This window comes from Silene latifolia, chromosome 4 (genome assembly GCF_048544455.1).
Source record: "Silene latifolia isolate original U9 population chromosome 4, ASM4854445v1, whole genome shotgun sequence".
Classification (NCBI taxonomy): domain Eukaryota; kingdom Viridiplantae; phylum Streptophyta; class Magnoliopsida; order Caryophyllales; family Caryophyllaceae; genus Silene; species Silene latifolia.
The window spans coordinates 30,316,428-30,388,516 of record NC_133529.1 but is presented as its reverse complement, the minus strand read 5'-3'; positions in this window follow the sequence as shown (position 1 = coordinate 30,388,516).

Here is a 72,089-nt window from a genome sequence, read left to right as displayed (position 1 = left end):
TAGGAGGAAATCTATATTGATTTCTGTTCTTAGGCCGTATTTACAAAGGACCCGAGGTTGATTCTTGTTCTTTGTCGTTTCTCTATTGTTTTTCGTTTACGACCATAAATCACATGTTAAACTTACGTTATAGTCCTAAAATTTATGGGAATTTTACGGATATTTCCCTACAGTTTGAGCACATGAGGGCTAACCTTTTGGCCCTCTTTGAAGTCGAGATCAAAGAATGCCGCGGCCGCCTCATATTGGACGATCCGCGGAGTTCGTGAAAACATTGTCACAAGCTTGGAGTAAATCTCATTAGCATTGCCCATTTTAAAGGCTCTCCTTTGGAGGTCCGCCTCCATCGCAAATATCAAGACATTTTTCATTGCGGCGGACTCCTTTTGGTAAGCCTCATATGCTTCCCTAGTTGCGGCGGTCGACCTAGTAGTAGGTTCGGGTGGAGAGGCCTCGGTAAGGTAACGAAGCTTGTCGTCACCTTGGGCGGCCAATTTGAGTTGGGCATCCCAATCGGAGAAATTTGACCCATTCTTTTCAAGTTTACATCGATCCATGAAGGATCGGAGCCATGATGAACTAGCGAGAGGCGTGGCGTTAGGGGTTGGTGTTGCCATTTGTTATGAGAAAAAGAAGTGGTCTACAAAACAAAATAGAAGGAGTAAAACAAATGTCGTTTTAATAATAATACTCGTAAAAAAGTATGATTTAAACAAGTTTTATGCATTTTTCTAGTGACCTCTACCCAACTAGATAAATGATTCCAAGATCCAAATTCATATCGACTTAGGCACGGTATGGCCGATGAAACCTTTATCAATATAACTCGGTGGATTAACGTTTTAATCGATTCTACTTTTAGAACTCTTGGTCGATAAAATTACTCTAATAATTATCTATAGCCCAAAACACATCCGACAAGGGCACGGTATGGCCGATGAAACCCTTATCGAAAAACTTTTGTTGAGTTCAATCCAAATTTCGAATAAATGGCAGCATTCCGTAATGATGCCTCCCAGTCCGCAAAGTTGGACCCATCATTCTTCAGTCGTTTGAACTGATTCATGTGGTCCATGAAAGCTTTTAGCCAGGACTCGCGTCCAAGTGTGGCACTTGGCATAGGGATTTCGTTATTTCCAGCCATTTATTGTAACAATATTATCAATATAAATGAATTCTACACTGCGAAAAGGAAAAAAAATATAATAAGCATACTCATCGTTATGATTTAAGTCTAATGCAATATTGTTATAACGCGAAGACTCAAGCATTTATACAATTGACCTCCCTCAAGAATTATATAAATGATTCCAAGACTCAATTATCTGTAAATTGATAAGCCAACCTTTTGGCTAATTCTACTTTTAGAATTCTTGGTCGATAAATTTCTGTAAATTCTACCTATAATCCATCATAATCTCGAGAAACTCTTCGGATTATAATGTTGAGGTAAACTAAGTCAACACAAACTACTTACCCAACGTAGAAGGGGTCATAAGGAGAGTAAGGTCCTATATGCCTACCGACGAAGAAGGGATTCATAGCTGTTTGGCCTATAAAGACTAGTCTCAATTTCAGTTTTAGAGGAAGATCCCATCAACTTTATTTTAATTCATTTTAAGTGAACTAATATCTAGCATGCGAGAATGAATAAACTAAGGTGATGGCTTAAAATTGTGTGACATCTGTATGTCTATGAAAACTAACATCCAAACTATATGAGTCAATTTTCATACATTTTAGTAGTAGGTGGTTTGGTTTAGGCGGAAAATGATGCACTAACTATCATGTGAATGAAAAGCAATGAGAATGAAAAACGTTAAACAAAATAAAGTCCTAGTGTGGCCTATCTACCAAAATGAACATAAATACAACTTTGGAATCCTTCCTAGGAACCGAGAAGCTTGTCTTGATGTTCCATCTTGGTCCATGTAGCGGGAGTGAGCAATCCAATCTCCATCTTTAGTCTTCTTTAAAATTACAATTAAAATTACAAAATGAACCTATTTACATTCTAATTTCAAAACCATAATACTTAAAGAAAACCAAAAGGAGATACGAGATCTCAAAATTACATAAAAATTATGTTTCCATCATAACGAAAACATAATTAACTAAGGCCACACTAGGTATTACAAATTACAACCGATTGCAAAAATACGTAAATAAACCATTCAACGAATCATTCAACTAAATAAAAATGCATCAACTATAAATTAAACATTCAAGACATAATTCCTTAATTATGTAGAGTAATTTATCCAAACCACCTATTTAAATGATCAAATTATGTGACAATTTCTCAATTACTCACATTAATTCCAATCTTTATACATATTAATCTTGTAATATGAATTAATCCAACATTATTTTAAACCTCTTTAAAATAATTAGGTATCTTTAATATGTGAACCTTTTCACAACTAACATCATACATTATAAATTTAATGTATAATAATAATTGGCCAAAAACAAAAATTTTCTAAATAGCTCTCGGCCAAAAAAACCGAAACAAAAAAAAAAAAAAATTTAATTCGGCATTTCCAAAAAAAACGAAAAAAAAACAGAAATTTTTTTTTCTTTTTCTCTCGGCATATTGCCCAAAAACAAAAACCAGGTTTTTTTTTTCTTTGGTGCTCTCGGCATTTTCAAAAAAAACAAAACAACCCATTTTTTTTTCTTTAAAAAAACATTAAGATGAACAAAATTTGTTTAAAGTTGCTATTAGAACAAGATTGGCATAATCATCAACATTTAAATTAATGAAACACGACCTTAAACAACAATTTATTAATCATGTGTGCCAAAATCTATATAGCAAAAACAAATAATCATCATTAATCAAAAACAATTTCCATTTACATTTCAATTTAATTCTAATTAAATCAAAACATCTACAAATTTATCATAATATCATCTTAACTAATTAAAACAACAATATGAATAAATCAAAATGGAAACAAGAATATCAAAATCAAAAAATCATTTCGGCAAAAATAAAAAAAAACCCCACGGCCGAAATTTTTTTTTTCGATTCTTCAAAATTTTTTTTTTTTGTTTAAATCCATTTATGAAAATCATACAAAATAATTTCGTGGCCTATACTCTGATACCACTTGTAGGAAATATCGGTATACTTCCCTTATAAATTTTAGGATTATAACGAAATTATAATAATGAAATTGCTAGTCATAAATGAAATTACATAAACAAAAGAGTAAAGATATGAATCAACCTTTGGTCCTAGCAAATTTGGCCTAATAACAATATCGAAATCGATATTCTCCTAATTGTTGCACCCAAAATGTTATGAGAAATGCCCTTATTCTTGCTAGAATAGATCCCCAAAAGTTGTTAATTATTTTTAGGGTTTTGTTTGTGTGATGAGAGAAAATTAGGTCAAAAGGAATAGGTTAGAAAAATGATCTCCCTATCCCTCTTAAACCGTGAAAGAGGAGTGAATTAGGGAAGAATATTTTTCTTCCTTTTTTTCGGTCAACCACAAAAAAAAATAAGGAGAAAAAATCTTCTTATTTTTAGGTAGTTAACAATATGTATAAAATATGTATATTTAATCAATTATCATTTATGTTGTCATGTATTAATAAGTCCACACACAACAGCTTGTAGTCGATTTATTAATACCGGTCTGTCAACATTTATTATGACAATCTCGTCTAATATATTCTTTAACTATAAATATCGCATATTTATAATTTGCTAATTAAATATAAGCGATTACGTATAATTACGAATTAACATCTTAATTCGTTCAAGCTAACATTATATACATTAATTAAATATAATTGTTTATATTCAATTTACGAATTGACAGTTAATTCGTCTCAGCTAATATTATTTAATTGTATTAAATAATCGTCTCATCATCACATTGACTAACTGTTTAGTCAAATACATGAACTAACCTTTTAGTCATATAAGGCATCAATGTGATTATATCTTCATACAATCACATCTCTCATACATATCCTTTAGGTGTGACTTTTAGGGACCAGTTGATCACCGCCATCAGTATGATAATAACGTCAAACTTCTATCAAGCCAACCGTTATTAAGTAAACGTTAATCAACTGATAAAATACTAAGTATACCCTTGTGAACCTATAAGAGATTTATAAATATTATCACTCTAATTTTGGAGGACACAAGCTCCAACAATATATATATATATATAGCCGGGGTCCTGTGCGAACTAAAGTACGGTGCGAACTGTACGAACTACTCACATACACAATATAATACTTCTAGATATACAAATTCATACTACCGGATACACATGGTTATACTACCGGATACACATGTATCTTGTAGCTATACCGTATGTATCTGGGGTGGTAATCTGTGTATCCACTACCACTACCGCCACAAGCACCACCTTATCTCCATCACCACCACCACCGCCACCATCATGCCACCTCACCCACCACCACCACCACCTCAGCCTCGACAACCACATGAACCTACTGCCAACACCATCTTGGTACACAAATCCTATTAGTACTCCCACGTACACATCACCGACAAACACCACAGTGACCACCATTGCCACCAAAATAAGACCACGGTAGTCACCTACTCACCTTCATATTAAATCACTCAACCCGTGAAACCTGTGCCGCACTACCACCTTCATAGCCGTCTCAGATCCATTGCATATCACACCGATGGCGCCATTTTTGACCGACGATTTCATTATATGGTTCGAAATACTCCGACATGAAACCCGACGTACTCGATTTTTTGAAAATAGACTTCATTTGTTCTAGATCTACCACCACATCAACACGAACCATCTCCACCTTCAATCACCGCCATTGTGAGCCCATAATTAACAACCAATTGTTACTTCCTGGATCGTCGACTTCAAGGTGTACTCGTACGCTCATTGTTATCCTTAGGGCCATAAGTACCCTTGTCGGTATCTACTAAGAAGACCTTTCCAGGTCCATTTCAATTGCTCAGAGTGTTAGATGTGTTGTCGATTTTTCTGCCACATCTTCCTGATCCTTTAACAAAACTACGTCACCTCAGGTACCTTGGAATATACATTAGTTTCAACACAATTTAGAAAGATTTTACCAAGATCTCCAAATTGCAGGTTTTTGTTGTTAAAGTGAAGGGAATGAGAATATATATCGTCTTAATGTTGATACTAACGTCTTAATGTTGATGCTAATATATGGCAGATGTACCAATTAAGGCATCTTCAGACAAGCATCCCCCTTTATTTTTCACTATCACCAAAGAAAACTCAGCGAGTTTAAGTTAGTTCGTAGGTTCGCACTGAACTTTAGGTTTATATATATATATATATATATATATATATATATATATATATATATATATATATATACTCCCTCCGATCCACACCAAAGGTAACATGAGGAAAAATGGAGTATTTAAGAAAAGGTGGAAAAAGTAAGGGTAAATAGGGAAAAAATAGGTGGGGCATGTAATTGTGGATTTAAGTGTGGGATGGTATGTGGGGTATGTAATGGCATTTTGTGTAAATATTAAATGGGTATAAAGACAATTTGGTAATGTTGTGGGCCAAATAAGGTATGTTACCTTTGGTGTGGATCGTCCGTTTTAAGTAAGTGTTACATTTCGTGTGGATCGGAGGAAGTATATATATATATATATATATATATATATATATATATATATATATATATATATATATATATATATATATATATATATATATAGAGAGAGAGAGAGAGAGAGAGAGAGAGAGATCCGGTGAGTTTGCCACTTTTCGTGAGTTACCCCCGCATATATATACAATTGATCTAACAAAACCAATTCCTCATAATCAGACGTCAAAAAAACAAATAACGGCTTCTCTCCCTAAATCTTTCTACTTCCGTTTCTCTAAATTTTCCCTGCTTCTTCATTCTTCCCCTATTTTTTTTTCTATTTTATTCAAATTCATGACATAATCCAATCAAATTTTCACAAAATTGGAGTAATTCAAGTCGAAAACACAAAATTAATTCATTATCTTCATTCAAATTGATCGATACAAGCATCAATCGTTATTTTTTGCCCAAATTTTGAAGAATCCCTAGCGCAAATCCACAAAACGAGGGTAAGCGTAGATTATATAAGTCGATATATGTTATTTTGCGAGTTATTTCAATTGCTACTCTGTTAGTATGCTTGTTTATCATACCTTTGACATTTGATTGATGATTTATTATCATAATCCTGAAAATTTGTTGGCAATCTAGATTAGTAGACCAACTGTTTGTTAAAATTTCTAGGTGAATTTAGAAAATCACTTATTGTAATGAAGAAACGTGGTTATTTAATTGTTATTCAAATGCAGAAACTCAGTTATTGTAATGTAGAAACTCGGTTATTATACAAACTCGGTTATTGTAATGGAGAATCTCTGGTATATGTAGTTATTGTAATGTAGAAAGTAAGTTATTGTAATGAATAAATTTTGTTATTGTATTCAGATGAAACTCAAATATGTTCAAATTTCATGTTCACTCATTAGTTGTCGTATCATTACATCTCGATTATTGTATTACTCTAACCCAGTTATTGTATTATCAAAACTCGTGTATTGTATTTTATAGTTGCTTCTTGGGTGTTCTGATAAGTTATAGTCTGCTTTTTGGTGATTTTCAGGTGGAATCACGATAGATGCGGATAATTGATGTTCAATGGAAAAATTGATGTATATACTTGGTAATTTTAATGAAGAAATGTAGTTATTTTACATTTAACTTAGTTGTTTACTGAGAATAATGTTTCATGGTATTTACAGTTATTGTAATGTATAAACTAAGTTTATTGTAATGTATAAACTCTGTTATTTGTATTTATTGTAATGTAGAAACTCAGTTATTGTAATGTAGAAACTCTTGTATTTGTAGTTATTGTAATGTAAAAACTCGATTATTGTAATGAATAAAGTCAGCTATTCTATATGTGTTTCAGTTATTGACTCGTCAGTTATAGTTATTTTACAATCCAGTTATTTTACAATCCATTTATTTCTTGGGTGTTTTGTTAAGTTATATTTTGCTTTTTGGTGATTTGCAGGTTGAATCACGATAGACGCGGATAATTGACGTTCAATCGAAAATTTGATGTATATACTTGGTCATTTTTTTGTTAGTTTTCATCTTGTTTAATTGAATACTCGGTTATTGTAATGTAGAAAAACTCAGTTATTGTAATAGAAACTCTGGTATTTGTAGTTGTTCCAATGTAGAAACTCATTTATTGTAATGTAGAAACTCAATTATTGTGATGTAAAATTTTGGTATTTGTAATTATTGTAATGTAGAAACTTAATTATTGTAATGAGTAAATCGTGTTATTGTATTGAGATGAAACTCAGATATATTCAAATTTCTATCTTGTGTGTTTATCTTGTTTAATTGCACAACTAATCATTTTCATTCAATCAATAATTGAGATTGGTTAATGCAATAGCAAAATATGAAAAATGAAATAATATATATATATATATATATATATATATATATATATATATATATATATATATATATATAACAAGGTTAAAAAAAACCACTTACTTTCATTATCTAACTATTTTGTTTCCAACACATTACACTTAAACATCTCCAACAAAATATATCTAAGCATCATCATAATTACATCTAAGCATTTCAAATAATACATCTAACAATAATAACATCTCAATATTACATATCTTTATCTCCAACACAACGTCTAAAATATTTCTTCCAACAAGAACCTTGTCTTGCTATTGTTTCCACGTTTCTTCTACCAGTATTTCTTCCCAATGAGAACCATGTCTTGCCGATTGATGAGGGTTAAACCAGCAGACAACAAAAACTCACTGAAAGAAATAAAAAACAAAAAAGGGGGTAAGTTATAAATAACTATGCAACTGATATACAATAACCATTCATAAGTATTGAAATAACCGTAAAACGACTATAAAATAACTGGATATTTTAGAGAAATAAAGCATATTATTATAACCGGCTATGAACATATTATATAAGACCACAATAATAACTCCAAATTGAAATAACTAAGTTAAAACAATACAATAATTGAGATGTAATATTATTATAACCAACTTAAACAGATTATATAAGAAGACGCCATCTTACAACAACTCCAATTTGAAATAACTAAGTTAAAACAATACTATAACTACGTTTGAATAATACAATAACTCGGTTAAAGCAATACAATAACTATTTTTAACAGAATATATTCTAACATAGCAAAAGAAGTAACTACAAAATACATTAACTGAGTTTGAATAATACAATAACTCGGTTAAAGTAATACAATAACTGTTATTAACAGATTAACCACAAAATCCGAGAAATTATCAAAGATACAGAAACATAATTGAATAAAAAAAACCTACTCAAACACCTTACAAACAACATGAAAGTGCACAAAATCATTTAGAATTCTCATCTCAAACTCAAAACCTTGTAAATTATTGGCAAAACAAAAATGAGAGAACAAGTAATTTAACAACAAAAGACATAAGTACAAACGAATATACAAAGAATCAACAAAAATGAAACGAGTATTAGATAAGAACGATAATGAAAACGCACAAATCAGATCTAGAAAAACAAAATTAGTACTTACCTATAGTGAAATTGAAGAGAACTACGAAGATGAAGCGAAAGTGACGATGAAATCTCCTTAATTAATGACGAATTTGGACGAGTATGATAAAGACTGAGTTTGTAGCCTATAATTTGAACGAAATTAATAAAGATTGAATTTCATAATTTGTATCGATTCTTTTTTTTTTTGTTCTGTTTTTTTAGAGGTGGAAGAAGGAGAGAGAGTGAATTTTTCTAATAATGGGGAAGATTGAGGGAAAAGTGGGTATTTGTAGGTTGAGTAAGATCTAATCTCAGCCATCCATCTTATATTACATTAGTGTTTCAGATTTAGAGGGGTAACTCACCCAAAAAACTCAACTCATATGATCCTATTTCATATATATATATATATATATATATATATATATATATATATATATATATATATATATATATATATATATATATATATATATATATATATATATATATGCAAGTTCAAATGAGTCCACCTAAAGTGGTGAGTCCACTAAGTCCTAATCCTAGCCATTGATCTTCTAAGATTGATGGTTGAGATTTTAAAATTTTAAGATGAAAACTTTAATGTTTTATAAATGAAACTTTAATTTATTAGTGTAACTTCAATTCTTTACAATTATAACTTTAATATTTAAGGTCAGTTTATAAATAAAAATAAAAATTTATGTTATAATTTTTTTTAAAATATATAAAATTATTTTTTTACTGTAACTTTACTGTTTTACGAATGAAACTTTAATCCTAAAATTTGAAACTTTAATTTTTTTTAGACAAGTTCTAATATAAAAATTTTATGTAAATATTGTAATTTTATGTGTAACTTTAATGTTTTACAATTGTAACTTTAGTCATAATTTTTGAAATTTTTTAGGATTATAACTTTATTCTAATTTGAATTTATGTATATGTAATTTAAGTCCTTGGCGAGAATAATTAGTCCATATCATTGCGTAACTTTTGTCCATGTAGGCTGTATCTTTAATCCATGCCACTGAAACTTTATATTAATAACCACCCACAACCACGAACCTCACCTCCACCAACCACCCGGCCCATGACCACGACACCACCACCACCGCCTCTGACTACCAGCCACCACAACCACGCACCACCAATTTGAAAAAGAAAAAAAAAAGTAGCAACAACCCCACGAAATCACCACCACCATTTGTGGACACGGGGGCCACAGGGGCGCTTGGGAAACAAGCGTTTGCATTTGTGGAGTCGCCACCAATTTATTGTGGAAAATTGGAAACCGTTCGAATACCTCGTGTCATGTCAAGACACAAAGTAGTGACATGAACACCAAGAACTCGTTACCCTTAGCATTCTATGTCTAGAATGACTCTCGTGGATGCCAATGAACACGGATGTTCACAGAGATCTGGAGTAATGGGTGAGGGTACGTATTAGGAAGCTCTTTTGATCGAACACCTAATCCCGCCCGCCTCGATAGCGGCCTCTACTAATGATTAGGGAAATTATCTATACTCGATATATTGTCGATTTATATGCATGCAATGCAACATTCATTAGATTAATCCTAACATGTGAAGACTTAGACTAAGTCGGTGAACAAGTAATTAGCACATAAATTGGGATTGAAGTGAATGTTAGATTAATTACATGTGAATGCTAAGTAAATAAATCATACATAATAAATACGAATACGAAATAAAGAAATAAATTACAATTGATAAACTTGAATTTACGTCATAAACATGCCCAAAAGAGTTTTAGGAATAAAATAAAAGAATAAATGAAAATTAGAAAATTGGAAAAAATAAGGAAATTGGAAATTGATTTAAATTAGGAAAATTTGAAGATAAGGAAATTTGAAGAAAAGGAAAATAAGGAAAATATGAAGAAAAAGAAAAATTTGGAAATAAGGAAAATTTGGAAATTTGGAAAATATGGAAAATAAGGAAAACATGGAAAATATGGAAATTTGGAAAATAAGAAAAATATGGAAATTATGGTGATAATAAGAATAATGGTTAATTAAAATCCTAATTAGAAATCCTACGTCAAAACGAGAAGAGTTCAGAGGCAGAAACCACTTGAAAGCGCGAAGATCTCTGCGCGTCCTCCGGAAGAGGCGCAACACTTTCTCGTCTGTTCTTGAGTTGGGTTCTAACCGAAAGTCGACTCGCGGTTTTTAATGTTCGTTGGTTAATTTACATTGATTTATTGATTGGTAACTCGAGTAGAGGTGATTAATTGATTTACATGCATCTGGGATCGTCATGAAGTGAAAGAAAACAATTTAAAACGAATTATTATAAGTTAGATATTATTTACGATGTTGGAATTGATTTATTTACAAACTTGCAAACTTGAAGTTAATGGTGGAAACAAAGGATTACGAATTGATGAAGAAAACAGATTTAAAACATGTATCAAAGACGAAATCAAGGGACTTGATATGAACGAATCAAGTCTCTAAAATCCGAGTTTGAATTTGTGACGAAAACCCACAAATATTAATTATAAGGGATTTAAGTCGAAAATTATTGAAAAGGATTCATAAAAACTAATTTGAAAATTATTAGGTGAAATAAAGGAGAGAACGAAGAAAGAAAAATAAAAGACGAAAAGAAGAAAAACCCGAGGAAGAAGAAGAAGTGCATCAACTGAAAGCAACCCCTGGAAGAGGCGCAGCAGATGCTGCGCCCTTTCCAGAAGGCGCATCAGTTTATACGATTCTTCCCCACGTCAGATCCGTGTTATTTCCGTTAAAAGGATTTTAAAAAAGGTGATTTTAAAACACGGTTTCGAGCATGCTTATGACATAAATTCTTACATTAATTATAATACAGAAAATAAATACATTAAATAAAATTGGGATTTTACACCCTCGGACTTACATGTTAGCGTCGCGAGATTTAACTAAATCGGTTTTTAGTGGTAACTCGACTCAATCTATAATGCAAATATGAAAGTGCCCTTGAAAAAGGATTTAAAAGCAAATTGAATGGATTAATTGATTATGGTGTAGTGGAGTTGGTCAAATTGGTCGGTCATGCAAAACGAGGCTGGTACTCGGAAGGATCCGAGCTTACGTGGTCGAAAGTTCAAGCACGTAGACGCCAAAAAGTAAGAACGTGATCTAGAATGCAAAGGGAGAAGAGAAGGGCGGACACTCGCGTGAGAAATATGAGGAGCGAAGGCTCCTATTTATACTAATCACACGGAGGAATAGGGTTTTCGGAGAAACTTTGGAAGTGAATCTCGAAAAGATATAAAAAGATACGAAAAATACGCAGAAAAGGACCTGGGAAGAGGCGCAACAGTCACTGCGTCTCTTGGAAGAGGCGCAGCACCTGCTGCGTCTGTTCCCAAGTGGTTTCCTCCTGCGGAAGAAAGATTTCCGTGTTTGGTTTATGGAATGACGGGATAATCTTATTTTCCTTAATATTTTGTATGAATATTACGAGAAATACTTTACCAAAGAATAAAAGATTGTGAAAGATTTATAAAATATGGAATAGAAATATCCGGAATATTCCAGAACATTCTGACTCGGGATTTGGCGGTTATCAGAAAATGAAGACGGTTTTAGGCCCGGACTCCAAATATACTCTAATTACTGTCAAAACGACCGTATCGGCGCGTAGATGACAATTAAGAGGTAGACATCAGTGTTTGAGCGATCACTTGACAATAAAATTACGAACTGTCACAAATCGTTCCGCGTACCAAACATGCGGTCCAATTATCACCGGGTGGTTTGCGGGAGGTGCAGAAATGAGGTATCTACAGAGCCCCCACTTTGACTGAGGCTTGGACAAGGCGAAAGTCAAAGTATAGCCATCATGTCAATCGAATATTACAACCTGACGACTATGGCGACGCGAGGCGGCTCAAGGGGTCTGAGCCAAGGACCTGTCGTCGGGAACATTTTAGAGTCTGTCGACTATCGGGGAGGGTCGTTTAAAGTCCATTAGACTACGTAAGGAGGCTCGCCAGCCATAAGAAGAGATCATACCTGAAACTTCTTGAGAGACGTTTCCGGAGGTGCATAAGAGCTAAGGGTAAGCGTAGGAGCTAAAGGATAAGCATAAGCGTAGAAGCTAAAGGGTAAGTAAGGATTGTGCTAGGGTGTGGAACCCTAAAATAGAGCATCAATGGGAAGGAGGCCCAAAATATAAACTAAGGCTTGACCGTAAGAACTCTGCTGGTCTGGGAACCTCTGGAGAACGACACCTTTATTGCACTCCGTGGGAAAACAGGAAATACTATGGGTAGCAGGACACAGGCGGGAACTGTTGGGAGAAATCTGCTTGGATAGTCTTTAAACAAACTTCAGAAGAACTCGAGAAGGACAATTGTATGTCGTGAACTCTCGTTGGGGAAGCCTTATCAGGAACTTATCTCCATGTCTCGAGAGGGATTGTCTATCCGCTTACTCTCGCTGGGGGAATATAATGGAGGTGTGTCGAAACACCTGTCGGGGAATACTTGCTCGTTGTGACAAGCAAGGTCTTGAAAGAAATAAATAATGTATAACAGTTTGCAGTTATCTTAGAAATGCGGGTCTGAACGAAGAATAATCGTCAAACGAACTAAAAAGATAAAATGGCAACGGGGAAGTGGCGCACCAAAGATGGGCCCACAAATAACGAACTCATAACTAATTTTTGAAAATTCGTATGAAGGGAAGCTAAGGAAGAGGCGCAGCAAGAGCTGCGTCTCGTGGAATAGGCGCAGCACCTGCTGCGTCTGTTCCTTAATGTGTCTTTTCTGCGTAAAAACGCGATGAAACAGAGGGTTTCATTCATTTGTTTCGAAACATAAATCATCAATTTCTCTCTCAAACTTCAACCATTTCTGCCAAAATTTGATCCAAAAGCTTTCATTCGCCATGACTAATCGAGGTATGTATATCATTCTTGCATTAATCTTCCATAACGGACGAATTGGATCGACAAAATTCAGGGTTTTCAACCCTAAAATGTCGAAAATTTGGGGCTTTTCCCCCAAATGATCTTGCCTTGTAAAATTGACCATGTAAATGGCTAATTTCTAGTATAAGGATCATAACCATGTATTTGTTTCGAATTTTCGTTGAGTTTTTAGCATTTGAGTGAAATTGAGACGGTTTCACAACTAAATCGTAAATTGCTTCGAAAATGGCCTTAGGCTTGCCCATTTGCGATGGAACTTGACATTTGGAATCCTTGAATGATGGGTAAACTTCCTACCATCTCGGAATTTTGGTTTGTGACGGCTTTTTCATGACACTTTTCTAGGGCATAATCGCCGTTATAACGAAATGCTGCCGAATTTTCGACTTGAACCCATGACTAGGCTTCAACTTAGGCTTGACTTAACCCAAATTATCACATGAGTGCTCGGGTTTGTGGGAATACGGCCAAATATGGCGAGAAAAGAGCGATTTCGGGGCTTCTAAAACTCGAAAATCCTCTAATCAAGGCTCGTCATCACTTGACGCGGCCTAAAATTACTTTAATTTTGCAGGTGACGAGGCTTCTACCTCTGGCAGAGCTCCCATGGAGATAGACACTGCTGTTGACGCTTCTCGTGCTCTCGAGGAGGCTTTTGCTGCGGCTAGGGCAGCCGGGGAGGTTGCTGAGGACGAGATCCTCGAGGACCAGGTTGCTGAGGAGGAGAAGGCCCCGAGACGGGCCAACGTGGGACGAGGAGGTTGCCAGCGGAGGGGAGCACCTGCGTGGGCTGAGACCTGGGACAGCAGGCACTTGCTTTGGGCTGCGGAGGGTCACCTGTCCTATAGGACGGTGAAGAGCTTGGTATTTTTGAATTCATTACTCATCACTCAGATTCTTTCGTTTCATTCGCTCCAATTTCTTTTCCAATTTCATTCAAACTAAAGATAGCTTTTTTTTCAAATCACAATAGGAGGCCGGGAACATCAGATCGTTCTCGGGCTACACGACGGCTATGGAGTGCTACGAGAGGCAGTCGGCGGAGGAACGGCCATGATCGAGCGTGGAGCGTTCGGCGCCAGTGCGAGCTTGGAGGGATATCGCGAAGAGGAAGGCTGCGGGCTAACCACGGCTGGTCCGCGCTTTCTTGGACCGATTCCTGGATACGACTTCCACTTTTCACATGCCTTTTGGTGAGGTGGGAGTCACGTTGGAGGACTACGGCATGATCTCCGGGCTCGCCGTATGGGGCCGAGGAGGTGGAGTGGCGGAGATCGCCATGAGGGTGGACTCGGTCGAGGCTAGGAGGTTGATCGGTGGAACTTGGCACCGAAGGTCACATTTCGATGCCTTGTTTGGTGCCTAGTTCTTATGTCCGAGACTACTTTGCGGGAAGACCCCGGCCGGTGGTGATCGACGGGAGAGAGACGGCTCCTCCTCCTCCTCTGGTGACGAGAGAGTCCTCTTGTGGCTCTGGTGGTTCTTGTCTTCGATCTACCTCTGAGACAAGGGAGAGAGGCTGTCGACGAAGCTTATTCCCTTCCTTTATGACCTGAGCTCCCTAGGGCGTTAGGACTGGGTCACTGCTGGTTTTGCGGTCCTCATCCTCTTCATGAGGGCCATGGTTTGTCCGGAGTTGATGGAGAAGGGGACTTCTCCTGGTGCTGTCGGCCCTGGACTACTGTTGGAGGTATGAACCTTCATTTAGACTAATAATCACTTCTTTTCCTTATTGAATCACGAAAGATCATTATTGACTATCTTGCTTCACAGGCGTGGGTGTACTCCTACTTTCCGAGCCTCTCGCCCAAGAGGACGGAGCCGCTGGAAAAGGCCTATCCCGTTATGAGGGATTGGGTGATGTGTCGCACGAGGGGCAAGCGTTCCTCTCACGGTGTCTACCGGCAGGATGTGAACGCTCTTCAGCTGGACAGTGTGAGCATCTCACTTATATTCTTTTTGCTTCTTTATTACTTTTACCGATGATTTCTTGCTTGTCTTTTCCCAGTGGGTGCCCAGGCCTTGGGCGGAGTACGCTGGCGCTCCTCCTTTCGTGGCTGAGGTCCTTCGACCGAGGAGCTCGAGTCGGCTGCTGTTGAGGACGTCGATGGGTCTTGTGTGGTACTTGGGCGAGCTCTTGGCTCGTCAGTGCTCTCGGGATGTCTTGACGGTTCCCATCGATCCTCCTAGGATGATGTTCAGGGAGCCTTCTGAGGCTGAGAGGGAGGCTGACATGGCTGGCGTTGGTGGTGACGCCCTCCTTCTTCTTGGTAAGGACTACTCGGCGTTTCTCTATGGGAGGTTGGCGTACTGGCCGGTTGTGGTAAATGCTTTTATACTTCTTTATTTTGATTTTTGAGAACGCGATGAAAGATCATCGATTAATGGGAATCATTTAACTTTGCAGGAGGTCGAGGCGGCGGGCATCGAGCCCCCAGAGTACCCCGAGACCCTTGAGTACACTGACGCGACTGAGAGGACGACGATCTCCGAGCTGCGTGACTTTGACGTAGCCGTGATGAGATCTTTGGCACAGACGATGGCGATCATCGATTCGGAGGGTGAGCCTCTAATTTGTATGATTTTCTTGTGTAAGAACACGTTTAATTGTATTTATCCCATTATTAAGAACTTCTTATTTGAAAATGCAGGTTGCGCCGTCCCGGTTTGTGGCGTTATGGAGGGTGACCAACCGGCTGTGAGCTACTGCCATCGAGGCACTTGTCGGCGGTCGAGGTCGTCAGGTATGAACCTTTCTTCATTTTTGAATTTTCTTATCTTCTTATGATTGAAATGAAGTGATTGACATGAGCCAATGTTGTTGCTTGCAGAGGGAGCGTGAGTTGGAGCGGGAGCTTGCCCAGTCTCGGGAGGAGACAGCTCGTCTGCTGAGAGAGCTCGAGGTCCGTGACGCCGAGGTTGCTGCTCTCGAGGCGAGAGTTGCGGAGTTAGGCGGCGACCAACAGTAGCTTTGTTGTTTGTTGTTGTTTGTTTTTGTTGGCTGTATCTTGCACATTTGTACATTTAGGACCTACATTTTGGATATTTGGACTTTGCTTGGGGCTCGAGCCCCCAGTTTGTTGTACATATCCCTTTTTTGGTTGTATATGATGGCCTGAGTGCCTTTGCTGCTGGGTTGTGTTGCTTGTACCTGCAGGTTAGTTTTGAACAGGTTTGGTAGATGACGGTTTACGCCGTCATGCTGCCGAAATTTACATAGAAATCACATAGAACATGTATGCATACATATGGCCTAAATTAGCGCAAAACAAATGACTTGAAAATGCAAAAAATGCAAAAATGCAAAAAATTTGCCGGAAATGACCGGACGGTAGGGAGGGTTACCCCCTAAAAAAAGAAAACAATAAAAACGTATAAGTTTGAAATGGAACGTGAAATGATTTCCTGAAAAGAAAATTAAAAGAAATGTACAAGTGTGCTAAAATGACGAAAATGTCGATATTGTCTCGAAATGCGCATCCGCGAAATTAGAAAACACGAAATATGGCAATTTTGACGTATTTACCAAAATAATAACCCGTATGAATAGGAAATTATTCGCTAAGGAATTTAGGAAAGATCCAAAGCGGAAAATCACAGAAACAATGTTGAGGAAGAGGCGCAGCAGGAGCTGCGTCCCTTTGAAGAGGCGCAGCAGGTGTTGCGCCTGTTCCCAGGTGTTTCCGTCCTGACGGATTTTAGGAAACAGATTTTAGTACAAATAGAGACGTCGATAGAGGTTTTATTCACACAATTCTTCCGTCTCTTCCTCGTCTTATTACATAAAGTCCTCAAAAACAAACATTCATCATGAATACTTTAGAGATTCGCCTAAAAGAGTGGACCAACGAGTTTTCCAACATGGAAAAACACGACATGGGTACTTATAATCTATGATCATTGTTGAGTTTGAAGCTCATTAAGGTGGTCAAACCATTCCTAGATGCTTGTCTTGATTATTGGGACCCGAATTATCATGTCTTTGCTTTCCCCGGAGGTGACATTTGCCCATTTCCTGAAGAAATTGCTGCGATCGGTGGGTGGGACCCAGAACACTTGCCTGCTATTCCTTCTACTTCACAAGGGTATAAGAACAAATTTAGAGACTTGCTCGGATTGATAAGAATTGAGGTGGACCGTCTAGTAACTCGAAAGGAGTGCGAATGTTGGACTTTATTGACCGATTCATTAACAAGGCCGACCCCACCGTCTCTTATGTTGCCAGGCGGAAGGCATTTGGGTTTTGCTTGTTGCATGTGTATGTCCTTCAAGGGCATGTTGATGAAGATTTGAGAGGTGATCCCCGTCTCTTGGGCCTAGTTGAGCAAATGGAACTGCGCAAGAGCCCAGCCTGTTTATGCTTAGGAGAGATCTTATTGGGTTTGGATAACAGGAAAGTCAATCGCAACCTACCTTATTTGGGGAGTCCCATTATTCTGCAGGTAAAAGAACACTTTTCTTTTTCTTTCTTTCTTTTTTCTTTTTTTTTTTTCGTTTCGTCTTTTTCTTTTTTTTTCTTTTTTTTTTCTTTTCGTTTTTTTTCGTTTTTTTTTTTGTCTTTTTTATCTAATACCCGCTTTTGGTAGGTCTGGCTTATGGAGCGCCTTCGATTGATCGAGCCCCCAGTTCTTGTTACTTCTTATCATGCTCGCTCGATTGCTATGAGGACCAGGCTTTACATGGTGGACTTCACTCGGGTCTGCAATTACTGGGAAAACAAACTGAAGAGTGATGATGGCCCTTTGATTAGATGGGTTGTACCATGGTGGCATCTCAAATCATCATCGGAGTATCTTCCTTAGATCCTACCCGATCTGTGCGCATTCCTGGCTTGGAATTCATGGTATGCATCTTCCCGGAGAGGTTGATGAGACAAGTTGGACTGAAGCAGATGATCCCGAAGCTTGACACTGTCCCGCAGACTACCGTGGCGCTTAATACTGAGAGTCGAAGGGAGTGGGCCATTAAATGGGCTCAAAGAAACGTGTGGTTCTTGAACTCTTCTGTTAGTGCCTTATGGGTGTCAGACTCCTATCTGCGGTGGAGGAAGGGTACTACTCCCGAGGAGTGTGAGAGATTGAGGAAGCGCGAGCCCATTGACTACAAGGTGCGCGAAGTGGAAAAGGAGAAAGAGAAGCATCTGACTGAGGGAGAGGAGGAAGTCGCGTTTCGAGTTGTTCATCCTTCGAAGAAACCGAAGACCTCTCCTATCATGGACAAAGTGATTGACAAGAATGGGAAGGCTAGGCCTCGAGAAAGACCGTTGGTGATTAGGTCCAAAGTGGCACAAAAGCGTCCGGCTCGAGGTCGTGACAAGAAGTATGACAAAAATGACAAGGTCAAAGGAAAGATGGAGGAATAGCCCAAGTCTTTATTATTATTTATTATTATTATTATTATTGTAATAAGAAGGTGGGGTTTTTAGAATCCTAGCCTATTTTTATTTTTGTCGAATTCCAAATGCAACTGCAAATGTCCTTCTATTTACATTTTGAAATTAATGGGTTGTATCCTGTGAAGGATTGCCTACGTATTCATTTAAAAATGAAATCAAACCCTTGCGCATAGTTCGAGTAAATATAAAAGAATAATTGTTCTAAGCAAGAGCTTGTAATGAACTTAGAAGATAAGCATGAGCTTTTTACTTACTCTTAAGGTGCAATTTAGTTTATTTGACGATATGAGGATGACAAATTGTCAAAATGCAAGAGCAGAGTGACATTAGCTTATTTCAGCTTGGTCGGGGGCCGTTTATTTAGTGCCACAAGAGCGACATGTGAGGTTACGCGAGGCGCGTTTTTGTTCCTATTCTAGGCATAATACCGCTTTAGTTGGTCAAGGTTTGTCGGGTTGGCGAATTCATTCCCATCTAGGTCTGTGATCCTAACCGTACCCCCTGGAAGTATGGACTTGACTATAAATGGCCCGGCCAATTAGGTTTGAATTTTCCCCGTGGATCAACAGGTAAAAGAGCTCTAACCGACTTGAGTACTAAGTCTCCTTCCTTGATGTTCCTTGGCTTGACCCTTTTGTTGAAGGCTCGTTTGATACGTGCTTGATATGTTTGGACATTATGTAATGCGCGTAGCCTACGTTCATCCAAGAGGATGAGTTCTTCATATCTATCCCTCTTCCAATCGGCTTCCGGGATTTGACTTTCGAGTAAGATACCCAATGATGGTATTTCTAACTCAACTGGCTGTACAGCTTCCATGCCATAGGTCAAATAGAAAGGGGTGGCCCCGGTGGGCGTCCTAACTGATGTGCGATATCCCCATAAAGCAAAGGGTATTTTGCTTGGCCAATCTCGATAGTTGTCAATCATTTTCTTGAGAATTGTGACAACGTTCTTGTTTCCCGCCTCTACCGCGCCATTAGTCTGTGGTCTATACGGTGAGGAGTGGTGATGCCTAATTTTATACTTGGCTAGCAATTGCTCAGTCTCGGCTTGGAAATGTGATCCATTATCACTAATGATCTCATGTGGGCAACCGTATCGACAGATGATGTTGTTCTGTATGAACTTTGCCACGTTTTTAGCTGTGAGACTAGTGTAGGAAGCCGCTTCTACCCATTTGGTGAAATAGTCAATTGCCACTAGGATGAAACAGTGACCACCTGTTCCGGCCGGAGTTATCTTCCCGATTATATTAATTCCCCAGGCAGAAAATGGCCAAGGAGATGTCATCGTATAGAGCAATGAAGGAGGGACATGTTGTACGTTCCCGAATATTTGGCAGTTGTGGCAATGTCTTACGTATTTGATGCAATCGGATTCCATTGTGGTCCAATAATACCCCAAATGTGTGATTTTCTTTGCCATCATGGGCCCACTCATGTGAGGACCGCATTCTCCATCGTGAACTTCTTCCATTACTTTACGCGCCTGTGAATGATCAAGGCAATGTAGGATTACACTAAGAGGTGTTCTTTTGCATAGTTCTCCTTGCATGAGAACGTATTGGGAAGCTAGTAGACGTATAACACATTGTCCCCTTTTGTCCATATCCCGTGGATAGGTACCGTTGAGCTTGAAATTTAGGATTGCTTGAAACCAAGGCTCCTCTGTGACTTCCTCTTCGTCGGTGATTTGGTGGACATAAGCTGGCTCTGATCGTCGTTCGATGCACAAAGGCATTTCCACCATGTTATTTGGCATATTAATCAAAGATGTGAGTTTTGCAAGAGCATCCGCAAATTGATTTTCTTCCCGAGGTAGGTGTAGATAGGTCACGTGATCGAAGAATTGGGCAACTTGGTCTATTCTGGCTTGATAAGGTGCTAAGCTTTCGCTTCGGATTTTCCAAGATCTCGTAACTTGATTGATGATCAGGGACGAATCCCCATGCACTCGGACGTTTTTAATGCCTAAGCTTACTGCCGCATGTAGTCCAATGAGACAAGCTTCGTATTCTGCAGCGTTGTTTGTCACCTCGACGTCGAGTTTGACAGAGATCGGTGTATGCTCGCCTTCAGGAGAAATGAGCAACACTCCTATTCCAAATCCTCTTAAGTTTGACGCTCCATCGAAGTAGAGGTCCCAGGAGTCTACATCGGTTTGGAGTATATCCTCGTCTGGAAATGACCAAGTATCTATTGTTTGTGCATTATTTATGGGATTTTCTGCAAAGAATTCGGCAACGGCGCGCCCTTTTATAACTTTCAGGGGCACGTACTTGAGATCGAACTCTGAGAGCATCAAAGTCCATCTTGCTAGTCGTCCGTTGAGGACGGGTTTCTCGAAGAGGTATTTGACTGGATCCATTTTGGAGTATATTTTGACGGAGTAGCTAAGCATGTAATGGCGTAGCTTCTTCGTTGCCCACACAAGAGCGAGGCATGTCTTTTCGAGTTGTGAATATTTGCACTCGTACTCCAAGAACTTCTTACTAAAGTAGTAGATAGCCCTTTCCTCTTTTCCTACGGTTTGAGCTAGCATGGCGCCCATGGCTGTTTCAGTCACTGTGAGATACAAACCAAGAGGTTGATCTCGTTGAGGTGGCATGAGCACGGGTGGTTTAGCTAATATCTCCTTGATTCGGTCAAATGCCTTTTGACAGTCATCATCCCACACGGTGTGATCTGTTTTCTTGAGTTTTTTGAAGATAGGTTCACAGATCATGGTGAGTTTCGATATGAATCGACTTATGTATTGCACTTTTCCCAGGAATCCTCTGACTTCTTTCTCCGTTTGAGGTTGCGGCATTTCGATCAAGGCTTTGATTTTGGAAGGGTCTATTTCTATACCTCGTTGGCTAACGACGTATCCCAGGAGTTTACCAGATGTTACTCCAAATGTGCACTTCTGAGGATTGAGCCTCATGTTGTACTTTCGTAGCCTTAAGAAGAATTTGCGAAGGTTCGCAATATGCCCCTCTCTATCTTTGGATTTGACAATCATGTCGTCTACGTACACCTTAACTTCTTTGTGCATCATGTCATGTAGGAATGTAGTTGCGGTGCGTTGATATGTAGCTCCAGCGTTGATTAACCCAAACGGCATAACCGTATAGCAATAGGTTCCCCATTGAGTGACAAAGGCGGTCTTGTGCATGTCTTCTATGGCCATCTTGATTTGGTTATAACCCGCGTACCCATCCATGAAGGATAGTAGTGCGTGATCTGCGGTATTGTCCACCAATATGTCGATATGTGGTAGAGGAAAGTCATCTTTAGGACTTGCTTTGTTTAAGTCTCTAAAATCAACACAAACACGGATTCTCCCATCCTTTTTGGGTACGGGTACTATGTTGGTTACCCAGTCAGAGTACTCGGAAACTTTGATGAACCCGGCTTTGAATTGTTTATCGACTTCTTCTTTGATCTTGAGAGCCCATTCTGTCCTCATTCGACGAAACTTCTGTTTTACGGGCTTGAAACCTGGCTTAATTAGGATTCTATGTTCGGCGATATCCATGTCGATTCTTGGCATGTCTTTGTAGGACCAAGCGAAAACGTCTTTGAACTCGTTTAGGAGGTCTATGAAACTGGCCCTTTCGGTGGAGCTCAAGGTAGTCCCTATCCTAAGTTCTTGGGGTTCTAGTTTGGTTCCTACATTGATGGGTTCGATGTTCTCTATTACTGGTCCCCCTTCTCCTTCTTGTAGTATTTCCTTGGCTACGTAGGGAGGTATCTCAATTGAGTCTGGGTCTGGGTCATCCTCAGTATCATCGTAAATAGAATTGCATTCAAGATAACACACAGAGTAAGCAGAACCTGATTTATTCATGTTAAAGTTTGAGAAAAGTTGAAACAAAGAAGCCATCTGATCTGTGATCAGCGGCGGCAAAGGGACAGTTGTTGGGGCATTTCCTGAACTACTATTACTATTTGAGATTAAGCTAGGATAAACAAAGGGAGTGGGGATGACGACAGGAGGAGACTCCTTAGTGACTTCTCTAGACTCCGACTCTGACTCCGACTCTGACTCTGACTCGAATTCATCGTCTTCTGGTTCTCCTTTGAACATCTCTCCTTCTCCAGTGGTGAGCTTGAAGAGTCTTCCTTGATTGTTGGTCCACTTGATTGATTTTCTCCATCCTTTCTGCTGATTCGCGTTTGTTTCTGTGATTAACGCGGTAGGGTTGAAGTGGTTGTCTTGAAGTATCATAGTAATTATCTCATCCTGCGCGGCTCTAACAAATCGATCTTCTCCAAATAGTAGACTAACAGCTTGTTCGTCTAAGCAAGGTGCTTGACGAGCTTTGACGATAGGAACCGTTTCTGGAGGAATGAAGTAGCAATCGTGAAAGATCTCGATTCCGGCTAGCTTCCTTTCGAGATAATGCCAAGGTTCGGGAAATCCATGAAAGAGTTCTAGACTTCCTTCCTTGACAAAGTATCCATTTAGGGTAGGTAGATAGAGTCGCATTTGGACTCCTACGTACTTACGGTTTTGAACTTGAGCAAGCATCTTGAGAACTTCTTCTTTAGTGGGTTTGTACCCTAGTCCAAGTGGTATCCTTTTTGAGTTGCCTTCCTTGTAGGGTGCGAAGGTGTTTCTTCGGATAGGGTTCAAAGGCATTCCAAAGAAGTATCCCTGGGATTTGAGTATGTGGTTGACCACCAAGTTGGAGTAGGGATCGTAGTATAGGGGTGCCAATTCGCTTTCTATGACACTTATGCTTTGAAAGCCCCCAAGTTCATGTACTGGATCCGCAAGGACTTGATTATTTGATTTCTTTTCGATTATTGCCTTGATGGGCGACGAAGTGATCGTCACCACTTTGCCATTTAGTGGAATTTTGATCTTTTGGTGAAGGGTGGATGTTACCGCTTTGGAAGCGTGAATCCAAGGTCTTCCCAGAAGTATGTTGAAGGAAGCTTCGATGTCCACTATTTGGAAGTTAACCTTTCGCTCAATTGGCCATGTGTCTATGGTTAGGTTAACGAGTCCTACGACTTTTCGTCGTGTACCATCATATGCACAGACACCTTGATTGGTAGGGGTCCAATCCGACTCTTTCATGCCTAGTTTATATGCCGTTTTCAGGGGTATGACGTTGACCGCAGAGCCATCATCTACCAAGGTCATTGGCACATTTTTCTTTAAGCAAATGACGGTGATGTAAAGTGCCAAGTTATGACTAGCGCCAAAGGGTGGCAAATCTTCGTCTGGGAAAGTAATAGGATTACTTAGCTTCGGTGATTCTTGGAAGACCAAGTTGACTACATCGTCGGGTGTGGAGTTATGTGCTACATTTAGCTTGGCCAAAGCTTGCAGTAAAGCTTGGCGATGTGGAAATGAGCTTGCTACTAATTGCCGGACTGAAAGATCAGCCTTTGTCTTCTGTAATTGCTTGAGCAAATGATCAGTAGAGTCATCTTCATTATCATTCGGTGTGATAACGCTGGTTGGACCATTTTGAGTAGTGCTTTGATATGGACGCCCCGAACGAGTTAGGTGGTCCACATCTTGGTCTTCACCATTTTGGACTATTTCCTTGACTAGGGAGTGTTCAATGAGATACTCGTCTTCATCGTCATCGGCCCATACTCCATTGATTGTAGCTAGTTCCCTCATTCTCATGATCTCGTCCTCTAATTATGTGACTTGGTCGACTAGTTTATCAACCACGACGACTATTTCTTGCATAGTGGCATTTTGAGAAAAGATTAATGGCGCATGTTCTTTGGGTGTCGCATTGGGGTCATGTAAAGTTGTCACCACATTTTTCAATTCCCAAACTTGCATATCCACACTTCTTGCCCATGCGATGAAGTCGGCGATGGTAGGGGAAATGGTAGAGTAGAACCCTTCATTCTCGATCGCGTGGATCTTGTCTTCGACTGGAGAAATGAGGTGTGAACAATCTAAGGTAGATTCTTCACTTGTGATCACTAGAATTCCAAGAGGATTCTGAGTACTGTTGGGCTTACCTCCCGGCGGTATTGGTAGTCGACCATCCTCTATTATGTCTTGAAGCACATTTTTCAATTTGTAGCATTTTTCTGTGTCATGTCTCTTACCTCTATGATATTCGCAGTATGAGTTCTCGTCCCAGAACTTGGACTTCTTTTCAGGTTCGGGCGTAGGTCCTATGGGTTGGAGTTTGCCTTGTTTCATTAGCCTTTTTAGAGCATTGGAGTAAGTGTCCCCAAGATTTGTAAATTTCCTTGGTGGGGCACTCTTCTTGGATGGCTCGAGGAGGTTAACTTCATCGGTCTTGCTAGTGGAGCCGTAAGAACGACTTGTTGAGCCTTGATATCCTCGACCTACCGTTTTAGACAAGAGCCCTTTACGGATGTCATCTTCGATCCTTGTTCCTAGTACGGTTAAGTCCTTGAAAGTTTTAATGTTTTGGTACCTCAAATGATTGGCATAGATGGGCTTTAAGTTGTCCACAAATTTCTCCATAAGGGTAGCCTCATCCGGGCGTTCAACTAGTTGGGTACTAGTCTTCCTCCACCTACTTAGGAAGTCGGTGAAACCTTCTTTGTCATTTTGGGTAAGAACCTCTAAAGTGCACATGTTAACTTGAATTTCGGCATTATCCGCATATTGTTTAGCAAACTCGACCGCGGCGTCTTCCCAAGTAGCGATTTTCTTGTGTTCTAGAGAGTAGAACCATTGCTTTGGGATGGTGTCAAGAGATGAAGAAAAGATCCTTAAGAACATCTCGGGTTTGATGCCTTTGATAGACATATAGTCCTTGAAAGCACGGATGTGGTTCAAAGGGTTTTCATGCCCCTTGAACTTAGGGATATCCGTCAAGTTGAAGTTGGTTGGCAATTTGGAACTCACGGCCTCATACTTGCGATTATTCTCCCTATAAATGTCATCCCCTTTAAGATACATCAATTGCTCCTCTAAGTACTGGAGTCGTTTCTCAGCTGCAGTCATACCCATGGGAGGGTTGTCGTCCCTTAAGTCATTTACGAAGTCATCAACGACTTCACTTTCTCGAGGAGGCAACCTCGTTTCTACGGTATAGATTCGGCCCTCGATGGTGTCAAGGCGATCATACACTTGGTCTTGAGTGACTTGGAGTTGAGCTAGCGCGGTTAGGATTCGATCATTACTATCCTGGAGTTGATTGAAGTCGCTTGTTTCAGGCATCTTGGAAACTGGATAAGAGATCGACGACGAATCAAAACACGATCGACCATTCTAGCACACTTACTAAGAAAGAAATGTTTTGACTCGTGAAGTGGGTATGTGCTACTTGTGTCAGTGAGCTTTTGAAGAAATGACAAGGTTTGAAAAATGTTGGTCCTAGTCAACTTTAGTGTAGTTGTAGGAGTGGACTCGAAGTGAGGTTTTGAAATGGGCTTAGGCCCGAAATTTGACTCGACAAATGGACAGAGTTTTGACTCGGTTTTGCGCTAATCATTGGATTTTTTCGAAATTTACATTTTAAAAGGGATTTTGATTTTACAAAAATCGTCATGGTTTCGTTTAGAAATGGTGATCACGTAAGGTACAAACATTTATACAAGCATTATAACGGGATGCTGAGTGCATTTAAAAGGGTTTTGGTTTAAAGGGTGGGTTGCCATACCGAATAATCAAACCCGAAGTCTGTGGAGAGGCTCGTACCAAACAAGAGTAAGGCCGACTCCTAGTCCATTTCCTCAAGTAGTGAAAGTCCTCGATACAAACAAGAGTAAGTACCATGGTATGGATGACGTCAATCGCTATTCGTCCTTAGGCCCAAATAAGAATTAGGACCGTTTAGACGGGACAATTGGTCGAATGGGTTGGGTTGGGCCTAGGAAGGTCGAATGAAACGATCAAGGAAGACCGAGTTATGAAAACCGACAATTGTCTTGTACAAACTATTCCCTAACCTTGTTCAAGTTTCACCCTTTTGGCTACACGTAAGTGTATTATCCCCAGCGGAGTCGCCAAACTGTGGACACGGGGGCCACGAGGGCGCTTGGGAAACAAGCGTTTGCATTTGTGGAGTCGCCACCAATTTATTGTGGAAAATTGGAAACCGTTCGAATACCTCGTGTCATGTCAAGACACGAAGTAGTGACATGAACACCAAAAACTCGTTACCCTTAGCATTCTATGTCTAGAATGACTCTCGTGGATGCCAATGAACACGGATGTTCACAGAGATCTGGAGTAAGGGGTGAGGGTACGTATTAGGAAGCTCTTTTGATCGAACACCTAATCCCGCCCACCTCGATAGCGGCCTCTACTAATGATTAGGGAAATTATCTATACTCGATATATTGTAGATTTATATGCATGCAATGCAACATTCATTAGATTAATCCTAACATGTGAAGAATTAGACTAAGTCGGTAAACAAGTAATTAGCACATAAATTGGGGTCGAAGTGAATGTTAGATTAATTACATGTGAATGCCAAGTAAATAAATCATACATAATAAATACGAATACGAAATAAAGAAATAAATTACAATTGATAAACTTGAATTTACGTCATAAACATGCCCAAAAGAGTTTTAGGAATAAAATAAAAGAATAAATGAAAATTGGAAAATTGGAAAAAATAAGGAAATTGGAAATTGATTTAAATTAGGAAAATTGGAAGATAGGGAAATTTGAAGAAAAGGAAAATTTGGAAAATAAGGAAAATATGAAGAAAAAAGGAAAATTTGGAAATAAGGAAAATATGGAAAATATGGAAAATATGGAAATTTGGAAAATATGGAAAATAAGGAAAATTTGGAAATTTGGAAAATAAGGAAAATATGGAAAGTCAGACTCGCGGTTTTTAATGTTCGTTGGTTAATTTACATTGATTTATTGATTGGTAACTCGAGTAGAGGTGATTAATTGATTTACATGCATCTGGGATCGTCATGAAGTGAAAGAAAACAATTTAAAACGAATTATTATAAGTTAGATATTATTTACGATGTTGGAATTGATTTATTTACAAACTTGAAGTTAATGGTGGAAACAAAGGATTACGAATTGATGAAGAAAACAGATTTAAAACATGTATCAAAGACGAAATCAAGGGACTTGATATGAACGAATCAAGTCTCTAAAATCCGAGTTTGAATTTGTGACGAAAACCCACAAATATTAATTATAAGGGATTTAAGTCGAAAATTATTGAAAAGGATTCATAAAAACTAATTTGGAAATTATTAGGTGAAATAAGGGAGAGAACGAAGAAAGAAAAATAAAAGACGAAAGGAAGAAAAACCCGAGGAAGAAGAAGAAGTGCATCAACTGAAAGCAGCCCCTGGAAGAGGCACAGCAGATGTTGCGCCCTTTCCAGAAGGCGCATCAGTTGATGCGATTCTTCCCCGCGTCAGATCCGTGTTACTTCCGTTAAAAGGATTTCAAAAAAGGTGATTTTAAAAGACGGTTTCGAGCATGCTTATGACATAAATTCTTACATTAATTATAATACAGAAAATAAATACATTAAATAAAATTGGGATTTTACACCCTCAGACTTACATGTTAGCGTCGCGAGATTTAACTAAATCGGTTTTTAGTGGTAACTCGACTCAATCTATAATGCAAATATGAAAGTGCCCTTGAAAAAGGATTTAAAAGCAAATTGAATCGATTAATTGATTATGGTGTAGTGGAGTTGGTCAAATTGGTCGGTCATGCAAAACGAGGCTGGTACTCGGAAGGATCCGAGCTTACGTGGTCGAAAGTTCAAGCACGTAGACGCCAAAAAGTAAGAACGTGGTCTAGAATGCAAAGGGAGAAGAGAAGGGCGGACACTCGCGTGAGAAATATGAGGAGCAAAGGCTCCTATTTATACTAATCACACAGAGGAATAGGGTTTTCGGAGAAACTTTGGAAGTGAATCTCGAAAAGATATGAAAAGATACGAAAAATACGCAGAAAAGGACCTGGGAAGAGGCGCAACAGTCACTGCGTCTCTTGGAAGAGGCGCAGCACCTGCTGCGTCTGTTCCCAATTGGTTTCCTCCTGCAGAAGAAAGATTTCCGTGTTTGGTTTATGGAATGACGAGATAATCTTATTTTCCTTAATATTTTGTATGAATATTACGGGAAATACTTTACCAAAGAATAAAAGATTGTGAAAGATTTATAAAATATGGAATAGAAATATCCGGAACATTCCAGAACATTCTGACTCGGGATTTGGCGGTTATCAGAAAATGAAGACGGTTTTAGGCCCGGACTCCAAATGTACTCTAATTACTGTCAAAAAGACCGTATTGGCGCGTAGATGAAAATTAAGAGGTAGACATCAGTGTTTGAGCGATCACTTGACAATAAACTTACGAACTGTCACAAATCATTCCGCGCACCAAACATGCGGCCCAATCATCACCGGGTGGTTTGCGGGAGGTGCAGAAATGAGGTATCTACACCATTGTAGATCTGAAAAAAAAAAAAAAAATAAGAAGGGAGAGAGGCCACCACCGTAACCACCACTAGCACCCAACCCACCACGACCGACACCCTTCTTGACCTTCCACCAACAACCACCGCAAGCACAACCACCCCACGACATAGATCAGCAAGATAGATTAAAAAAAATGGGGAGAGGCTGCAGCCTTCACCATGACCCACCACCAACACAAAATCAAAGAAAAAAAAAAGAGAAAAGATAAGGGGCGGCGAAAACCACCCACAACCACAAAACTCACCACCCATGACCACGACACCACCACCTCCGCGCACCACCAAATTGAAAAAAAAAAAGAAGTAGCAGCCCCACGACAGCACCACCACCTAGAAAATCTGGAAAAAAAAAAAAAAAAAAAAAAAAAAAAAAAAAAAGAAACGAGGAGGCGGCGGCCTGACCCACCACCCCCATTAGCCCCACAACAACAACAACAACAACAACAACAACAACAACAACAACAACAACAACAACCACCACTCAATTTCTCAGATTAAAAAAAAAAAAAAAAAAAAAAAAAAAAGGAGAGGCAGTAGAATGGCGGAAGAAGAAAAGTGGTGTCGGGTGGAGTCCGAGAGAGGCATAAGAGGAGAGAGGTGAGGCGGCGAGAGGAGAGGCTGAGGGCGGTGGTGGCGGGAAGAGAGGCTGAGGGCGGTGGTGAAACTTTAGGGTTTAGAGAGAAGAAATGAAGTGAGGAAATGAAATGAAAAGTAGTGTGTGATTAGGGTTTGTTTGTTTTTATATCTCATCTTTTTTTTTTTTTTTAATCTTAGCTCTTTATTTTTTTTATTCAAAGGTTTAGAATGGGACTCATAGACTCATCTAATCTAAGGGGAGTCACATGAACCAAATTCTATATATATATATATATATATATATATATATATATATATATATATATATATATATATATATATATATATATATATATATATAGTGTTGAGATCAAATGAGTCCCCCTCCTAAGTGTGAGTCCATAAGTCCTCCTTATAGCCCTTGGATGAGCACTATGGAAGGTTGAGATTGAAGACAAAAAACAAGGGATTAATGCCTAATTAAGCCCACTCTCTCACTACCTTAACTAATCCACCCTAATTATCACTAATTTCACTATATATAATTTATTATCACACCCATTTATCTCTCATCTCACACAATTCATTCACCTTCTCCATCAAAAACCCAATAAAATCAAAAACCCAACAAATTCAAAACCTAAAAATTCAAAAAAAATTCCCCCTCTTTTCCTCACCCACCCACCCCCTCCCGACACCACCATTCCCGACACCACCACCATCTGCCGCCACCACCACCACCCACGACACACCCACCACTGCCACCGTCACCTTCTCCGTCCTCCTTGCACGCCTGCCACGCCGACCACCTGCTGCCCACCCACATTCCGAATCCACCTCCTCACAGCCACCTCCCCCACGACCACAACTACCGCCATCCTCACGCCTGCCTCCACCACCGACACTCTCTCCTGCCGCCTACCGTCCTCCATCACCCATTTTTGTCCCTCCGCCTGCCTCCTTTCGTCCTTCATTTCTCTTTTTTCATTTTTTTTTAATGTTTTGATGGTGGTTATGTAAAATGATGGTGGTCATTTTGTTGTGTTTTGTACTCCGTATTGTTTGTATTTGTCTTTCCCTTTTTTGTTTTTGTTTTTATTTTATGTTTTTAAGTTTTTGTTTTAAGTTTTAGATTTGTTGTTTTGTTTTTTTGTTTTTGTTTTATGTCATAAAGTTAGATCTATCTTTGAAAAGTTAAGTTTTTTTCAAATTTCATATGTCAAATATCGTCTTAATTTATATTTTTTAAAATCTCATATTGTTTAAATTCGTCTTGTGTGCTAAAAATTACACATTGTGTGCTAAAAATCTCGCATTTATATTTTTATTTCGTTTTTTTAATTTATTTTGTTTAAATTTACCTATTGTGTGCTAAAAATTATGCTTCCAATGATTTCAAAATTCAAATTTTGAAATTCCCGCCTCCAATGTTTTCATGCGATATTTTTACTCCATTTTATGCTTGTTTCTATTAAAATTATACTTATTTCAATTAAAATTACACTTTTTTCTGTTAGAATTACACCTTTTTCTGTTAAAATTACACTTTTCTCCATTAAAATTACACTTTTTTCTGTTAAAATTATACTTTTTTCTGCTAGAATAACACTTGTTTCGGTTAAAATTACACTTTTTGTTGTTAGAATTACACTTTTTTCTGTTAGAATTACACTTTTTTTGTTGTTAGAATTACACTTTTTTCTGTTAGAATTACACTTTTTTTCTGTTAGAATTACACTTTTTTTCTGTTAGAATTACACTTATTTCTATTAGAATTACACATTTTTCGATTAAAATTACACTTATATCTATTAAAGTTAAAGTTACACTTATTTTTATTAGAATTACACTTATTTCTATTAGAATTACACTTTTTTTCTGTTAGAATTACACTTTTTGTTAGAATTACACTTTTTTCTGTTAGAATTACACTTTTTTCTGTTAGAATTACACTTTTTTTTGTTAGAATTACACCTTTTGTTAGAATTACACTTTTTGTTGTTAGAATTACACTTTTTTCTGTTAGAATTACACTTTTTTCTGTTACAGTTACACTTTTTTCTATTGGACTAATGTTACACTCTCAATGGATTTGGTCATATTCTCATATTCTCATTGGACTAATGTTACACTCTCAATGGACTAAAATTACATTCTCAGTGGGATTTGAAATTATACTTTTCTGGACTAAAATTACACTTTTATGGACTAAAATTACACTCTCATTGGACTGAAATTATATTTGCCTGGACTAAAAAAATACTTTCCTGGACTAAAATAACACTTTCATTGGACTGAAATTACACTTTCCTTGACTAAAATAACACTCGAAAAATGCTAAAATTACAATAAGTTGTGATAAAATTACAAAAAATTAAAACATTCCTTAAAATTACACTTTTTGCTGTTAGAATTACACTCGTAAAATCCTAAAATGTCGAAAACTTGTCTCGAAAAAAAAATGAAAAAAAAACGAAACAGGAAAAATGTGAACAAAATTTTCATAAACTTCAAAATTTTTTCCGTTGAAATTTCAAAATAAAATCCGTCAAACCGCAATTTTTTCCGTTGAAATTACACTTTTTTCCGTTGAAATTACACTTTTAAAACAGTGAAAGTGTAGTAACATTTGTATAAAAGTTTCAGTCCCAAAAAAAAAATTATGCTCAAAAATTTTTTTTTGTGTATAATTAATCCATTAGTGAATGTATAATTAAAGCTAGAGAGATAAAGTGGATTAATTAGTGTATAGGAAATTCATTAGTGTTAAGTATACTTTTTTGCTTTCAATCTCAACTATCCTTAGTGGGATATCCAAGGGATGTAGTGAGGACTTAGGGACTCAAAATATATGGTGGACTCATTAGAACTTTACTCTCTATATATATATATATATATATATATATATATATATAGTGTAAAGATCAAGAGAGTCCACCTCTTACATTTGAGTCCATAAGTTCCCTTTAGAGCCATTGGATGAGGAAGATGGAGGGTTGAGATTGAAAGCAAAAAAGAGGGATTAAAGCTCATTAAACCCACTCTCTCACTACCTATACTAATTAATCACTAACTCTTCCTAATTAACTACTAATTTAATATATATACTTTTCCAAACACCACTTCTCTCTCATATTTCATAATTTCACTCATTTTTTCTCTCTCAAAAACCTTTCCTCTCTAAAAAAACCAAACAAATACAAAACCTAAAAAAAAAAAAATCATCCACTCTACCTCACCAACCCTCCCCACCGGGCACCACCCACCCCCACCGCCACCCCCACAGCCACCCTCACTCGACCACGACCACCCCACGAACACCCGACCACGACTACCCCCCCTCCCCCCCACCCCACTAGCCCACCCCACCGCCGCTCGCTGCCTCCTCTCCTACCGCCACCACCACCCTAACACGACCCCCACCGCCGCTCGCTGCCTCCTCTCCTGCCGCCACCACCACCCTTACACGACCCCACCACCCCACTCCACCGCCACCACTCACGCTCCTCATGCTCTTTTTTTTTTTCCCCTTTCTTCCTTACCAGATCTGGTTCTTGCGTTTTTTTTTTTTTTTTTTTTTTTTTTTTTAATTCTCAGATTTGGGTGTTTTTTGGTAGTTATGGGGCGGTTGTTGTGTATGGCGTGCAACTGATTGTCGTGCCGCCTCCGTTTCAGATCTGATTGTCGTGTCTAGATCTGTTTTTTTTTCTTTTTTAATTTCCTTTTTTTCTTCTGAAATTATTATGGTGGTGGTCGTGTTATTGAAATTTTTAGTTAGGTTTGGTGTTTTTTTTCTTTTGTTTGAAAGGGGGGTGTATGACTGTTGCTGCGTGATGTTGTACTTGTTTTAATTTTTTTTTTTTTTTTTTAATTCAAAACTTCTCTTTATTTTTCTTTACTTGTTTTGTGTTTGCTTTTTTTTTTTTTCAGTGATTCGTTTTTTTTTTTTTTTTTTAAACTTTAGTTGTGATTGTTGGCTTCTCATTATTTTTTAAATTTTAGATCTAGGTTTTTTCTTCAATTGTTGTTATATTAGATTGTTTTATTTTAGTCTTAGATCTAATAAATAGATCTAAGGTTATTTGTTGATTTTCATCTTAGATGTGCATTTTTTTCTCCTAGAATTACTCTTTTTCCTGCTATAATTACTCTTTTTTTTGTTAGAATTACACTTTTTTCATCTTAGAATTACACTTTTCTCTACTAGAATTACAATTACTCTTTATTAAAATTACACTTTTTTCTATTAAAATTACACTTTTTTCTGTTAAAATTACACTTTCTTCCGTTAAAATTACACTTTTCTCCATTAAAATTAAACCTTTTTTTGTTAAAATTACACTTTTCTCCATTAAAATTGCACGTTTTTCTGTTAAAATTACACTTTTTTATTGTTGTTAGAATTACACTTTTTCCTGTTAAAATTACACTTTTCTTCATTAAAATTACACTTTTTTTTGTTAAAATTATACTTTTTTCTGCTAGAATAACACTTTTTTCGGCTAAAATTACACTTTTTTCTGCTAGAATTACACTTTTTTCTGTTAAAATTACACTTTTTTCTGCTAGAATAACACTTTTTTCTGCTAGAATAACACTTTTTTCGGCTAAAATTACACTTTTTCTGCTAGAATTACACTTACTTCTATTGGACTAATGTTACACTCTCAATGGACTTGGTCATATTCTCATATTCTCATTACTCTCAATGGACTTGGTCATATTCTCATATTCTCATTGGACTAATGTTACACTCTCAATGGACTAAAATTACATTCTCAGGGACTGAAATTATACTTTTATGGACTAAAATTACACTTTTCTGGACTAAAATTACATTCTCCTTGACTAAAAATAACAATCTCATTGGACTGAAATTACACTTACCTGGACTAAAATAACACTTTTTGTCATTAACATAACACTCGTAAAATGCTAAATTACAATAACTTGTGGTAAAATGACAAAAATTCAAAATATTATTCGTTAAAATCACTCGGAAAAGATTGAAGTTAAACTTGTAAAACGCTAAATTCTCGAAAATATTTCTTAAAATTACACTTTTTGCCGTTAGAATTACACTCGTAAAATCCTAAAATGTCGAAAACTTGTCTCGAAAAAAAAAAAACAAAAAAAACGAAACAGTCGAAAACTTGTCTCGAAAAAAAAAACGAAAAAAACCGAAACAGGAAAAATATTAACAAAATTTTCATAAACTTTGAAGTATAAGACAAAATATGGTGTTAATTGTGTATGATAATGAATTAGTGAATGTATTATGAAAACTAGAGAGAGAAGTGAATTAATTAGTGTTAAGTGTATTTTTTGCTTTCAATCTCAACCTTCCACCATGCATGATCCAAGGGTTGTGGGAGGGACTTATGGACTCAAAAAAAAAGGGACTTAGAAGAACTTTGCTCTATATATATATATATATATATATATATATATATATATATATATATATATATATATATATATATATATATATATATATATATATATATAGAGAGAGAGAGAGAGAGAGAGAAGGGTTCTTATAAGGCCTTCATACCTTATAAGGCCCTAAGTCTTTATAAGAGCCCTTGGATGAAGGGATTGAAAGGATGAGATGAGGAGAGAGGGCGTGGTTTTTAGAGCAAAAAAAAAGGAAAATGGTGATTGTGTGAGAGAGGACCACTTTCACTTTGTTAATGTCTTCGCTCCATATCAAATCCCGCGGACAATAGCAATAAACAAAGCCTCCTAAATCATTTTGCATGCTTCCCTCCTCTTTTCACCATTCAAAACCTCTCAACAAGCAAAACCCATAAAAATCATCAAAAAAACCTGAATAATTCTGCAAATCCATTATAAATCATCAAAAATAGAAAAGAAATTTCATTCCCACTGTTTAACTACATCATCTTTCCGTATAAAATTCATTCGCTTTGTTGAAAATAAATAATTTGTCATTGTTCATCACAAAAAGACGATCAAAATGACAGTCAGGGTTCGTGAAATCGATTATATGCAGATTGAAGTTGCCGTCGATGGTGAGTTCCGAATGTTCATTATTGTAGGTTGTAGTTATTTAATTTGTGTTCATTATTCTTAATACTGTTGTACTTTTATTGTGTTCATCATATTTGTTCTTTCATTTTGGTAGCTTGTTGTTGATCGAAAAAAATGATGGAAATTTAAAAGCTTGATCAAGTACGAATTATAATTTCAGTGGGTTTTAGTAAAACTCTGACCCAAATATGTATAACTTCAATAATACAGTGTACACATGCAGTTCTTATATTCATCGTGTTATAACTCAGAGGTTTTTTGTAAAACTCTTTGACAATTTCCTGCAGCTGTGGCTAGAGTTATACATTGTGCGTAATTCAAACCCTAAATTGTGCGTAAAAATCTTACTAAAGAACCAATTTTGATATAGTTATACAGGCTGTGGCTAGAGTTATACATTGTATCATTAGAGTTATTCAGACTGTGTATAGAGTTATACATTGTATGATTACAGTTATACACGTTTTGTACAGGAGTTATACAACACATCACTGCAGTTATCCATATATAGGTAAGAGTTATACAAGTTGTACAACACATCACATTCTGGATCTACAGTAATACACTCTACAATGTATAACTCTAGGCATATAATGTATAACTCGTAGCATATAATGTATAACTCTTAGCATATACAGACTGTGTTTGGAGTTATACATTATATGCTTAGAGTTATACATTGTGTAGCTAGAGTTATACATCGTATGACTAGAGTTATACAGACTGTTCATAGAGTTATACATTAAATGCATAGAGTTATACAGGCTGTGTCTAGAGTTATACATTGTATGATTAGAATTATACAGTCTGTGTCTAGAGTTATACATTGTATGATTAGAGTTATACAGACTGTGTATAGAGTTATACAAATTGTGTACAACAGTTACACAACACATGACTGCAGTTATGAGATAGGCAAAATTTATTACAGTTATGAGTTTTACAAAAAATAACAAGAGTGATACAAATTGGGTACAAGAGTTATACATTCTGTGAAGTACAGTTATCCATATATAGGTAAGAGTTATACAAATTGTATGACTAGAGTTATACATTCTGGAACTACAGTATTACAATCTACAATGTATAACTCTAGGCATATAATGTATAACTCTTAGAATATAATGTATAACTCTTAGCATATACAGACTGTGTTTGGAGTTATACATTCTATGCCTAGAGTTATACATTATATGCCTAGAGTTATACATTATATGCCTAGAGTTATACATTAAATGGCTGCAGTTATACATTCTGTGCCCAGAGTTATACATGTTATTTGCATGTGTTTTTCTCCGTCATTGTTTTTTCTGTAATTATTATTCGCTTAGTTTGTCTGCGTTTGTTAGTAAAACAAATTAAATAAAATAAAACAAAGAAGATGATGGAGAGGATAGTAAAACAAATCCAACATTTAACATACATGAACTTAATTAATACATATAGATACATAAACTTAATGCATTGCTAAAAATACAGATCTTAGATGTTCATATAGGGATGCATTCTCTTCTATGATATTCATCCTCTCCTCCTTTGCTATTTGGAGGTTTCGTTCCATGATGCAATATCTTCTAATAGCTGCATTATCTGCGCTCTAACAGCCATTTTTTTTGCGTCCTTGAGTGCGATCTGAGCGTCCTCAAGGTAGCTCCTGTACCTCCTCTCGATGTCCAGCAACCGGCGTATGAAACTCTTGTTGTACTCGGTCATAATGCATGTATTACGAATGGTATCATTCATTGTTGTTGAAGGAAGTTTGGAGTTTATTATTAGGTTTTAAAGATTTAGGGTTTGGAGTTTAGGGTGGAGATAGGGATATAATGGACTGGTTATTGAGATAGTGGAATGAATTTATAATTAGTAATGTGTCCTTTGAGTTGTTTTTTAATTAATATGTTTGGGGTTTGATGCTTAAATTAATACGAATTTTGTTTAGGAAGTTGTGTCATATCCCTGCTTCAAAATCTTATAACCCTTCCCATTCCATATATTGTGCCGTTTCATTAAATGTATAACTCTTAGAATATAAAGTATGACTAGAGTTATACATTATATACCTAGAGTTATACATTATTTGCTAAGAGTTATACATTGTGTAGAATGAGTTATACATCTTACAGTCTCTGCCTAGAGTTATACATTGTGTATCTAGAGTTATACATCGTATGACTAGAGTTATACAGACTGTGCCTAGAGTTATACATTGAATGACTAGAATTATAAATACTGTAACTAGAGTTATACATTATCTGACTACAGTTATATATTATGTGCCCAGAGTTATACATTGTATGACTAGAGCTATACAAACTGTGACTAGAGTTATACATTGTATGACTAGAGTTATACAGTATCTACCTAGAGTTATACAGAGTGTGACTATAGTTATACATGATATGGTAAGAGTTATACATTGTGTAGAATGAGTTATAAATCTTACAGTCTCTGCCTAGAGTTATACATTGTGTAGCTAGAGTTATACATCCTATGACTAGAGTTATACATTGCTTAGAGTTATACATTGTGACTAGAGTTATACATTGAATTACTAGAATTATAAATACTGTGACTAGAGTTATACATTATCTGACTACAGTTATACATTCTGTGCCCAGAGTTAGACAGTGTGACTAGGGTTATACATTAAATGACTAGAGTTATACATTGTATGACTAGAGTTATACATCCTGTGACTAGAGTTATACATTGTATGACTAGAGTTATACAATATCTACCTAGAGTTATACAGAGTGTGACTATAGTTATACATGATATGGTAAGAGTTATACATTGTGTAGAATGAGTTATAAATCTTACAGTCTCTGCCTAGAGTTATACATTGTGTAGCTAGAGTTATACATCCTATGACTAGAGTTATACAGACTGTGCCTAGAGTTATACATTGTGACTAGAGTTATACATTGAATTACTAGAATTATAAATACGTGACTAGAGTTATACATTATCCGACTACGATTATACATTCTGTGCCCGAGTTAGACAAAGTGTGACTAGGGTTATACATTAAATGACTAGAGTTATACATTGTATGACTAGAGTTATACATCCTGTGACTAGAGTTATACATTATATGACTAGAGTTATACAAAGATCTACCTAGAGTTATACAGAGTGTGACTATAGTTATACATGATATGGTAAGAGTTATACATTATATACCCAAAGTTATACGATCAGTGCCCGGTATACAATCTGTGCATAGAGTTATACAAAGATATGTGTAAAGTTATGTATTTCTTAATCATTTCATGGATGTTTGATTACTTTCGGATGGTCGCAAGGCGGCAATGAAACTGAGTATTGTAAGCATTTGGCGTGAGTTTACACCTTGTGTAGGGCACCAATTTTTTGAAATCGACGAGGCAGTGACATTCTATAAAGTTTATGCATTGGCGACCGGGTTTGATGTTCGGAAGTACTCGACGAAAAAATGGCGCGACGGTGAAATCAAGACAAAGTTCTTTGGTTTGCAACAGAGAGGGATTCACATATGTCCCAAAAGGAGAGGCAGTAATTAAAAAAAATGAGACCGGGATTAGCGAAGAGGGAATGCAATGGGGAAAAAGAACTGTGAACCAGAGGAAATATACAGTCAAGAGGGTAGGGTGTAAAGCACATGTCAGGCTATTTATGAAGAATGGAGTACTAGTAATTGACTGATTCCACATGGGGCATAATCACGAGCTTGTATCGAGTGAGGATCGTCAGTTTCAAAAGATGTCGCGGAACATAGAAGATTTTCACAAGTACTTGATAATGTACAACTCAAGGGTTAGTTTACTATTAAACAAACATCCACTAATTGAATGGCAAACTTCTAAAGTTATTCACCGAGATGATAGAGTTATGTAAACCTAAAAGTTATAAATAATAAGAAGTTGCATAATCAATCAATGGAGTTATGCATATGTTTCAAGAAGTTATAAGAATAGGCAAAAAGAGTTATAGTTGAGGAATTCTTGGTTATTAATCAAAGATCGATAAGGATTTGTTGTCCACTGCAGTTGAGGATAGGAGCAACTAGGACGTACAACATGTGTAAGGAGTTCGTAAACGGGTTCGAGAACATTGGTGCATCCTTAACTGATTTTAAGAACTTCCACCGAGATGTGAAGTGTTTCATCCATAAACGGGACGGTCAATTGTTCATTGACCGGTTCAAGAATATGGCACAAAATAGGCAGGGGTTTTATTTTGATTATGAAGTTGACAAGGATAACGACCTTGAAGCGCAATATGGGCTGACAGAACCGCTAGAAGGAACTACTCCGTTTTTGGAGATGCAGTGTCGTACGACCCAACATACTCAACAAACAAGTACGATATGATTTTCACGCCATTCACTGGCATAGATCACCATAAGCGATCAGTGACATTCTGTGGGGCATTGATTGCCCATGAAGACCATGAATCCTTCCAGTGGGTTTTCAACAGGTTTTTGAATGCTATGGGAGGAAAGGAACCCAAGTACATTATCACAGATCAGTGTCCGGGCATTATTAAGGCCGTACCCCTTGCCTTCAAGACTGCACGACACCGATTTTGCATGTGGCATATAATGAACAAGGTGCCATCAAAGGTCGGGGTGACAAGGGAGGATTATAAGGAATTCGTTCAGAAATTGAACAACATTATATGGGACGACAACATAGAAGCAGACGACTTTGACGCTAGGTGGGCAGAAATAATGGAAGCGCATGGTCTTGTGAACGAAGAGTGGTTTACAGAAGCGTACGATAAAAGGAGCCAATGGGTGATGGCACATTGCAGGGACTTGAACATGGGTGGTGTAATGAGGACAACCCGAGAGATCGAGAGCATAATAGTTTTTTTAAGAAGTTCGAGCGAAGTCGTGTGCGTTAGTGGAGTTTTGGATGCGTTTTGAAAGCGCTATGGACCATCAACGGCATACCCAGAAGAGACTTGACCATGAAAACCGACACTCAACACCGGAAACGGGGACGCATTTACCCATAGAGGAATATGCGTCAAATGTTTATACCCGGGAGGTTTTCAAGGAATTCCAACTAGAGGTCATTTGCTCAATCGATACACGTAAGAGTGTCGGCTATGCTGACGTCGATGGAGTTGAAGTGACTGTCGTAAAGGATTCAATCAGACAGAAAAGTTTCAACGTAGAGTACAACCCAGGTAACAACATTTTGGCATCAACTTTATGTGGTAGTTGGCTGAAGTTGCTAGATATAGTGCCAAAGTTACATTGTCTGAACATAGAAGTTATACAATTGTTCAGTGAACTGCAGTTATATGCTGTATAAATTTGACAACATTTTGAATAACTTAAGTTTTCTGAATGTATAACTTTTCTTATTATATGCATAACTCTACTTGCAGAATGTATAACTCTTGTTGCCATATGTATAACTCTACTTTCAGAATAACATTAGAAATTATTCAATTTTTCACTGAACTGTTGTCATTTGTAGTATAACTCTGATTACATTTTGAATAACTTTAGCTTTCAGAATGTATAACTCTTGTTGCCATATGTATAACTCTACTTTCAGAATAACATTAGAATTTATTCAATTTTTCACCGAATATGACTATTTGTAGTATAACTCTGATTAGAGTTTGAATAACTGTAGCTTTTAGAATGTATAACTCTTGTTGCCATATGTATAACTCTACGTGATAATGTTTAACTCTTATTATTATATGTATAAGACTACTAACGGCATAATTTAATTGGATTACAAGGACACAGGCTACACAGTGTAGCTGTATGATGTTTGAGAGGATGGGATTTCTGTGCCGACATATAGTATGGATTTTGTCGGCTAACGGCATGAAGACAATTCCAGTTGATTACGTTTCTACAAGATGGAGAAAGGATGCATTGCAATTCAGATTATCAGAATGTGATGGTGAACAAATGGAAACAAATAGTAGCGCTGATGCAAAAGAAGTTGCGATGGTGAAGTTGTGGTCAGAAGTTCATGCAACCATTGTTTTACTTCGTGGCACGAGTGAGACTGAAGTTGTGAACTAAAGCTCGTTAATTAGAGAGTTCAAGGAGAAACTTTTACCGTACAAGAAGGATTTAACAAAGCAGCAAGAATTTGAGCAAATCCTTGGTTGCTCGGCCAGTGACGAGGTAACGATACTTCCACCAAAACAATCGAAAAACAAAGGCAGCGGTAAAAGAATGGTGTCAGCTAAGGCTAAATCCATTGCCTTGGCTTCTAAGCCAAAGCGCATGTGTAATAACTGTAAACAAATGGCACACCACGATAAACGGAACTGCCCTAACCCATTCTCTTTGCATCCACCGTCTTCACCAGCATCTGAAGGAGTAGAAGAAGAAGAAGAAGAGGAAGAGGAAGAAGAAGAAGAAGAAGAAGAAGAAGAAGAAGAAGAAGAAGAAGAAGAAGAAGAAGAAGAAGAAGAAGAAGAAGAAGAAGAAGAAGAAGAATAGAGAAACATAACATGCTGTAGTAGTAGGCAGTAGAAAAATACCTCCGTCTCAACAAATTATTTACAATCTTTTTTTCTTTAAAAGGTAAAAAATCTGGTGAGACGGAAGGGGTATTTAATAGCTAGCTTTTGTCTATTTTGAAGGGGGATTGCACCTTCCAGATTGTATAATTTCAGTAATATGGTGTGTATAATTTCAGTAATATGGTGTGTGAAATTTCAAGCTAATGTTGTATAACTCTTTTACATTATTTTGATGACTTCTGTTCATGGCAACATATCCAATATTTAAAAGTGGTTTTAAGAACGAATTATAATTCCAGTGGCTTTAAGTAAAACTCTTACCTATATATGGATAACTGTACTTCACAGAATGTATAACTCTTCTACCCAATTTGTATAACTCTTGTTATTTTTTGAAAAACTCATAACTGTCTAATAAAATTTTCCTTTTACATAACTGCAGTCATATGTTGTATAACTCTTGTACACAGTTTGTAGAACTCTTGATGTTTTTTGTATAACTCTTAGCTGTCTAATAAATTTTGCCTTTTTTTCATAACTGCAGACATGTGTTGTATAACTCTTGTACATAATTTGTATAACTTTACTTCATAGAGTGTATAACTCTAACACTTATCTGTAAAACTTGGATTTTCATTATGACTGACCAAGATGATATAGTAACAATATATTCCAAAAAGTTGTCTAAGTTGTTAAGGAGTTTCTTGACAACATACTAGAGTTGCAAAAAAAGAGAATACAGAATCAAAGGAAATACATTCTATTTTTTCGCAGGTTTTTTATCTCCTCTCCGCGCTGCTTTCCGTCTGGCTTCTACTTGCTTCAGGATCTGTAATTTCTCGCCAATGAAACCATTGACCTTGGACAGAACTCCTTCCCTGATGATGTTCATGTCAGCTAGGAGAAGCGTCGCTGCCAACTGGATCACCAAATATCGACGGTTCACCTTCCTCTCGAGATCAACGTGACCAAAACTTTCACCCTCGTACATTAACATGTGCATCATGGCGAACAAGCCAGACTCGGTGTCGTTTATCGTTTGCGATGCCGAGCAAACGGATCCGACGACGAATCGAACGCCGGTATGTCTTTCCCTCTGTTCTTCTCGTTGTCCCTAGACTCCACGTAGTCGCTCATGAGGCTCGCTTTGCGAGACAAGAACGTCAAAAAGTGAAATTGTAAAAGCGGTGACAACACTTTTTAGTTGAACATAATTACAAATTACTTCCACTTACAATAACGTGACATGCTTTGCATATCTCCGATTGCCGCGGACTTGAATAGTACTTATTGTCCAGAAGATCAATCGTCCTAGAATTAAAGTTGATACACACACATGCATAATGGGCTTCAATCTTAATGGGTACGAAGATTAAATCAGCCTTCAAGCTGAAATCAGTCCCACGGTCGGTTCGGAAGACGTCCCACGTATTGTACAACCTATCGGTGTCCGGTGTTTGTTGGACGGGGTTTCGTACAAGGCTCAAGATTATTTCTGTTCAAGTAGCAATATATGTGTGAGGATACCAGAGGAGTTATAGGGGTTGTGCATTGGAGTTGCACAGTAACTCTTATAGCATAATGAAAAATGTCTAAGTTCATACTGGTTGTTAATAACTACTCAAAACGAAATGTTTAACTCCAGGGAGGGTATGTATAACTTTAGACTTATTTTCCACTGTGAAAGTTTTAAAGAGGGTATGTGCAACTCTTATAACATATTAAAGGATTGATTAGGACCATACCATATGACGGATACCGAAGAAAGACGAACGAAAAATCGCGCAATCCTATGCCTCCAATCGATTAAGCAACAAGGACCAACACTCAATCACTTTTTCATCCATTGGCGTCTCAGGGAGCATAGACAACATTTGCAACCTATTAATTGTTCCGTACTGGCCATAACTCGCAAGTGGTTCACTGTAGTTCAGACAGCAGGTGTTAATCAAGCTATAACGTATACTAAATGGGAAGGTAACTGCTATTAAAATGACTGCATGACTTCACTGATGAAACGTATAACTGCAGTTTAGGAGTGTGTAACTCCATTAACGATATATATAACTTCAGTGATGAAACATATAACTCCATGTATTACTCTAGGTATAACTCCAGGCCTCTAATGTATAACTCCAAAGCATATATTGTACAACTCTGAGCATATACTGTAAAACTCTACGCAAAATAATGTAGTATTCCAGTAAACCAATGTGTCTATATTGATAAAACTTAATATGATAAAACGTTAGGATTTCAGACAGCTTACTCATTTGGAAATTTGTAGTCATCAAGAAAAACGTAATCAGCCACTTGTTTGCGATACACCAGGATATCTCTAGTTAATGCCTTGTTCATCTTCAGCATCTTGGAGACCACTGTAAGGTCGGCGTCTGGTTCCCTGCAATATGTGGTGCAACCAAGGCCATCGCCCTTACCCCCCGGAGCGGCTATTAACACCGAGAGGGGCCCGACTAGACGGCGTCCGGCCCAGGGCTACTTTGGAAGGTGGAGTCTGATAGGTTGAACTGACTTTAGAGCAAGGTCGTTTAGAAGAACTGTTCTCTCCGTCGATTCCAACACCTCTCTTCCTTCCACTTGTGTTGCCGGCTATCCTCTGTTTATCACGCACCTCCTCTATTTCACGGTCTTTAAGCTCCTTAAAAGTTGTTACCCTGGATAACACATCTTCCCTGTCCAAGTTAATGTCACTGAGGACAAGGGTTGCAGCAATTTCCGCTCGCATGAGGTCATTGCTTTCCTTAGTCCCTAAGGTACAGTCGAATGGCTCTCCACGGTACAAAGAACATATGAACCATGACGTACGGACCACGATCATTGTCGGTATGTCCTGTTCCCGCCGATTGAATTTAATGTTGACAAAAGGAAACCCTTCAACTTTCTTCCCTTTGTCGAGCCCTTTGTAGGCCATATACTTTCCCATTGCATCAGCCTGGCGGAAGTTAGGCAAGGCGTTTAAAAGGGGAAGACCAATTAACAAAACAAATGGAGCTGATAATTAATCTAGTCACCAGTTTTATAAGACTTACGATGTCGTACGTGCAATCCCTCCGTATGGTAATTTCAGAAGATCCTCATTGTAAGAACGATTATCAAGATACTCGATCTGCTCAGAGAGGAAATTTATGCAAATGCAAGAGTAATGATCTTCATCGCCAGTGCTTACCGGGACGAAAACCTACAAACATGCACCAAAAATCTAAGAGTTATAAAACATAATTAGCAGATTAGAGGCGTACATATTGTGCGTAGTTGGAATTATACATTCAATGGTTAGAGTTATACATTATATGTGTAGAGTTGTACATTCAATTTCTAGAGTTATACAGTATATTCTTGCAATTGTACATTATGTGCGATGGCGAGATGCCTGGAGTTATACATTATACTGTATATGCTTAAAGTTATACATTATATGCCTAGAGTTATGGAGTGAAGTTAGCCACTCATCAAAACTCTGAGCATATACTTGTATAACTCTAGACAAATAATGTATAACTTCAGTCCTAGAACGTATAACTCTAGTCATTCTGAAAGCTAGAGTTATATAATGTATAACTCTTGCCATATGATGTACAACTCTAAGCATATCTTTGAAAGCTAGAGTTATATAATGTATAACTCTAGCCATATCTTTGTATAACTCTAGACAAATAATGTATAACTTCAGTCCTAGAACGTATAACTATAGTCATTCTGAAAGCTAGAGTTATATAATGTATAACTCTTGCCATAGGATGTAAAACTCTAAGCATATACTGTTAAACTCTAGGAAAATAATGTAGTATTCCAGTATGTAAATGTCTCTATATTGATATCTGAGCTCACCATATCGGAGTCCGGTTGGAATGGACTAGAACACGACTCTTGCCACATGTCCCACGAGGCACAAAAGCCTTCAAAATTATCAACAACCAAGTTTTTCTTCCTGCCTTGCCAAATTGCAATTGCTAGGTCCTATAAAAATGATAGACGGGGGTTGGCGGCTTGTATCACAAGTTACGTACGCTTTTGTCACAAAATAACTTGCGGAGTTCGAGCACACTTACAGCGTGACCTAGGCCAAAGAAACAGCGTGAACTTGAAACAGTTGCGGTGTTCGCGTCGTAAGTGATTGAGTAGTCTGAGACCAGCATCGATGACGTTGGCCAAAATCGAGCCCCCCGGCATCAACGACGGAGATCAATACGCGTTATGTAGTTTGGACAGGGATATGTGACCAATTGTTCCCTACAAAGGATTAGAAAAATTGAGACACGCAGAAGGGAAAAGATTCATGGGTACATTTAATTAAGCGTCGTATTGAAATATAGGTAAAACTTATCTTCTACTTACACTTTCTTATGGTCGTGGAATTGATCGAAGACATAATCCATTACATCCTTCCTCACCCCGAACACCGTCTTTGAAACGTTCCTTGTTAAATCGCAACCACTTTGTGAGCATACGTGCTTTGGTCGGGTTCGGTGCCCCGCAATCGTGAGAACACCCTAGGTTCTCGGTACAATGTTCATACACGGAAGGGGGCGATTGAATGCGGTAAGAAAGGATGGTGGATCATGTCACATCGCGGCACATAAATAGGGGGTGGGAGTGGTGCAACCGGCTCAACCCTAGCACCATCGATTTCAACTACCAAACCTTCTTTGGCAAAGCACCAATCGTTCGCTCCTCAACCCCAAAAATGCCTCATTCACATCTGCCGTGCTCATGAAAGTCAGCGGGATTTGATTTCCACTCCATTCCGTTGAAGGATTCCCCGGGGTGATCTCCGCACCATCGACAACATCTACGTTTACACCCCCATTGTTAGAATGTTGTTCAACATTCTCAATTACATCCTTTTTAACAAAGGGCCTGAATGAAAAATAATAAAATTAAACACCAAACGTATAACTCTGGCCATAAAATGTATAACTGTGAGCATAGAATGTATATCTCTGGCCATAAAATGTATAACTGTAAGCATATACACTATAATGTATAACTCCAGGAATAACTCCAGGTATAACTCTAGATATACCTCCAGCTATCTAAGGTATAACTACAAAGCATATATTGTATAACTCTAGTCATATACTGTATAACTGTAGTCATAAATCTGTTAAGAGTTGTACCAACCGGCTGTTGCGGTGGCACTACGATTCTGAAGGCCTCAACATAAGTTTCAACAAAGTTATACTTTATCAACTTAGAGTTATACACGACCAATAAAAAAAACGATTGTATAAAAAGTACTTAGCGCAAATTAACAAACTTACCTCGCCACCAGGACCACTCCCGTCGCTGAAGTCCACATAAAGCTTCCTTCATTTCAAAGAAAGGAAAACATACACTCCATCAATTCTTGTGTCTCCAAACCCACCTGGACCGTAGATTTTTCCATCTCCTTATCCGACGGTTTATTGTCGACAATCTTTCAACATTTTCTTGCAATCCCTCCCCATGAACTTGCTCATGCACCTCATCACCTACCACGGCCGAGATTCAAGATCCTCTCGACGGTCCGTCGCTCGCCTACAATGTCTGCTGCTCTTTCATGGTCAATGTCTGACAATCTTCCAACATTTTCAGCATACATGTTCAATTCCTCCCCATGAACGTGCTCATACCCCTCATCACCTGCCCAGAGGCGAACCTCATCGTCCTTTGACCGTCCGTAAGTTTGGTCAATTTCCTCCTCGGTGTAACTCGCCTCCAACAACAGTTCTCTGACAGTTGGGACGGGGGTGCACAAAACTTGATCCTCTAACCCTGGGCTAGCAGGTGACAACGGCTTAGAAACTACTGTATCACCTCCAACTTCCTCCATAATCTTTGACCAAGAAACTACAACTGATTTCATTGGAGTGTCGGCTTTGACGGACTCTCGACGCGACTCAACACGGGGGTTACCACCCCTGCCACCCCCATCATTGGCGAGACTAGACAGAACTTCACTTATTTGACGCGTAGATGCATCGATTCCGTCAGATTTTTTGGGGTGCTCGGTAACTACCTCTCCAAATGCAGGAGCGTTACCAACAGAAACCTTCACCTTTCGCAACTGCTTACCTTCGACGTACTTTTGAATCTTTTCAACCTCAAAGAATTCTTGAGAGGCCTGACTAGGATTTAGGCCCGTCGGATCACTAGTTACAGCTTTGATCCTTGCGGTTGCATCTGCGTACCATGAATAGAACACAATAGCGTTCCTTTGCATTTGTATATAAAGCTCGTGAGTACACTGCATTCAAGAAGTACAGTAAGTTAGTTATATTATAATAGATGGGTACGTTCACCATGAAACAATCCATCTCATGAGAAATATATAATAGTTTGCACTTACATCGACACCCTAGCTTTCAATTCCTGGTCATCCTCGACACTGTGGTAGTTCTATTTGAATGAACTTCTTCTCGAAGTTGAGCGGGAAAGAGGGGGTGGGGGCTGATAGCAACGATAGTTTGGGTTCACGCGGGTCGGCCGAGGCCGCTCTGTCCACACTCCTTCCATAAGAGGGGTCTTGAAGGCACCTCGGATACCTGGTCTTAGACAAGGTTAAAGTACCCAATCCCCCTTGACCCACCTCAAATTTTACCCTCTCTACAAGCGAAGTTTCATCCCAATTCTTAATCAAAGGAAGATCGTGGCGGCACGGCTTACCCTTGTAATCATATCGGCCGAAAGTAGCTTATCATGAGGAACGGATACACCCGTTCAACATTGTTACCCCCTTTTTCACATCGACCCGCTTTCACCATCATGTCCAAAATATAAGAGCACCGGTCAAAATACGGGATGGCTTTAGGATCTTCTACGACCCTTAACACTTCCAATCTATCCCGTTGTTTGGGGTGGGTGCGAGGAATGAAGACATACGAAACAAAACAAATAGGCGGCAAAATTGATCGTCCGCCTCCTCGTACTCCATAAGTTGCTTGTAAACTTTCCCTAAGGGTATTGCACTATTCCCTTTGGCCACCCCGTACGCTTGCCGCCATTTGTCCTTCAGCTCCTTATTCTCGGGATCGTTGGACCCCTTCTGCGAGCTCACGGGCACCAAAGGGAGAGGGTTGGGTCCGAAAGGTAACAAGAAACAGTCATGCACGTCATGCTTACTGATCATAAACTCCTTCTTCCGCGAAGCCCCGAACACATATGACCCGTCGAGAAGGACTCCAAGAACAGTGAACGTGTGCAAGTGGGAAGTCGCTAATCTTGAGCTCCAAAAGGCCACCAAACCCAATTTTCTTAACAATGGACACCGATCCTCATTAAGCTTTTCAATGAGAGAGACAAGTCTTTAAGGTCGACACGAAACCGTGATTTCATGCACCCTCTTTACCCTTGGCTTGACCTCAACCATCCTGGGAAAAGCAAGGACAACACACAAAATTAGACATATTGTAGTTGCAATTAGAGATATTTGGAACAAAGAAATAGACATACTTGTGAATTAAAGTAATACAATAGATAGTCGAGTTATACACAATATAAGTAAAGTTATACATTCGATAATAAAGTTAATCGAAAAATATCAAGAGTTATACATTCGACAGAAAAAAAAGTTATTCAAAATGAAATAAGAGTTATACAACAAATGACAACAGATTATAAAAAGGTCAAACTTTGAACACTGGGAATCACTCCCTTCTCGGACTTGGTGCATCATCCATCTCATGGTGACAAACAAAAAGGGATTCAGATTAATAGTACATTATACATATACATATAATCAGAGTGACAAACAAAAGAAGAGATAATCGGAGAGTTATACGAATAACAAAGATGCAGTTTGACCTATTATTAAAATGTATAACTTCAAGTATATACTTTGTATAACTCTAGGCATATCCCGTATAACTCTAGGCAAATATTGTCTAACTCCGATTATACATTATGACAAAGAAGTTATTCAACAAATGACTGCAATAGAATGTATAACTCTAGCAATAGAAAGTATAACTCTGGCCATGTAATGTATAACTCTAGCCATACAATGTATAACTCTGGCCATATATTGTATAACTCCAGTTATACATTATGACAGCAGAAGTTATTCAACATGTAATCAGAGTTATACAACAAATGACTGCAATAGAATGTATAACTCTAGCAATATAAAGTATAACTCCGGCCATATAATGTATAACTATGGCCATACAATGTATAAATGTAAGTATATACAGTATAACTCTAGCAATATAAAGTATAACTCTGGCAATATAAAGTATAACTCTGGCCAAATAATGTATAACTCTGGCCATACAATGTATAACTGTAAGCATATACAGTATAATCTATAACTCCAGGAATAACTCCAGGTATAACTCTAGGTATAACTCCAGGCATCTAATGTATAACTCCAAAGTATAAATTGTATAACTCTAGCTATACATTGTATAAATTCAGGTATAAATAGTATAACTGTAGGCATATATTGTATAACTCTATGCATGGAAACTAATTAGAAGTATAGTTATACATATAACAATTAGAGTTTGACATTATGAAAAAGGAGTTGGTCACAGAATCAAAAGAGCTATACATCTAGAACCCAGAGTTATACATCTAGATACCAGAGTTATACATATTGCGTACTAAAATTATACATCTAGTAACCAAAGTTTTACATTAAGTAACCAGAGTTATACACATTGAGTACTAAAGTTATACATCTAGTAAGCAGAGTTAGACATCTAGTAACGTATAAATCAAAATCAAAACTTTTAACCTGGATATCAACTCCCGTGTCAATACTTTCTACAACATCCATCTCAGAGATGACAAACAATTGGGATTAGAGTTATACAGATATTTAATTGAAGTTACACATCATTCTATAAGAGTTATACAAACAAGACGAGATTTTTTACCTTCGATTCAGATTTCTTGGAAGATTTCTTGGCATTTTTCTTGGCAAAAACCATTGTTAATTATCAAATGACCTCGAATTTGATCTGCACAACAATAATTAACAATTGGACAAATCAACATCAGCAAACCCATAATTGAAGATTGAAAAATCAAATGAACTCTTTTTATGATAGTTTAACAAAGGCAATAATTAACAAAAAACAAACTACAAATCACTAAATAAGGAATGGAAAAAAAATACCTTATAAAAAAATGGAGACAAAGTAGTTTGCGAAATCGAGTTGGAATTAATTTGTAGTGATGAAAATGGCGTTTGTTAGGATGGAGTTAATTGGTAGTGATGAAAATGGAGTTATCAGAATTGTGAAGAAAGAAAAGGAAGACGAAATGACAGGAAATAGAGGGAAAAATACCCGCAAGTTGTTTTGAATTGTCTAGAAAATGAGGAGGGAAATGATCATAGACTGATGGACAAACAGTGTAGCATGCATGGGTTAGTGGGTAAGAGGAGAGAGGTAAATCAAAAATATTAGTTTAATGGGGTTTAGTGGGGTTTGACTGCGAAATCGTGGCCATTCGTTTGATTGATCCAACCGTCCACATTAGGACTTATGGACTTAATATATCTAAGGACCTTAGTTGATCTCTTCTCTCTCTCTCTCTCTCTTTCTCTCTCTCTCTCTGTATATATATATATATATATATATATATATATATATATATATATATATATATATATATATATATATATATATATATATACAGAGAGAGAGAGAGAGAGAGAGAGAGAGAGAGAGAGAGAGAGAGATGAATTCTTATGAGTCCTCTTCCATTGAGTCTCTAAGTCCTTCTAAAGGCCATTGGATAGACTAAATGGATGGTTGAGATGGATGGAGAGGAAATGGATTAAGGACTACCAAAAAGAAAAGGAAAAAATTGTGGATGGTTGGATTGAAATGGATGGTTGATATTGAAAAAAAAAAAATTATTACTAATCAATTATATATACACTAAGTAATTGTCTTTCTTCCACTAGGCCCCTAATTAATCACTTTTGAGTTTCAGATTTGAGTGTAACTCTTATGTTGTATTAGTTTTAAGAGTGTAACTTTGATTTTCTGAGGCGGTATTGTAAGTAAAAAAAATTGAATTTATACAATTTTAACATTTTACAAGTGTTGTAGTAGTCCTGAGGAGGTTCAAACAGCTTTTGAGGATTATTATATTTCCTTGTTGGGTACCTCAAAGAGTGTGAGTCCCATTAACAGTAGAGTGGTGTAGTTTGGCAAGTGTCTCACAGTTGATCATTGTGCTTTGCTAACTGCCCCAATCACTGGTGCTGAGATTAGAGAAGCCATGTTCTCCATTCCTGGGAACAAGGTTCCTGGCCCAGATGGCTACAATAGTTTGTTTTTTAAAGACAGCTGGGAGGTGGTTGGGGGTGAGGTGATTGCAGCTGTTCAGAATGTTTTCAGCTCAGGAAAACTCCTAAAGCAGTGCAACAATACTATTATCACTTTAGTCCCAAAGGTAGCTTTTCCTGATACTGTTTTAAAACTTAGGCCCATTGCCTGTTGTAATACAGTCTATAAGTGCTTTTCTAATAGAATTGGCAAAGTGTTGTCTGATATTATCAGTCCCTATCAAGGAGCCTTCATTAAGGGAAGAGATATTGTTGGGAATATATTAATTTGCCAGGATCTGATTAAGTTGTATAAGTGGAAGAGTTGCTCCCCTAGGGCTATGATGAATATTAATCTCCAAAAAGCCTATGACTCTATTGAGTGGGTCTTTGTAGGCAACATGCTGGCAGCTCTGGGCTTTCCTGTACCAATTTGCACTCTTGTGATGGAATGTATTTCTACTCCCTCCTACTCTATCTCTCTCAATGGAGAGATTTTTGGATTTTTGAAAGGCAAAAGGGGACTCGGGCAGGGGGACCCTCTCTCCCCTCTCATGTTTACTATTTGTCTTGATTATCTGAGTAGAGTACTCATGGTGGTTCAAAAGCACAAATTGTTCAGTTTTCATCCTTTATGTAACAGGATCCAACTCTCTCACCTTTGTTTTGCTGATGATCTTATTTTGTTCTGCAAAGGTGAGAGGGACTCCATTGGTTTGATGATGAAAGCTTTTGAATTATTCTCAAAAGCTACTGGACTGGTCATGAACAGAAGCAAGTCCAACTTGTTCTGCAATGGTTTGGAAGAGCAAGCTATCAGGGATGTGGAACAAATTACTGGGATGAAAAGAGGGACAATGCCCTTCACTTGCTTAGAGGTCACTGTGTCTCCTAAACGTCTCTCTGTTCTAGACTGACAATGCTTGTTTGAGAGGGTGGTGGACAGAATTAGGGGACTTGGGTCCAGAAAGTTATCTTATGTAGGAAGGATTGTGCTCATTAAAGCAGTTTTAAGCACTCTCCACTGCTATTGGGCCAGGATTTTCATTTTACCCAAGACTGTGATTTCTAAGATTGAAGCTATTTGTAGGAAATATCTCTGGCATGGCACTGACCATAAGGAGATCCCCTACCTTATCTCTTGGGATCAAATTTGCAAACCCAGGAAGCAAGGTGGCTTGGGTGTTAAAGATTTCCATGTTTGGAACTTGGCCACTGTTAGGAAGTATGTTTGGTGGATTGCAAACAAGGAAGATCACTTGTGGGTGAGGTGGGTGCATGCAGTGTACATAAAAACCTCGTCTTGGTGGGAGTATGAACCTAGTATTAGATGCAGTTGGGCCTGGAGAAAGATTTGCCAGGTGAAACAACTTATTAAACCTTACTTATTATCTAATTATAGTATGGAGGATTATTCTATAACAGAAAGTTATCAGTGGCTTAAGCCTGATGGTGCAGTGGTACACTAGTATCCTTGGATGCTGAATGAGTGGATTATTCCAAAGCACCAATTTATCTATTGGCTGATAGCACATCAGAGATTGCTTACCCAAGACAGATTGCTGAGAATGGGAGTTCTACAAAGCAACAAATGTTTCTTGTGTGGTGATACCCGTCGCTGTGAGTACCAAAGATAAAATTTATAATCTCCTATTAAGACTAACCTAGGCTAGTGGTAACAGGGTCGAACCACAAGGAGGCAGTTGTAAACTTTAGTTGATTTATGTTCAGTCTGAGGTAACTATTATGGGGGTTGATTTGATTTGGTCGACAGCTAAAGTGAACGAAGATAACAAGCTAAATAAACGAAATAAACAGATAAAAGAAGGGTACTAGGATGGTCGAGTCATTATAGCTTCGGGCAAAGAAACTAAGTCGGTCTGAATCAAACACAGGTAAGGCGGGAAATAAAGAGGTCCTCTCGGTCCACTCTTAACAAATAGCATCTCTCGATCTCGCTATGGGTCCCTAATGTCACTAATACTGACTCTCGTCCTGAAAAGTGACTAATGGTCTAAACTATACCTATCTTTCGATCTTAGCACAGTTTAGTCGAATTAATTGATGGTCTAGTAACCTCCCCTACCTTTCGATCTAATGGGTCAGTCACGAAATAGGTATCTAACTAGTCGCATGCATTCGATTCGTTAAATACAAGATTAAATTCAATTAAAACGAATACAAACCCTACGGGGTCAGTCGATCGACTGGCAATGTCAGTCGATCGACCAACACGCGAAACAGCCTATTCTAATCTAATGCCGCCTATGCCATAAATCGCCTACATCCTAGCACTAAAGAATTAGCTACTCATGATGAAGGTAAAAACAACAACAAAGCTAATAATGATTGCGGAGTTCATGCTTAAAGTAAATAACAATAATGATAACACGATAATTGGCTTTGGGGCACTAACTACCAAACCTATACTAATAACGAAAGTAAAACAATAAACTCAAATCAGAGCAGAATCAATACCGAGATTTAAGAGAAGGATTAAGAACACAGGCAGAATTCCAATGCTAAAATCAAACCCTAGTTACTCGAAAAACTGAAAACGAAAGTATTGTATTGTGATAGAAAACTTAGATAAAAACTTCATATCCCAACTGATGGTTTTGTGTTACGTTATATAGAAATCAACGCAGCATCTTATTTCCTAAACCTAAACTTCACGGGCTTCAAGATTCACGGTCTTTTAATTCACGTCTGTCATCGAAATCTGGTCGATCGACTGGTAATGCTGGTCGATCGACTGCTACTCAGCATACAGTAGCTTCTGGAACCCGAGCATTGGTCGATCGACTGAAGGTGGTCGTCGATCGACTGGCTGAGCTGCTAATTGACTTCTTTTAACTCGTGGACTTGTCTTTTGGGCCTTGGATTGCGCACCAAGCTCGTTCCTTAAGCAGTTCTTTTACGTCATTTTGTAATGCAGATTACTCGGGGGCGGATTTGGCTTGATTTCCCGTTAAATTCTTCACATTTCTGCAATAATGTACAAAATACGGAAGTAGACGGAAAATAGAGAAATATTGGCATATATTGCACATTTGAGCTCTGAAATGCGTGTAGAATAGAGTGTGAAACATCATATTTTAGACACGCATCATGTGGGTTGCAGGAGGAAAGCCTGGATCATCTCTTCTTTGCTTGTCCGTTTAGCAGTCAATGCAGTAGACTGGTTGGGGACTGGTGCAGGATACAGATGCCGCAGATGAACTGTATCAGATGGTGGACTGAACTCAGACAGACAACTGCCTGTAAGAAAAAAAGTGATTGCTATGGTTTTGGCAGGCTTGATGTATCATGTCTGGTTATGTAGAAATAGATGTCGAATAGATGGCTATGTTGTTAGGCCTATAGTCATATTAGCAAATGTAAAGAATGATGTGCAAATGCGTCTAGCTCAATGTGATATTAGGAGTAAAAGTGTTCTAGCCTTAGCGTGGGTGGAGTATCTTAGGAGTTAGTTGAGACTAGAAAGTGTGGATATAGCTTGGCTCTAAACAGTTGTTTGTATGGGACATTATTAATTTTAATGAAACTTACATTTTCCCAAAAAAAAAACAAAAAACAAAAAAAAAACATTTTACAAGTGTAACTCTAACATTTTACGAGTGTAACTTTGAAGTTTTCGAGTGTAATTTTGATTTTGTTGCGACAGAAATTTTGAATTTATATAATTTTAACATTTTACGAGTGTAACTTTGATGTTTTATGAGTGTAATTTTGATTATTTTTATGACGGAAAATTTGAATTTATATAACTTTAACATTTTACGAGTGTAACTTTGATGTTTTACAAGTGTATATGTAATATTTTAATAGTGTAAATTTGATTTTTTTTAGGCAATTTTCTATATAAAAATTTGAATTTATATAATCTTAACATGTAGTATTTTAAATGTAAATTTGAAGGTCTACAAGTGTAAATTTGAAGGTTTACGAGTGTAAATTTAATATTTTACAAGTGTAACTTTGGTCCTTTAAGAGGAACTTTGGTCCTTTAATAGTGTAACTTTGGTCCTTTATGAGTGTAACTGTAGTCCGACCACCGACAAACACCACCACCGTCCTCCACCACCAACCCACCCTCATAAAAAAGGTAGACCTATTAAAAAAAAACCTGCAAAATAAAGCAAAAAAAATAGATCTGAAACAAAAAAATAGAGCTCAAGTGTAACTTTGAGGAAATACGAGTGTAACTCTGATGAAATAAGAGTGTAAATCTTAAAAAATATATATAACAAGACGAATTTAAACAAGCCGAGATTAAAAAATAATATAAAACAAAAAGAGATTTGAAAAAAATATAAAACTAGTGTAACTTTAAGGAAATACGAGTGTAAATTTGAGGAAATACAAATGTAAATTTAAAGAAATACGAGTATAACTTTAAATTATACGAGTGTAACTGTAAAAGAACACAAAAAAAAACATATATGAAACCACCACAATAACAAGACGAAATTTAAATACAAAATCTGAATGAAAAAAATATATAACAACCCCACACTACCAACATACCCACATAAAAGATAGATATGAAAAAAAAAAAAAAAAAAAAAAAAATAACCCACCATCAATAACAAATTTAACAACCACCACCATCCTTTTCTTTAAAAAAAAAACAGATTTGAAGTTTTATATACGCGAAAGTGGCAATTAAAACCCTTAAGTTTAATCAATGGTGCAGTCAATCCCCCAAACTTTCATATGTAGCAATTAACCCCCTTAAGTCTAACTAAAGGTGAAATTTAACCCTCTACCAATTTATCCTCAAAATCTCAAGAGAAAATCAACTATACTCTATACACTCTTTATTATTATTATACGTATAATTTAAGTGCACAATTACATTATACAGTGACTATTCAAATACCTAAATTTCATCAAAGGAAATCTAAACGTCTTCCTTCATCTCCTTCAATTTCGACTTCTTTTTCTCAAGGTAATCAATTTGCAATTACTTGCTTACTCTTACTTTAAAATCTAAGTGAAGCTATGGATTTTTCTTTTATATAAATTTGCATTTTTTTTATCCTATACTTTTATTGATATTGTAGCTACATACATAATCAAGCTCATGAAAATATTTGGTACCTTTAAGAGACAAAGGATGGAGATAAAGATGTAGTACTTGTAGGAAAAATCGTGTTTTTTTACCTTCGTTACGAGAGAAAAGACGACTTATTTTATTGGTGTTGATGAAAGTTGTCATGTATATGACTAAGAGTAAGAATTAAGGAGTGATAAATGGTATTGTATAATTTAATTGTATATAGAAAAAATTATACGTATAAAACCAATAGTGTATAGAGCACTAGTTGATTTTCTCATGAGATTTTGAGGAGAAATAGGAAGGGGGGTTGAATTTCACCTTTAGTTAGACTTAAGGGGGCTAATTGCTACATATAATAGTTAGGGGGCTTGATTGCACCATTGATTAAACTTACGTACTTGCTAAATCCCGCACACCATTTTACTAATTCCCACACACTTTGTCTTATTATTCCAATTATACCCTTCATCTAATACATTTGAAAAAAGTTATCCCCTTTACTTTCCCTCTCAAAACTAAATAATTTGGTTATTGATTTGATAATTATGGATCTAATTTGCACATATCAAAAGTAACTTAACTGTTTTATCAACAATTTTATGAATACACTCGTCCTTTAATCGATCAATTCATGGACTATACAACCAGATGTATATGTTGTACGGTGTAGAACCAGAGCTTTGTGTCAAAGTATCCGAGCTTTATATTAAAAAATATGAGCTTTATTAGAAAATATTGAGTACATTCATTTACACATTAAAAACATGAAATTTAAATTAGCTCAGAAAAAATACACGAAAGCTCGAATTCTTATACTTGGTTGTACCATGCTTATGGTACAACTGGATGTATAATCCTATTTGTGTTAATGGATTGAATGATTTTTTTTTTTTCAAAAAGGTTTATTTACAATTAGGGTTTTATCAAAACTAGAACCAATGCTGAAAAGCCAGATAATTAAAATGCAAATTGATAATTGATGATTTTGAATTCCTGTAAAAGGTTAATGCCATTAAAATGCAAATTTGTCCCATCTCAGCCAATTTGGGTGGAGATAGTCCAAATCAAAGTTTATAAAATTTTAGCGCATCGCTGTTTATCATTCGTCAGTGTGTTTATCAATACTAATTCCTAATAATACCAATTTCACAACCCTCCTCCACTATCCTTGGCCACTAATCACCCACCCCGACCACCCAGAGACGTCCACCAAACACTTGTGCATCATTATCGTCAACCGAACAGACCCAATCCCCAGTCACCCAACGACCCCTTTCCCTTTTCCCTTCTCAACACCCAACGGCCGTCGACCGCCATAGTATCGACTGTCATTTGCTGGCGTCTCATTCCCCCTCTCGTCCGTCGGTCGTACTTTCTGTTTTTTTTTTTTTTTGGTTTTTGAGTTGTATTTTTCTGGGTGGGGGAGGTGAGAAATGAGAGGGTCAAAATTGGTATAAGACGAAAAAATGTGCGGGATTAAGTAAAATTGTGTGCGGGATTTAGCGTATCCCTAAACTTAAGGGTTTTAATTGCCACTTTCACGGTTTTATATATATCTATAGAATTAGGATCAAGAGAGTCCACCCCTTTTAAATACGTCCTGCGTTCAAATCTGGACCGTTAGATTAAGTCAATCAAACGCGCGAGATAATGCCACGTAGCATATGTGATTAAGTCAGACAATAACGCGAAGGACAAATTCGACATTTCCGTGTTTGTTGTAAAACCCCGTCCCTTTTCCCATCATTCATTTTAGGCTTATTCATTCGCTCTCCTCCTCGTTCCTCTCAATTAAAACTTAGATCAGTTCCATCAAAACTTGACGGTACTTCGTTTTCCTCACCATAGAGATTGATTTTGGTACTACCATCAACAATGCGATGGCGAAATTTCAGTAAGCGAACGAGTCTTATGATGGTATGATCTCTACCTGCAACTGATTTTTACCTTATTCATATCAATCTACAAAAAAATGGCTTTGTTGTTTTTCAGTGCAATTAATTGACGAATTAAGAGCAATATTATTTGTAGTATAAGTCACTGTGATTTCAAGGATAAGTTTCAGAAGTAAACGAATTTTTTAGATGAGTCAATTTTCAAGATTATGATAAAACGGAGGTATATTGAAATTGATAAATCTTCTATAAACGACGAACGAGTGCTTGATTTACGTGAGAGATACCGGATTGCATTGATAAGCTTATAATCTTCAATCAATGATTTAAAATTAAACAGAGGTATATTGAAATTGAAAAAGTTTTGTCAAATTAATTTTACTCAGGTAATCTTCAATCTTTTCGATTTATAAATGTTTAATTAATTTCATGTCTTACTTTAAATTTGTTTGTGCTAATTTGTCTCAATCAATAGTTCAATCTTAATTTTGATTTGTTATGTACATGTAATCATCATTTCAGGCTAGCTGCAATTTCTGCGCTTCCGTTTCTTTTATTGATCACTCACTTTTGATTATCGTTTTTTATTGAACTCAGTTTTGAGTGTCGTTATTAATTGAAGTAGTAATTTGTCAAAGTTGTTAGGTTTTACATGTTAATTTTGATTTCTTTTCTTTTTCCTATAATTTACTTTGATGGTATAAGGGTCGTATTAGAATGCTTTAGTTGTAGGCTATTGCTATCTACAGTACCTTATTCTCTTAGTTGTATTATAACAATGTTATAACATAGGTTATTCTATAATGTAACATGAGTTAGTCTATTGAGTAACACTCAAAATTGTTACCATAGTTAATGTGATAGAGTAACACTAAGAACTGAGTTATGTTACGGTAATAGCTAATTCATGCAACAATAACCAAACATTTGTGCTATAATAATGACTAATACTCCTTAAGCAACTCATGTAAAATACTGACAATAAAGACAAATGTTACAATAATCACATGTATGTATTTCAGAAATAGCTAACTTGTGTTACCAGGGGCGGCCAATGAGATATTGGGGCCCTGTTCCAAATATTAGACGGAGGCCCTTCCAAATTCCAACGATTATCTCATATTTTTTATATAGTTATAATAATAAGAAAATATGAGATCTTTAATATCTGAGGACGCGCGATATTCAAGATCTCTAATGTTGTGAGATGTGAATACAAATAAAGGACGTCAATGTATTGATTTTAATCATAAACTAAAATTGAGTAATGGAAGTGCACCATTAATGGTAACATATTTGTAACAGTTGGCCAATTTTTTTTAGAAGATCAACAATTTCTTGATAATGAATCATTTTTTTGAAAATCATAGGTGAATTTGTTTTTAATATGGTGAACGAAATATCTTGGTTAACACAAATTGTAGAATAAGACGGTCTCACATTGTGAAGCCGTTCATTTGAATAATGAGACCATCTCACAAAAATGAGTCTATCTCACACAATAATTACTAATTGGTTAAATTCATACAAATGATTTTTTAAAACTTATGGATGACCATCATTAAAGAGATTAAAAGAAAGAATGGAACAAAAATAATTATTTAAACTAACTAAAGTGAATCATTAACCGGCAATTTATGTCGAAGGTCACGAGGTCAAGTTGCCCAGGCGAACAAAACAAAGATGTAAAAATGACAGCCATGAGAATCGAGCCTTAGACCTCCGCTGAACCGAACAATGAACGTTGCTTGTTTCTACCGCTATGGCAAAGGAAATACAGTTGTAAACAAAGAACGTTTAAACATAATTATAATGGGTTGTTTCCAGATGAGGCCCCCAACCTTGTTGGGCCCCGGTTCGGCGAACCGAACTGCTCTGGTTATGGGCCGCCCCTGTGTGTTACATTAAAAAATAAAAATAAAAATGGAGAACTAGACGCATTTAGTGTTTTCACTGAAAGTACCAGTGGTGTATATGTGCCCGTTTAAGCCACTGGTGTGTACGTGAAAACTAGTTTAAGCCAGGAGAATGAGCGTATGTTGTTCAAGACCAAATGTTGGCAATATAGGAGGCATGGAATATAATGCTTTTTTTTAGGGGAAGCAGGACAGGTTCGAGAGTCGAGACAGTCAACCAATGGGTGGTTGGGCTTATGCGAGAAATGAGGGAGGGGGGGTGGCTGACATAGAGGTTAGCATACGGGCTACCCGCTGGATAAACTATATCCTTTCTGGTTTTGAACCTTCCTGAAGTAAATGGGCGAGTAAGCCAAGGCTAAGGCCGAAGGAACCTCGTTCATTTTGATAATTATTTGTTCAAAGTTCAGACTTGCTGGATTTACTTATAATTGTGGAGGTTGACATAAATACTTGGTCTGCATTTTAACTTGATTGCAAGTCAGAACTCTACTTTGTGAGTTATTTGTAAGTGATTTAGAGTGACTTTGTGTAATATGTGAAGGTATTGGGCTTCTTGGTGAAATAAAGCATGATAGGCTAGCACATCAGCAGGTTACATACATATAAGGTGGTGCATAGAACTTTTAATTGTATTTGATGGTCAAGTCCTTGCTTAGGTTTCAACAAACTTCAAAGATGAAGGTAATTTGTATACATCTTTGCGTCATAAGGCTAGTGAATGATCTACCTGCAGTCCTGAATCAATGTGCTAAATATTCAATGAAGGTGAGTAGGTGACTCTTGTCACCAATGCGTTAATAGTATTGAGTGTTATCATCTATAATTACTGTTTCGATCTAGGTAAAATGGAGACTTCTTGACGGATGTCTATTCAAATTTACTTGCATAGATTTTAGTGTTATTCTAGTAGTATTACTTATCGTCTAAAGTATTGTGAACTTTTAGCTATTTGTCGGGTCGTGGGTGTTTTGTTTTAAATATTCCTGTCATATGTTTTTTTACTGCTGATGGAAGTGACTTTTACATATTAATGTACTTAGGTAAATCAGTTTCACTCGTTTTGGTTTACCTGCAATGTTGACATATGTTCTCATACACCAGTGTATGTCCAGGTTTTTCAATTTCAACCATCACAAAGTTAATGAAGTCCACCACAAAGTTGTATACAATCTCAACCTCATTGTCATCGATCTATACCAATATTTGTGCAAGAATCTCACTTAATAGGTTATCAAATCAAACATGGTTAATCTATAAGCTACTTGAAATTGACAATGATAATTTTATCTCTAAAACTTGATACGTAGCTCATTTTTGCGTGCCTTATTGAAGAGGAAAATGAGTGTCTTCTAGTCTTAATCAGGGTTACCTAATTCGCTCGCCCCCTTCGAATTGCGAATTAATTCGCAATTCATTTTCATCTTAATTCGTCCCAATTCGCGAATTGTTCGCTGAGATGAGCGAATTATATGATTATATGCTAAAAAACCAAAAAAAATCAGGAAAAATTGAAGTATAGACAAGATACCGTTATTTTGAAGTTTGAATTTTGAAGCCAAGCACAATGATTTGATTCACTATTGTAGATTTGTAGATTTAGCTTTAATTTGATTTTGATTTCTGACAGGAAGATGATTTTTTTTTTTAGCTTTGTTGATATAAAAGGATAATCCTTTTGCGAATTGGATTCGACGAATTACCGAATTTTAAAATAATGTAATTCGCCAGCGAATTGAATTCGCTAAATTGAGCGAATCGCGAATTAGAATTAAGAAAGCGAATTGAACGAATTGCGAATCCGGTAACCCTGGTCTTAATAACTGATTAATCATCAAGAGTACAAAGCCTATTAGCTCAACTGGTAAAGCATCGCACAATTGTGTGAATGACGTGGGTTCAAATCCCACATAGGTTGTTTTTGTTTTCATGATTGCTGTGGAGTTTTACCCTATAGAGGATCGTAGATTGTTGCTAATTTGCATTTCGACTATATACACACTTGTCTCATTGTCTTGTAACAAAGGTTTAACATTATCGTGAATTCGTGAGTTACTATAAATAGTAATACTGAAGATTCGCTAATGTCATACTCCATACTAGTTTTTTTTTTTATCAGAAAATTCACGTGCTACCCTCGAACTTTGTCATTTGTATGATATCCAACTTTTTAAGTTTGTGCACATGATATCTTTGAGATTTGGTTTTCAAGCACAACGTGTCTTCTTTATAGCATAAATCATAGACTAGAAATCGAAATAAAACTAACTACTCTATGAAGTAACATTGCTTATTCAATATATAGTAACATAAATGAGTAAATCACCCTATGAAGTAACATTAGTTGTTCACTTATTCAATATAGTAATATTAAATTTCAACAGAAAAACTCAAACTATTAAATAACGTAACACTAGTTATTCAACAAAGTAAGATTAGTTATAACACTGATTATTCAAAATAGTAACACACGTTACACTATTAAGTAACACTAGTTATTCGTTAAAGTAAAATTAGTTATATTCATTAAATTAATTCAAGTTAGTCAATAATGTAACATTGATTATTCAATATAGTAACACAAGTTAACCTATTAAGTAACACTAGTTATTCAATAAAGTAACACTAGTTATTCAATAGAGTATCTCAATTTACTCAATAATGTAACACTGATTATTCAAAATAGTAACACATGTTACACTATTAAGTAACACTAGTTATTTAATAAAGTAAGATTAGTTATTCACTAGAAGAACTCAAGTTAGTCGATCGATAATGTAATACTGATTATTCAATATAGTAACACATATTATACTACTCTATATAGTAACACTAGTTATTCAATAAAGAAGCAGGACGTGAGGGACTTGAACCCGCATCCTAAAACTTCTTACTATATGTTTCTGTTTTTTTACTTTTTTCCACTTTTCATAGTTCTCTCGCATAATTCGAAAATTGGAGAGAAAAACCAAAAACTAGAAGGAATAGTAAATACTTTGATACAGTATATGGTACCATCAAAACAGCTTAAAGGGAACATTACATTAGAACGAAAGTAGTAAGTAGTAACACTCATAACCGAAAATGATAACAACAATTAATAAATGTTGTAACACAGCCATTTTCTAGTGTAAAGATGATAAGAGTATGTTACAAACACAAAAAAGACTATTTTAACATTTACACACCAATGTTACAATTTTGAAATGATTATATAGCTTAGCACAAATTCTTGTTTCAGACCGCCACTATCCGTCTTAAGCTTAAGACGGATAGTGACGGTCTTAAGCAAGACGGACTGATAGCTTAGTCCCTTGCATTAATTTCTTCTTCTAAGCTCACTTGTCCAAGATTAAAGAGAGCCTCATCAAACAAATAGAGAGAGACATGTTTTTCATGATAAGAGGAATCCTGACATCTGCAAAAAGAATCAAACTACAACTTCATTACTCGGGTCATGATAGAATTCGCAATCAAAAAATCAAAAATTTTATAAAGCAACAGTTTATGGATCGAATAACAATTCAACCATCAAAGTACTCAATATACTTTCAAAAAGCAAGCAACATCAAATACTTCAGATATAGATCAAATTTAGACTAATAAAAATACAAAACAATTATTAAAACCTCAAATGAAGAAAGTAGATGTAAGCCTGATCAAATTATACTCAATGACCTACAAACAGGAATGTAAGTGGCAAACAATCTGAACTGTTTTATGTTGGTGCAATAGCATATGGATGAATCTTAATTACATACAGATCATAGCATAGCTAGTATGTGTCATAATGTCGGTAACTTTGTGTTACAGTAACAACCTGTATGTGTTACAACATCGATTGAATAACAGCCAGTAATCTAGTACGGAGTATGTGTTATAACATTGGTAAATATATGTTACAATAACAACAATTATGTGTTATAATGACTCAAATTAAACAAAGGCAATAACTAATTGTTAGAGGTACACACAAATATGATGCGTGTTTATCATTGTTGAACATAATCAAACTATTCCGCCAAGGGATATGTATCATAGTATTGGTGTACCAAATAAAACATGTGATATTAAAGAGAAATATGTGTTACAATAGTAATAAATTTGTATTACAGTAACAACCATGTCAAGAAGGTGTTAAAGTACAACACACATGGTCAACTTATAAATAAATAACACATGATTCATAAGAAATAAATCATAAATGAAGATTCTATCAAAAAAATTCAAACGTTCACCTACAAAATATGTAAACCATTATGTAAAGCAAATAATTAAACATACTCTTAAAATAAGATTAAATTGAAACTTAGAAGAAATTAGTGTAGCAACAACACAATCCAGCATAACTTTGTGAATGAAACTAGATTTAAAACTTAAATTGAAGAAATACCGAATTGAACATACCTTCATTTGTTGATTTTTCTTTGCTTTTCTCTTGCGATTTTTTCAATTTCGCATTGAAACTGGGTAGAAATTAAGAGAAAATGAAATGAACAAGTTGAATAAATGACTAAATGAAAGTTGTTGACCGGTGAGTCCACTTCCTTAGATGAGTCCTGCGTCCTAATAAGGACTGTATGATCTGTAGGATGGAGCGCCCAGATTGCGCCACGTATACAACTTATTAAAACACAGCAAGACCGAAACAGTCTTCTATTTTTCTTCATTTCCGTTCCTTTTTTCTCGTGCTTCTCTCTCTCTCTCTCAATACATCCCCAAGTCAAAAGAAAAATTGGCAGGGGAAATTGACGATTCCATTGGTTGATTTGACCTCCGCATCGGCCTCGAATGACGACTATACGCGCGTTTCCATCCCATAAATATTCATCTCATAACCATAATTTTTAAGTTAAACTCTAAGTTGTCAAACTAAGAAGGATAGTTATCAAACCAAAAATCATATATCACTAAAATAAAGTAGAACTTCAAATATAAAGAACTTAAAAACTAAAGTTTCATCATAATATTTCAGATTTTCAAAATACAATCATGAGTTTCAAAGATTAATCTTGTTAAATTACAAAGTTTGTGTGCAAATTTTGAAATAATTTAAAACCCAATTTTCATCTTAAAGTTCAAGGTTCTCTACATAAACCATGAATTTCACTTGAAAACAAAAGATAAAATTCTCAATATAAAAACACAAGTATTCAAATTAAAACAATAAGTTAAAGTAGTATTGAAATTTAATTTTAAAATCTGAACTTTTAAGATCAATACAAACCAGTTGGCGTTGGCGGCGGCAACTAATCAATCAATATTCATTACTTTTGGTCTTAATCGTTGGGTGAAAGTAGAGAAAGGGTAGTAGGTGGTGGTGGTGGTGGTGGTAGTGGCGAAAACCGCAATCGGGGACGAAAGTGACAATCACGAACGAAGGTGGCAAGTATGTAGATTGTAGAGGCGGCGTATTAGGTGGTGGCGGCGGTGAGGTCGTGGGCTGCAAAGACGTGCATAAATCGGCGTTGATAATGAGGTGGTTTGGAGTTGTGGGTGGTTTGCAGTGACGATGAATGAAGATGGTTATTGGGTTTTTACAAATCACAAATTCTCATTTGTGACGGCGATATCCGTCACAAGTTTGTGACGGGTACCGTTTCCTCTCATAAAATACCCATTGAGAGGTGAGTGGGAAGCACATGGGGGTGCCCCACCTTATCCCCTCTCCCTTTTTGTGAGAGGTCACAAGCTTGTGATGGGATTAGCCCGTCACAAGCAAGACTAGCTGTTTACAAATTTCCTTTTTATATAAACCCTCCTTAATGGACTCCTTTTTCCTATTGGGCTCGTCCTATGTTATAGGACGGTCCTATAGGAGAGTTACTATATATATATATATATATATATATATATATATATATATATATATATATATATATAGAAGAAGGATCAAGTGAGTCCACCCAAATTCAATGAGTCCATAAGTCTTCTTTAAGGCCATTGAAAAGATGAGATGAGGGGCTTAGATTGAAGGGAAAAAAGGAAGGGATTAGTGCAAAAAGAAGGTATTAATGCTAATGTAAGACACACTCTCTCTCTACCTCACTAATCCACCTAATTAAAAATTAATTCACTATATAACAATTATTTTCACATCCACTTCTCTCTCATCTCACAAATATCCTTCCTCTAATCTCTCTAAAACCCAAATAATTCAAAACCCAAAAAAATAAAAAATCTCCCCCCAAAAATTCAAAACCCAATTACTTCCCCCACCAGATCCGCGACCGACCACCACGGCCAACCACCAAACCAGCTCACCACCACGGCCACCACCTCCTCTCCATCGACTCCCTCCTTCATGTCCAACAACCTGCCAACCACCTTTGCCGCCCTCACACAGTCGCACCATCCACCTCACCACGACCCCACATCCACAGCCACCAACCACCACCATCCCGCCATCGCAAAAAAAAAAAAAAAAAAAAAGTATGAAACCCCGACACACCAAAACCAACAGTCGACACCACCATTGCCGAAACCACCACCCACCATTGAGGATAAGAGGAGAATGAGGATAAAACCCGTCATACACCCCAACACCAACACCCGCACCACCTTCTGTCACGCCCCACCACCACAACGATAACAACACACCACCAGCCGACCACCCATAGCCACCATTCTCACAACCCGACCACCCATACCAACCATTCTCACAACCTCTCTTTTTTTCAGATCTGGGTCGCCACTAACCACGCACCATCACGCCGCCTTCACGCCGCCGTCACGCCGCCCTCGTGTCGCCTCCCTCCTTTTCTTTTTTTTTTCAGATCTGTGTTTTTGTTTTTCCTTGAGTTTGTGTTTTGTGTGTGTCGTCCTTTGTTGTCGTTGTTTGTTGTCGTTGTTTTTTTTTTTTTTTTTCAACAATAAAGTGTTATGTTTATTATTATTGTTATTATTATTAGATTTAATGTTATATTTTTGTTAGATGTTTTTTTTCAATCTCTCTTTATTAGATCTAGTGTTGTTGATGTTGTTTTATCATGATTTTTATTCTAGATCTAATAAATATATTTATTATACTCATATTTTTTTACATTTACACTCATATTTCTTTACATTTACACTCATATGTCTTTACAATTACACCCATATGTCTTTACAATTACACTCGTATTTATTTACATTTACACTCATAATTTTTACATTTACACTTGTATTTCCTCACATTTACACTCGTTTTTATTTAAATTTACACTTGTATCTCCTCACATTTACACTCGTATTTCTCTTAAATTTACACTTGTATCTCCTCACATTTACACTCGTATTTCTTTAAATTTACACTCATATTTCTTAACATTTACAGTCGTATTTCTTAACATTTACACTAGTATTTCTTTACATTTACACTCGTATTTCTTTACATTTACGCTCGTTAAAATTATATAAATTTGCACTCATATTTTTTGTGGATATGAGTTGGTGGGGAAGGACGATGATGGTGGCGTTTTTTGGTAGTCGGACTAAAGTTTTACTCGTAAAGGACAAAGTTGATGGTGGCGTTTTTTGGTAGTCGGACTAAAGTTTTACTCGTAAAGGACAAAGTTACACTTATAAAGGACCAAATTCACACTCAAAGGACAAAATTTACACTCTAAAACCTTCAAATTGACTAAAAAATTAAATTTACACTCTTAAAATGTTACATTTACACTCTTAAAACATCAAATTTACACTTGTAAAATGTTAAAATTATATAAATTCAAAATTTCCGTCACAAAAAATCAAATTTACACTCTTAAAATGTTACATTTACACTCGTAAAACATCACATTTACACTTGTAAAATGTTAAAATTATATAAATTCAAAATTTCCGTCACAAAAAATCAAATTTACACTCTTAAAATGTTACATTTACACTCGTAAAACACCACATTTACACTTGTAAAATGTTAAAATTATATAAATTCAAAATTTTCGTCACAAAAAATCAAATTTACACTCTTAAAATGTTACATTTACACTCGTAAAACATCACATTTACACTTGTAAAATGTTAAAATTATATAAATTCAAAATTTCCGTTACAAAAAATCAAATTTACACTCTTAAAATGTTACATTTACACTCGTAAAACACCACATTTACACTTGTAAAATGTTAAAATTATATAAATTCAAAATTTCCGTCACAAAAAATCAAATTTACACTCTTAAAATGTTACATTTACACTCGTAAAACATCACATTTACACTTGTAAAATGTTAAAATTATATAATTTCAAAATTTCCGTCACAAAAAATCAAATTTACACTTTTAAAATGTTACATTTACACTCGTAAAACATCACATTTACACTTGTAAAACTCATACAACATTACATTTACACTTCTGAAATCTGAAACTCAAAACTGATTAATTAGGGGCTAGAGAGAGAAAGAAAAATTAATTAGTGTATAGAAATTTGATTAATGGTAATTTTTTTTGGTAATTTTCAATCTCAACCATCCATCTCAATCCAACCATCCACATTTTTTTCCTTTTCTTTTTAATGGCCTTTAATCAAATTCATCTCAACCATCCATTGAGTCCATCCAATGACCCTTAGAGGGACTTATGGACTCAATGACACATGTTGGACTCATTAGAACTCCTATATATATATATATATATATATATATATATATATATATATATATATATATATATATATATATATATATATATATATATATATATATATATATATCGAGAGAGAGAGAGAGAGAGAGAGAGAGAGAGAGGATCTTGTGAGTTTGGTTTCTTATGGTGAGTTGTGAGTTTGTGCTTTGAAATCTTAGCCACTAGATTATATTAGGGATGAATGGTCAAGATCTAATCTTACCTGTCATATAAAATCACTGTCATTACTTATTTTCTCTTTTTTCTAGTGCAACTCTTTTTTTTACTTTAATTTTTTTTCTCTTTTTTTTTTACCTCTTGTTGTTATGCTTTTTTTTTCTACAACTTTGATTTTTTTTTCTCTTATGTTTTTTTTCTATTTTTCTTATTATGTTACCTTTTTTTCTTTTTGTACCAGATTTTTCTTTTACTTGAATTTTTTTACTCTTATTTTTTTTACCTCGTGTTATTATGCTGTTATTGTGTTTTTTTTTACTTTTATTTTTTTACGACTTTGATTTTTTTTCTCTTTTTTTTTACTTCATGTTATTGTGCTGTTATTGTTATTCCGCTGTTATTGTGATGTTATTCTGCTGTTACTTTGATTTTTTTTACGACTTTGTTTTTTTTTCTTTTTTTTTTGTACCACGTGTTATCGTGCTGTTATTCTACTGTTATTCTGCTATTATTGTGATGTTATTCCGGTGTCACTTTTATTTTTTTTACTACTTTTGATTTTTTTCTTTTTTTTTTACCAAATGTTATTGTGCTGTTATTCTGGTGGTATTGTGATGTTATTCCGGTGTCACTTTGATTTTTTTACTCTTTTTACCACATGTTATTGTGCTGTTATTCTGGTCTTATTGTTATTCTGGTGTTATTGTGATGTTATTCCGGTGTCACTTTAATTTCTTATTGTGCAGCAGTAATTCGTTAGGTTGTGCCATATTTGCTGTAATACCTTTGAGGAAATCAAAACAAATAGTTGGGAAATCCAATTTGTTCGAGTTCAAATTTTTGAACCCGAGTGACCGAAGATCCCACCATGTCCTACAAAACATCTGTGCAATATGGTCACATGTATTTTGGAACTCCGGACTTAGACAGAGCAAGTATTCTGTATTCATCAAGAATGTGTGCAGCAAGTCAAGCCTTGCTAAGTGAGTAGCAGTCGAAGTCAACCTTAAGACATTGTTTTCATTAACAACTCATATATAGCTCAATAAACCACCAATACAGCCCGAAACCATACTGTAATTCCTGCAGGTGGTCCTGATATTGTTTCTTATATCCGTAATCTTTTTATCAGCGTAAAATACGATACTTGAAGTCCTGCCAGATGAACAACTAACATGTGAAGCATCAGCAGCAGCCTGAGCAGCTAATACATCAATATGTGTTACAATAGCATATGCTATCCAACTCTCCAATGATTGTTCTGAAGTATAATTAATCATACTTCTGATATAATCCAGCTCTAGGACAATCTCATATCAAACCGTCGCCATCTCGCGTACCTGCTGCTCCGCGCTCTTTCAGTCGAGCCACCAAGCTACCCCCATGATTAATTCGAGTAAGGGTGACTAATTGCAATATTTAGTACTAATTGTATTGCTAATAATGGTAGGCAAGGATCATCGTTGTTAACAATGTACCTGGAAATTTGGATTGCAATAATGGTAGTTATTCATGCAATTAATAATTGTAAAAATACTCAATTGCTTCATTTCCCTCATTGCATGAAGCAACTGAATCATCCACCTTATGGATTGCTTCAAGTGCGAAGATCCATAATCCTGCCATATTTCGTGCTGTTGGAAAAATCC